A 71,100-nucleotide genomic window follows, 5' to 3' on the forward strand; every position below is an offset into this window, starting at 1 on the left:
AACAATCTTTGGAAGTCATTAAGAGTCTTTAACCGGTCTCTCCTAATTTGTGCCTTTTGCGTTTTAATTTTCTCTAACCCTATTCTGTAACCTAGGTAATTAATAGAATTTCCTCTTTGAATCTTTTCAGGGGCAATTTGTAATCCCCACCTAGGCAAGACTTTCTTTACTTCTTCAAACATCCTTTCTAAAGTATCTTTATTTGAATCAGATAACAAGATGTCATCCATGTAATGATAAATAATGGACTTGGGGAATTGTTTACGAATTATTTCCAATGGCTTACTTACAAAATATTGGCACAGTGTAGGACTATTGAGCATACCCTGTGGGAGGACAGTCCATTGATATCTCCTATTGGGCTGAGAATTATTATAAGTAGGCACTGTGAAGGCAAATTTTTCTCTATCCTTTTCTTGTAACGGTATAGTGAAAAAACAATCTTTCAAATCAATAACTATAAGAGGCCATCCTTTTGGTAACAGAGAAGGCAAAGGAATTCCAGATTGTAGTGAGCCCATAGGTTGAATTACTTTGTTGACAGCTCTTAGATCTGTCACCATTCTCCATTTACCAGATTTCTTTTTTACAACAAACACAGGAGAATTCCAAGGGCTGGTTGATTCTTCAATGTGGTGAGCATCTAGTTGCTCCTGCACCAGCTGTTCCAATGCCTGTAGTTTATCTTCAGCTAGAGGCCACTGTTTGATCCATATTGGCTTCTCAGTTAGCCATTTTAAAGGTAGGGCTGTTGGTACCTCTAAAGGTTTGGTATTTGCTGTATGTTATTGTACAGCCTGAATGGCTAGTGACCTTTTTCCATAATACCTCATCATATCCTTCCCAGAATTATGAGTTCCTGGAACTACAGGAATGTTAATCTGGGTATTCCATTGCTGTAGCAGGTCACGGCCCCATAAATTTATGGCAATATTGGCTATATATGGCCTTAGTCTTCCTATTTGCCCTTCGGGCCCTATGCATTCAACCCATCTTGTGCTTTGTTTTACACGAGATAGGGTTCCAATTCCCAGGAACTGAACATCAACCTCTTGAAGAGGCCAATTCGGATGCCAAGATTCTGGGGTAATGATTAAGGTATTGTGATTGTGTAGTTCATTTAAATATGTACTGCATAATTAAGAAATATAGGTTGTTAATGGATAATCATCGATAATAGTAAAGCTTGCAGTCATGTTAGTTAGATTTTCTAGATATATAGAGAGAGATATTTTAGATAGATATTCCTCATGTCTTTCAAAGATTACAGAATAGGACATTTAATGTTTTAATAACTGAGGACTTTTCATGACAATGAGACACTCTGCTCCTGGCAGCACCAATCTACTTCAAGAGGAAGATGGGCATCGAAGAGGATCCTTATGGAGTTTGATAGCCATTTGGGCAAGAAACTGTTCTTGCCTGGACTGTTGCATAAACTGGACACAGAGAACCCACAGAGAGAGGACTACTGAACTTGCCTAAGGTGAGATGATCTTTCGGGGTTCCTGATTCATGAAAGAGTCTGCGAGACATTCTGCAGGACACAACAGATAGTGACTGAACTGACTTTTAATTTCCCTGCTTTATGGAAATGTCTGCTGGATACCATGGGCCTGAAGGCTGAAGATGGATGCCCCAACGGTACAGAGGAATTTTGGGTGACTGTCCAGGCAGCGAGATGTCTCTGTCATCTCTAGAGTTTTAAAAGTTGCTTTTTTCTTGTTTGCTTATGCAGTATTGTATCTTTCTGGAGTCTTTTATTGTAACTTTTACTTGATAACTGTTTTGTTATATGTAATTTTGCTATGTTAAAGTTAAAGCCTTCCTTTTTTGTTTAAACAGAAAAAGGGGAAGTGATGTGGGAGTGTCATATCAATCTGTTGATTTCTTTGGCTAAGCAATAAAGAAACTGCTAGGCCCATTTGATAGGCCCACCCTTAGGTGGGTGGAGTAAACAGAACAGAACGCTGGGAGGAAGAGGAAGTGAGGTCAGACTCCACAGCTCCGCTTTCCGGAGCAGACGCAGGAGAGACGCCATGCTACCTGCTCCAGGGAAGACGCACACCATGCCCCAGCTCCGACCCAGGATGGACTTAGGCTAGAATCTTCCCGGTAAGCGCACCTAGGGGCGCTACACAGATGATTAGAAATGGGCCAGAGCAGTGTTTAAAAGAATACAGTGTCCGTGTAATTATTTCAGGGCATAAGCTAGCCGGGCAGGGCAGGCGGCTGGGGTGTTTGGGGACATAGCCCCGCCGCCGCTCCCCCTATTACTACACTTACACACACGCACACAGAGGGAGAAATGGCTTTTATAGACACACAAGATTACAGCTTTGATCTTCACTGCCTGCAAAGGTCCCCGTGTTAAAGAAGTGCTCCCACCTTGGCTGTGCACAAGTGGTGGAAACTTTGAGCGGTGGGACCTCATGGCAGTTTTATGTTATTGAGCCCTCTGTGCTTTCACCAGGATAGGCTGACTCACCACCGGCCCAAAGAATGGGGCCAAGTGAGCACAGACAGACTCTGAAACCAGTTGCCTTCTTACCTTCTAGAAGTTGACTGTCTCAGACATCGCTACAGTGATAGCTAAGACACACAGGCAACTTGACTCAGGTTTTAATCTTTGCGAAAAAATGTTCACTGCTAAGTGAAAACTACTATGAATTTTTTAATAATGAGGGACACTTTATCAGGGCAGTGCACTGTACAATTCAGCGTTATTAACTATGTTAGGAGTTTAAGGGATTTTGCAATATCTACTTTAAATATTTTCATAACATTTTTAAAGATTATACATTTTGTAATGAAGAAATCTTAGATGTTTATGTATTTACTTAGAAAACAGAAAATATATTGCAAAAATATTAACACTGGATTTTTTTGTTTTGAAAAACTCATCTTAGATGTGAGAAATAGGAAATACCAAAAAGCAAAGAAGCGGGCCAGGTAATGGTGGTGCATACCTTTAATCCCAGCACTCGGGAGGCAGAGAGGCAGGCGGATCTCTGTGAGTTCGAGACCAGCCTGGTCTAAAGAGCTAGTTCCAGGACAGGCTCCAAGCCACAGAGAAACCCTGTCTCAAAAACACCAAAAAAAAAAAAAAAAACAAAAAAACGAAGAAGCAGAAATAGACACTGGACGAGTATCTCTAAATGCTGTGTGACCTCCTTCAGGATGTCTGTGTCCTCTCTAGGCTTCTGCACAAGCTGTACCCCACCCCCAAAAGACCAAACAAGTAAGTACATGTAAATGCCTGGGTACACAGGTGAATCCAAAGCTTCAAATTAAATAGAAAAGAGCTTGGCAAGGAGACTAGAAGAAGGCAGGCTCCATAAGACAGAGCACAGAAAGCAGAGGGAGCCCTGGTATTTACCACAGGGACTCTGAAACCTGGCAGCTCCCACCAAGAGGAAAACTGTTTTCTTCATCTTTGGCAGGTGCTCTACCACAGGGCTGTTTACAAATGTTTAAAAATACTGTGTCCAGCAGTTCCTGCTATTGCAGGTTCCTAACACTCTGTTATTTTCAGATCCCATGACCCCCCTCTTCCAAGGCCCAGTCTTCTGAGGCCAAGCTTAAGTTGTGAGTCAGACTGCCTTAGAAACTTAATGGCTTTTCGTAAACACCTGAACATAGTTAAGATTGAGTTCTGTGCCCAAGGTACAGGAACTCTAGTTATAACCCTGAAACAAAACCACATCTCTGAGGCTAAGGGTAGCGATAGAGAGACCACCAGGCAAAGGGCTCCATCCCCAGTGCTGCGCTGTCCCCCACCCTAAACCAAATCTCTGGCATTTAGCAGAGTTCTGTCACAACCAATTTCAGAGCCATAGGTTGAGAATCTCTCAGGTTGAGGATCCATGAGATTTGACTGAACTTTTCTTAGCTTATAAATTATCACTGAAATAAAACACTCAACATCAAGTCATAAGCAGGAGAATAAGGAACTAAAATATTCTGGGTGAGTAGAGTAACCAACCTAATGAGAAAGGCTCCTGGTTCGAGGAAATAGAGGGGCTTCAAGTGAATTTGAAGACGGGTACACTTCACAGCTTTTATTTGTTAAAGTTCTGAATAACGGGGCGTAGACATTTGCTTAAGTTTCCTGGCTGATGCCCGGGCGGTGGTGGCGCACGCCTTTAATTCCAGCACTCAGGAGGCAGGTGGATTTCTGTGAGTTCGAGGCCAGCCTGGTCTACAAGAGCTAGTTCCAGGACAGGAACCAAACCTACGGAGAAATCAAAAAAAAAAAACAAAAGTTTCCTGGCTGACACTGGCCTACCAGCTGAACTCCAGATGGCAGCAAGACTTAACCTGCTTCCAGGGGTCAACTGCATAAGTTAGACACCCAATTCTGGTTAATGGAACTGTGGAACTGTACAGACTGGGAAAAGGCGGCAACCTGAAGGTCAAGGACCAGGAATGTCAGATCTTTGGGTGGTGACTTCACTTCCCTGTGCTTCAGGCTACATCTGTAGAACAGGGATTTTAGTTGTGTGAGGTGAGCCAGTGAATATGCAGGCAAGGCATTCAGAGTGCTGCCTGCTATGTGGTCCACGTGTCATTTTAAAATACTAAGGGGGTGGGGCTGACGAATAAAGAGAAAATTGAAAAGCAGCCCTCCACAGAAATAACAAGTGAAGGGCTGCGTACTACGGAGACACGGCTAGTGTGGTTCCAGTTTTTCCCTTAAGACCGTTGTGTGCAATTCCTGGAGAATGGTGAAATACTTAACTTCCCCCCTTCCTAACAGGAAATGGGTTTGAGGACTTTTTACAGTTGGGCCTACGTTTCTTCTAGTAGCCATAGCTGAGAGTCAGACTGAGCAAGAAACGCCCCAAAAGTACTTATGCATCAAGAAAAATTAATAGGCAAGTCCAGCTCTTTTTACCCTTTAAACTTATGAGCGATGCAAATCTAACATCATTGCCTGTACAGAAATAGAGAACGATTTTAAAGTCCCCTGCTCCTCCATCCACCATATCTAACAGTAATGTCGCCCCAGGCTTCCAATTCTGCTGCGCAGCCTTCAAAAGAGGAGAAAAAGCAGGCAAGTGGGCGGGGGAGGGAGTAAAGGGAAAAACACCCGGATGCTGAGGGCTCCCTTAATATTTTTCTCCTTAGTGCGTGAACTAGGTTTTGGCTGTTTAAATCGAGGTATAATTTGTGGTGGAAATGCTTCTCAGTCCTTGCTCTTGGGGCCCAAGAACCCAATCCGTCAGCAGTCCAAGGCAAGACCTTCTTTAGCATCGCGTGGCCAGGGAGACAGCAATGATGAGGCAAGCTGACTGTGGCGCAGAGAGCGTGACCTTGTTTGCAGGGCCCGCCTGGTCGAGCTCCCCGCCTCCTAATTCTAGGAAAAGGCAGGGCAGAATCTACTGATTTCTCAAGTTTTACCTCCTACGCTCAAGGAAATGAGGACGAAACTCGGATTCATGGAGAACCACGAAAGGCAGACATGGGCGGGCACAAGGTTCACCGCACCTGACACTCCAGGGTTGCGCACATTCTCTCCAAACCGATCCGATCTGGGGCCCCCAAGCAGTGACTCCCTCACACTGAGGCCGCGCCACCCGCACATTCCCCACCTCCAAGAGAGCTGAATTCTGCTGAGTCACCCACCTCGCAGGTTGCGCTTTTGAGATGCCAAAGGTGTGCACAGGCCGCTTAGGATTGATTATGTAATTCCGGGGACCCTCCTGTGCCAGGGCCACTCGCTAGTACCAGGCTACCCTCCTGCCACTGGCCAGCGCCCGGCTAACCTCCAGCTTCCGGGCAACCAGCTCCCCAATTCCCCAGCTCGCCCGCCCCTACCCGCCCCCACTCACCGGCACCCGATCCGGGTATTTCTTCCTAATCTTTTCACCTTCCTTTTTCCGATACTCGAAGGGATGGTCTTCCTTATACTGGAACTTCATGATGGACCGCAGGTTTGGGGGCTCCCCGGACGGGGCCTGCTCCGCGCGCTGGTGACTGTGTCTCGCGTCTGGCCACCCCTGGTCAATGTCAACCTTATCACAATCGCTCCACACGCGTCAGCTACCACGCGCCCTTCGCCGCACTACGTGACTAAACGTCTGGATATCTCCAGGGAGGAAGGTAAAGGACCACCAGGTAAAGAAATCGAGAGGCTTTTCCAAGAGCTGGGAACACAAAAACACCAGGGCGGTGTTGTGACATCACGGAGCCCCGCCTCTATCCCGCCCCCGGCGCAAAGGATTTGCTCGATAGGGGTGGACAGAAACCTTGATCATTTGTGTGTGTGTCCTTCACGCCTAAGTTTTTCTAAATCACTCTAAAAAAAGTCAAATATAAGTTTTCTGTTTTTATTGTTCTTATTTTATATAGAAAATATTTTTTTAACCCAAAGAATTCTTTAACAAATGTCTTCATCCCTCCCCTTCATGTTTCTTGCTTGGTGCCCAAAACAAACACACAGGAAGAAAATCCAGCTGTTTCCAGAGCAATGAGGTATCAGTAGTCTGGTAGAGGAAAAGCGCCAGGCGTCACGAGATCTGTAGCCCAGAAAGAAACGTCCTGTGCTTGCGTTTTGACCTTTGCCTGGCACCCGTGGCTGGCCTGGGTTCTCCACCCCAGCTCCTCCTCTTCACTCTGGCGTCCTTTCGTTTGGATCTGTGCTGGAACTGGTACCGAGACAACATAAACAGAGCGTGACTCAGGGATTTGAAGAACCCGTCAGGGTGAAGAGCATGATGTCATCAAGGTTACAAGCTACGCCGCGACGAACACCGGGCTTCCTGCCTGTTCAAAGGAGAGTTGAATCCATTCACTTTATCCTGTTCACCCTTAAGTCTGGTCCTGGGTTCTTGAAAATACAGAGGTCAAGCAGTTTAGGTGACTGTGGTCTCCCCAACAGTAGTTTCCTGGAGGGAAGGGAGTATAAACTGCAGGACAGTCGTCATAATGGAAAGAGCTCATGGGAACCAAAATCTCTAGTGGAAGACCCTAAGGCGTGCAGAGAGGATCAGACTGCCCAGGCCCCTCTGGCACACAAGGAATCTTTGGATGCTGGGTCAGCCTTCTGATCCTACTGGTAGTGACTCTCCAAACCTATATTTGGGAAGCATTAGAAATGGTAAAGAAAGAGGTCAGGGATGCTTTGTGTTGTTCAAATAAAATGACTTCTAAATGGCAAGGAACACTTGTGGCCCGACTTTTTTCCCCCTTTCAAATTACTCGCAGTGACTTGGCCTTCAAAAGCCGACAAAATAAAATGAGCTAAATTTAACTACCCAAACAAGAAAATGAAATGCATAGCCCCCTTCTGGTTTTTCTCCCAGAAATCTTTAAATTGTCCCTACATATAAAGACCGATGAGTTAATGCACCACATTGATATGTTTATATTAATAATTTTCAGGTGTTTTTCCAATTGAAAATAGTTTAATACCCAGTTAATCATTTTACGTTTGACTCAAATACAATTAAGTTTTTCAGAAGAAAACTTTCCAACCAGTTGAGATGAACCTGGGGATTAAAATAGTAATACTGTCGTTTTCTGAGTGACCTTCAGTGTTTTTTAATAGATGTACAATCTCAATTAATTGAAGGGCAGTTTCTTCAGTCTAGTGACAATGTCTGCAGTGTATGAAAAATAAAGGCTAAATATTGGCTAATCATCTAAGGGTTTTCTGAATGTTAGTAGTTTACATTAGAATGCAAAATGTAGAGCCGGGCGGTGGTGGTGCACGCCTTTAATCCCAGCACTCGGGAGGCAGAGGCAGGCGGATCTCTGTGAGTTCGAGACCAGCCTGGTCTACAAGAGCTAGTTCCAGGACAGGCTCCAAAACCACAGAGAAACCCTGTTTCAAAAAAAAAAGAATACAAAATGTATTGGGAGCAGGAGAGATGGTTCAGTGGTTAAGATCACTGGCTGCTCTTCTATAGGACCAGGGTTTGATTTCCAGCAGCCCCAAGACAGCTCAAGACTATAACTCCAAGCCTAGGCAGTTTGGATGCTCACCTTACTAGGCCTGGATGGAGGTGGGTGGTCCTTGGACTTCCCACACATCAGGGAACCCTGATTGCTCTTCGAGCTGATGAGGGAGGGGGACTTGATGGGGGAGGGGAAGGGAAATGGGAGGCGGTGGCAGGGAGGAGGCAGAGATCTTTAATAAATAAATAAATAAATAAAAATTAAAAAAAAAACTATAACTTCAGTTCCAGGGATCTGATGCCCTTTTCTGGCATCTGCTGTGCACTGCATGCTCATGGTGCATATACCTACAAGTAGGCAGAGCACCCACACAAATAAAACAAAAATCACTTGAGAAAGACAAAACGTATCCATTTCTACAATTTTACTATTTTTTCTCAGAAGACTCTTTAAAATGTTTTATAGACATACATTAAGAAATTAACAATCAAACAGATAAAAATTATTTAAAATTCCTTTCTTCAGCCAGACAAAACATGAGGTTAAAAAGATCACATTTTTCTCAGGTAGCCACTCCAAAGGCTTCTTGTACGGTTCTGGCTTTTATATTTATGAGATTGAAACTTTTTTAACTTTTTTATGCATATTCAGTCATGTAGAGGATTTCAGACAAGCAATACCATCGTGCCCACTGCTTCAACTGTTTTCTTTCTATTTGAAAGTAAATTGGATTTCACCTCTGAATGTGAAGATGTGGTTCATCATACTACATCTTAAGCATTGCTGGTACCTCCACAATTAGGTGGCACTGCACAGAGTTCACACCCAGAGTTATATGCCTCTCATCGAATGCATTTCATAATCCTCAGTCACACATCGCAACTTGAAACTGAATATAAAGTTAAGCTCTATTTCTTCATTTATGATCATTTCTATTATCATATATGTCTACGAATGAAAAACAAAAATAGGGCGCTGACCTAGATGTAACTAGATGTAACATAAGTTAATGCCAATCATCAGAAAATGTTCTTGTTAAAGACTTTTAAAACGAAGCTTTGTTTTTGTTTTAAGTTTTAAGTAAATGGTTACCTACAAATTAAATTCTGAAGATCATGTGGATGATGTTGTTCTTTTGCCGAACTACAGTTCCCAGCGTTCTCCTGGATACGGACATTTCCCAGAAGCCTTTGCATTCCCCGTTAAAAGCGAAGGTCTTCACGAGTTCGCTCTCTTTTCCTTTTCCCCAGTCTTTCCTATTGTATCAGCACACCCTCACCTGCCTGTTGCCCCTCCCCCATTAAAGTGCACCCACGTGGGACCGCCGCGTGTCTGTGTCTTTTCCTCGCGTAATCGTCTTTGTCCTCTGCCCTGCAGCCAGAAATTAATTAAGAACAGATGAGACTTGTTCATTCCCATGCCAGGAACCTTTCTTGCCCCTAATGTCTCCTTCCTAGACACAGTGAGCGCTCTTCTATCTTCCTGATGTGTTTATCACTATGAGGTAGAATGGCTTCCTCATTTTACAGAGTGTTCTGCTTAGATTCAGGAAAGTATCTCAGTACAGGGGAGATGTTTAAGTCACGGACCTGCTTTAAAGTCACGATTGTCACCCACACTGACTCCTAATGGCTTTCAATCTTGTTTTCATCACTTGTGGGTGGTGCAAAGACAGACTCACATGCCAAAATACATGTGTTAAAGATGAGTTTTCCCTGTGTCACACGTTTCCCCTTACCCAGCTATCAGCCTGCAGTCTTATGAAGAAAGTCTAAGTCCTTAGAAGTTCAATTATCTGCTCTTCCACAGACAAACTTCAGAATTTTCTCCAAGACTGCCTATCCTCACAGGTCCCTGTGTACTTAGTTCACACTGGTAATGCTGTTTTCAGAAGCTGAAGCACATCCTGAAATTTAGGAGATGGGGGCCCAAAGAAAGGCTGAGGTCTCTGTGAGGCCTCTTTCATAAGGGCACCAATCCCTATTATAAGGTCTTTGCCCTCATGATTCGATCATCTCCCGAAGGCCTCACCTCTCAGTACCATTATTTTGGTGAATGGCAGAAATGGGGTCGGGTGGGGGAATTAATCAGTAAATGGATTTGGAGGGACGATACCAAATGGCCAATGTTCAGGTAGTCTCAGGTAGACACTAGATAAGAAAGACAAACTTGACACTCAGATAAGGTAGACAGATAGTTTGAGAGAGTCTTAACAGCATTCAGGGTCCTGGTTTCAGGTAGCACCCCTTTTGGAAAAGCTGTCCCTCACAGGTTTAGACAATCTCCAGTCATAGTAAAAGTCTCAGTCAGACCAGACTGGTACCCTGACTAACCAAACCAGCATTCTCTTCCTTTAATGGTTTGAATACCCCAGGAGGCAACACCCCTCTGCCTTCATCTCCTCAGAGCAACCAGAGATCACCTGAGAACACACTGGAAAGCTCATGGCAGAAATGAAGAGAGACATGCTTCTCAATCTATGAGACTATTGAAATAATGAATACCCAAAATGGAGGTTTCCCCAGGAAACGCATGCTGAGAGCAAGAAAAGCCACCAACTAGAAGAGGAATCTGTAAGGCAGAGAGATTTCAAACAGTTCTAGCAACTTGTCGCGTGACCTTCCAGGATGAGACTGAAACCAGATAATGATGGTGGTGTGAGGGACCACACTTCAACTGGGATTCATTAGATATACATATCTTGGCCCTCTATTTATACTGTGATCCTGAATACGAACTTGAGGGATTCGTTGGAGCTCTTTGTCCCTCTTCCCAATGTCTCCTTTCTCTGATTTCCAGTACTGATTAGACTCTCTTTATTGGCTTTTGAGGATGGGTGGCCAGACCAAAATTGGGACAGAGGCTATGACTCCAAGTTTGAAGGAACAAGACACAATTTTGGGTTACCTGTCACTCAAAATGAGCTGACCCCAGGTAGAGAGGAAAGATGGACGTTCCCAGCAGTTGTTGGAGTAATTTCCTCCAGAACCGTTTTCGCTTCCAAGTCATCCTCCACTACTTTTTATCTCCACTTGGTGAAACTAAAAAGCAACTTGGACTGTGTTTAGGATTTTCAGCCAAGTCTGACCCTTGGTAGTCCCGTCTTGATCACTTCAGGCACTTCAAGGAGCACTCCAGGCTTTGCTTCCCTTTCGATCCTTTTGAGTATTTTGGGGTTCTTTTTTTTGTTGTTCTGTTTTGTTGGGGGTTCTTTTTAAACTATTTGGGGAGTTGCCATTTGGTGCTCTTCTGTTGAAAAGTGCTGGGGTACAAGAAAACAAACACAGTTGTAGCTGAGGCAGCAGCCTTCCCCCATCCATGGAAAAAGACAGGTATTCTACTGAGACAGTGTCTGTGAGTCCCTCTCCACCATCAAGATGACAGGATCTCACTTCCTGCTCCACTACCCTTTCCTTGCCTCATGTCTGTAGGGCCCGGGTCTACCCCTGCCCCTGGGGTTCATCTTGAGGACAATTTCTGGTCAGCCAGCTAAAACATCCTGTTTGTTCCTGTGCTCCCTCTGCCCCGCCTGGTGATTAGCTGTAGGGCGTTGTTTACTCCATCTTGGGTGTGGCAATTTCCCACCTGCAGGGGGTGGGGGGAATTCCTTGTGCAGCTATGTATTTAAGGATTTCTCCAAGGTTGAATAAACTGTTCAGCTGATCTCCTTTTGAATGACCCAGGTCTCTTGTGTGTTCTTTCAGTCTCCAGGCCCTTGCCCAGCTTGCTTACGGTACAGTGGCACGTGAACTGTACCGAGAGGGTAACACAGAATGGGTGTTACACATGTCTGGGAATCAGAGAATTTGGTCAAGGGTTTATGCTGTGAAACTTCCAAGATCCACTGAAAGCTATAAGCACCAACTCTCATATCACATAGGAAGTGTCTCAGAGAGAGCAAAGCAAATGGTAGAGTCCATAATTCATCTAAATCTTACTGTGCCTTTAAAATCTAAAGGAAATCATTTTATTCCTAGAATTTCACATCAAGCCAAACTAGTCTTTAAGTGTAGATGTAGGTCAGGACACTGGTGATGTGGGGGGTAATCCAAGCATTTATTTCTCATGTACACATTTTCAGGAAATAGTGCCAGTAGTGTACAGAAACCAATCAAAAAAGGAAAAGTCATCAGATAAAGGAAATAAAATGTAAGCCAATGGAGGAGGTGTCTATAAGATAACACAGTGACTAATTATGGATATGTTAATACTCATGCACTACTGTAGGTTTGATTTGATTTATGTTCCTGTGGTAACGAGATGCAGGCATACGCCTTGTGTCACTATTTAATCATCAATGAAGTAATGAGAGCCCCGAATCATCAAGTGTCTATCCGAACTCTGGGACTGAGATTAAAGGATAGAGTCTGAATTTTAACACTCAGAGCCTGGTTTCAGAATTTTAACTACTGAAGATCTTTCTCTGCTCTCCACTAAACTGTTCTGATAGAAATTATTTGTCTCGATATAAAATTTGTCTCCTTCAAATTGGACCTGTATTATTTATTGCTGTCTGGAGGGAAGGATAATTCAGCTTTACTACTTACACAGTCATTATGGAGAAAGGACCAGTAGTCAAGTGTAAAGAAGACTCTGGTTGAGATACTTTGTGTGCAAAGTGAAAATCCTGAGAAGTTTAGATTCCTGGAATGCCAGAACTGTTAAGCAGGATGGAATAGGGACAGCATTCTCATTCAAAGGTTAACACCCAGAAACTAAAATGTAGAGAAAGACCATTAATTTGTGGCTACATTTAATATCTTAAAACAATTCCACACAGAGAAACCCTGTCTCGAAAAAACAAAACAAAACAAAAAACCAATTCCAGCTTCTCTTCCAGGGTTCATTCTACTTACATAATTCTCAGAATCTTTATTATTTTCTGTAATTCAAATTTTCTTTCTGTTATCTATTTATTATTGTTATTAATTTTCTTTTAGCCTTTACTTGTCACAGAAACTGTCCTTCTATTGCCCATTCGGTATTTAAATTTTTATTACTTCTCATTTTGAAATTCAGATACTCATTTCCTGGTACTCTTTCCAAACATTAAAATTGTGAGGAATTCTGGGGTAGGAAGTGGTGCAATTCTGGGTTGTCTAAGGTGTGTATGCCAATGGAAGGATGGTGGCCAACATTACTCAGAGCAAGTCAAATATTTTCCAGAGTTAACACTTGATACTTCTGGAACGACCCATAAATCAATGAAGTTATTTTCTCATTCTGCTTGCTCAAAAACAGATTCTCCATTCTGGTTGCTTTATTACCTTTTAGCTGAATGTATTTTAACCAAAGAATGGTAAAACAAAACTGATGATCTCCAGACTTTGCTAAACAATGTATTGTTTGCTCTCTTTTCAAAGTCTGATCTACAACTGTTGTATCAATGAAGCTGATCCTCTAATTAGGACCATAGAGCCGGCCACATACATATGATAAACTAAGTAAAAATCTACAGTACAGTTCCTAGCCTAGACCTGGGCCAGCAGAAGGCCACAGCAGAGTAACTTGTGGTTCTGTTTGTTCCCCCTCCATAGAGAGCTACTCCCTACAGCCCAATTCACCTCTCACACTCTCACTCTTCACAAACCACAGTCGGTTGTCCTCATGGGAAAGATTATATATCTGTTTTAGGAATCCCCACACCATAAATGCAAGCCTCCTTGGTGGAATTAAGCTATTCTAAGCAAGCACTGTGTGCCCCTCTTTGATAGCCAAACTATTGACCATGTACCCCAAGAAATTGGACAGTTCCCTCATTATGGGAGAGGAAAAGGTTAAAGAAGCCTAGCTCCAGCCAGAAGGGGAACTGGTCTTCAGTTCTGAAAACATACCAGACCACCACATAGGAAAGACAGGAATCTGGTGATTAAAGGTAGGCCCTGATTACTTAGGTACCAAATTGACTACTTCTGGCCCTTTATTTAAACCTAAACCGCGTGTTAGGACTTGGAAGGTGGACTTGGGGTGGGAATTGGCTTATGAATGTCAAATGTCATAGCCTTCAGAGCCTGCGTTCTCACCTTCTGATGACTCCAGTCACAAGAGGAGCCTTGCACTGTCAGGTCTCTTTGTCCGACTGTGTAGATAGGGACCCTCTTTCACAATCAAGGATCACACTAGATTCAGTTCGGACCGTTTGGAGGAGCTGTATTTTGGATCAATGTGAAAGGAAGAAAGGTCACTGTGGTCACCTCAAGAAACTCCAGAGTAAGCAGTAGAGGATGTGGAGTAAATCTGTGATGAGTTTGTGTGGGTTGGGAAAGCAAAGCCAGTGAATCTTCACTGATTCAAATTAGAGGGCAGAGTCTGAGAACAATCAGCCAACGTCTTTGTTTCCTGACTGATTACAACTTGAGCATAGCTAAGAATGTAGTTTAAAAAGAGAGATAATTACCATCATTTTACACACACCCCATATTCTTTTTCACTCTCTCATCATTTTTATCTTGGATTTTATGCTGCCTGATAGAATGAAAATCCTCTTTCCTTAAACTTCACGCAAGGATTCAAAGGTGCATTACAGTTTCTTTGTAAAACAGTGATCATGTCATGGAGCTCCTCTGCCAAAAAGATATTAACTAGTTCCTCATTGACATCAAGTTCTAGTTCAGCAGGTCAATAGTGGCACACACCTTTAATCCCAGCACTCGTGAGGCAGAGGCAGGTAGATCTCTGTGAGTTCAAGGCTACAATAGCTAGTTCCAGGGTAGGCTCCAAAGCAACAGACAAACCCTGTCTCGAAAAACAAACAAAAAGCAAACAACAACAAAAAAGCAAGCAAGCGTGATCAGGGTGTTTTATGGTAAATCCCCAAATAATCAATAAAGTACTATGTTAAAAAAAAAAAAGAAAGCAAGAACAAAACGAAGGAAAACACCGAGGCTGGGGAATGGTCACCTTGCACACGGTTCCAACTAATCGACTTGCTGTGATGTGATGATCTTGTTCCCAGCACAACTCAAATCCCTGCATTTCTCTACATTCCCATCTTTGTCACAACGGATAGCAGTTTTAATTCACTCTATTCCTCTCGAAGACTTGGTGATTTTAGTCTCTAAAAAAACAAACAGAACGAACTATTTTTATAGACTATTATGGTTGGTCTTAGTTGCCAGTTTGTCTGGATTGAGACATGTTTAGAGCTGTGTCTGTGGGGGGTGATTCAGGACAGGCCTGATGAGTGGGACAGTGACTGTTTGGCTGAGGAAGGCCCACTCTGAATGTGGGCAGCACCTTCCAGGGTGGGCTGGTGGCCTGGGTGAAAGCAAATCAAGAAGGGCAGCAGAGTGAACAAGCCTCTTCCTTTTCTGATGTCTTCATGAGGCTGCCATCACCTGCTGACATTAACTCCAGCTTCAGCCTTTAAACTCAGGTTCTTGTGTTCAGGCCTTCAAGAAAGTCTCATCACAGTCACCAAAGACCTGCAGGAAACTAAGAAACATCAATTTATTTAAGGATATAAAATAATATAGTGTAAGCTGGGTGTGGTAGCTCAGATCGGTAAGCCCAGATGTTTGAGAGATTGAAGCCAAGAGGATCTTATGTATAAAGCCTGCCTGACCTACAGAATAAATTCAAGGTTATTCTGATCAACTTTATGAGACCATTTCTCAAAATAAAATTTAAAAAAAAATTGAGAGATGAGAATCAAAGTTTTTGTCGTACACATTCTTCTTCCCTGGCAGGCTCTTTGCTATTCTTGGCATGGTATTCCTTAAATAACACTTCTTGTTTTGAAAGATCCTGCTGTATTTTGCTTGTTTTGCAATGCAAAACACCATAGTAATAGTCTTTCTAGGGAGGAGAAAGCACAACATTATCAATGGGAATGAAAAAAAAAACTACACAGGAACAGGATGTATAGTTGCTTGGGGCTGCAGGATAGAAAGTTACCCAAAGTTTGGATGCTCAACTTACTAGACCTGGATGGAGGTGGGGGTTCCTTGGACTTCCCACAGGACAGGGAACCCTGATTGGTTTTCGGGCTGAGGGGGGGGGGGACTTAATTGGGGGAGGGGGAGGGAAATGGGAGGCGGTGGCGGGGAAGAGACAGAAATCTTTAATAAATAAATAAATTAAAAAAATAATAAAATAAATAAAAATAAAATAAATTATTTTTTCCATTTATAACCAAAAAAAAAAAGAAAGTTACCCAAAGGTTTTCATTTCCTTCTGAACCAAGCCAAGAGCCTACATAGAATTAGTAGATTGATTGTGGGGCATGGGAAATGTGAGAGACATGACATTTGAATCTGTATCAAAAGGAATACAGAAGTTACTATAAAAAATGGCATTAATGCTAGATGGCCCAGGAGGTATTTAAGACTGTGAACTTCGATTTGATGAGTGGGGCTGTAAGATCTTTTTCCAGCATTGTTCAGCAATGTAGGCATTGGGAAGAAATCATGTAATTTCATTGAACCAAGACTTAAATTTTTAAAATTGGTATGAAACCAGTTAAAAGAAATTAAGAACTTGAAACACTGATGAAAATGACTGAGGTGATTGGCATATGCCTTACGTTGAACAGAAAAATGAATTGCAGAAATTTTAATGTCAGTCAACCTCTTAATGTGTTTAAATCTGTATCATATTGAACAATGAAAAACCAAGGATATTGAGTGGAGCATAGTGGTATACTTCTGCAATCCCAGCACTTAATCCTGGCTCTTAAGAGGCAGAGTTCAGCAGGAAATTGGCCTGCATAGGAACTTTGAGACTACCCTAGATTACACAACAAAGTACCATCTCAAAAGAAAAGATGGAAAAAAAAGGAAAGAAAGTGACTATTTTGTGAAATGCATGATGACTGGGTAGCTTGCCTGATGGTTTTGGTAAAAGAAGGTCCCCTTTGGTGCTACTAACAAGTTACACATGTCAACAGCTTCCCCAGGCACTCTGATTAGTGATTGAGAAGTTCCGATCACTAGTAGGTTACACTCATATACGATGCTTTTCCCTCCAGGCTTCAGTGAACATTGCAAGAATGTATTTAATGAGATGCAGCACTAATCAATGCTTCCCTGGGTCTGATCCCCGCCCCCCCCCCCCCCCCCCCCCCGCCAGAGAACCCCAGCTCATCACTACAAAACAGGCAGGTTTTTCAAATACCCCTCTGCGGAGCATGTTACAAAGAATAACTTAGATTTTTGGCTGTTTATCTCAATCAAGTCATGTTTATTGATAAAATAGAATCACTTTAGGTATGACTTTACAATAACATAATAGACAAGCAAAAAGACAAACCAGAATGTAAAACTCAATGGAGTCACCACAGGCTGCTGAAGAGCAAATGACAACAGAAAGAATAGTAAGAAGTAACTAACGCACACATACTTTACAAATCATGCCTTGGGTATTTGTGTTCTTGGTTGTGCACAATATTGTCTAATTTATAGATGAGAAAAATCCATCTTCCAAGATTTCAGTAACTTTCCTAGGTAGTTTTTTCCAGGGTACATCTCACTTTTTTGATTGTGATGACAGTATTTTAGAAGGTAGTATGTGGCCAACATTGCTTGGCACTACTCACTCATCAGGGTGGTACTGTGAAAGGTTCTAGGCTTAGGGTAGCATTTAAGTACTTTGAGCACTGGAGAGGTGCAGAGGAACTCAATGGAGGAAATGCATTCTCCGCTATAGCTCCACTAGATGGCAGTAAGGCCCAGTAGGAGTCGCTCTAGACTTAAATCTTTTTTTTAAATTTATTTATTTATTAAAGATTTCTGTCTCTTCTCCGCCACCGCCTCCCATTTCCCTCCCCCTCCCCCAATCAAGCCCCCCTCCCTAGTCAGCCCAAAGAGCAATCAGGATTCCCTGCCCTGTGGGAAGTCCAAGGACCACCCACCTCCATTCAGGTCTAGTAAGGTGAGCATCCAAACTGCCTAGGCTCCCACAAAGCCAGTATGTGCAGTAGGATCAAAAACCCATTGTCATTGATCTTGAGTTCTCAGTAGTCCTCATTGTCCTCTATGTTCAGCGAGTCCAGTTTTATTCCAGGCTTTTTCAGACACAGGCCAGCTGGCCTTGGTGAGTTCCCGATAGAACATCCCTATTCTTTCAGTGTGTGGGTGCACTCCTCGCGGTCCTGAGTTCCTTGCTCGTGCTCTCTCTCCTTCTGCTCCTGATTTGGACCTTGAGATTTCTGTCCGGTGCTCCAATGTGGGTCTCTGTCTCAGTCTCCTTTCATTGCCTGATGAAGGTTAATATTCAGGAGGATGCCTATATGTTTTTCTTTGGGTTCTCCTTATTTAGCTTCTCTAGGATCACTAATTATAGGCTCAATGTCCTTTATTTATGGCTAGAAACCAAATATGAGTGAGTACATAGACTTAAATCTTAAAACAGGAAGTAAAGAAGCAAACCAATGCTTTTTTCTTAGTCTAAAAGGAAGTGCAAGCCTCTCTCTCTCTCTCTCTCTCTCTCTCTCTCTCTCTCTCTCTCTCTCTCTCTCTGTGTGTGTGTGTGTGTGTGTGTGTGTGCACGTGTGCATGCATATGTTTGCAGGACAAGGCTCTAAAGAGTTTCTAGGACCATTTCTTTTCTCTATACCATATGTCACACTTGTGTATAGGACCAAAGTGATAGAAAGGTTTTGACATGTGGCACAGGCTATTCTATAGTCTCTCCTCTTATTAGCACCCCCAGCCCTGCAATCTACAAAGTCCAGGTGACCATTGTTGTTCAGTATAATGGTGGTCATTCCCTAGAAGGAAAGATGCATGTGTTTGGTGCACTGATATCAATGACTGTACCTGCATTGTCTTTCCCTTCAATGTTACTGCAGTCAAGCAGAGAGAAGAGCAATTTGCAGTATCATTTGGTTAAAGGAACTGTACATGAATGCCATAGTTGAAGGATTTCAAGATACCTTGATATTCCCCTGCTTTGGTAGTAATCTACATAGCTAGAGGTGAGATGCAAACTTTGACCATTGGATAAGGAGTTAGAATTCCAATTAGAAAATTGTGTCTCAAAAAAGCATATTTTTGTAAATAAAGAGTGGGAACCTATCTTGTGGACAGAACAATATCTAGATGGCATCCTGAACCTTTCTGGGTGGTACAAAAGAAGGCATTCTATATATCTGGGGATCTTTCTCAACTCCAGGATGTCTTAGATATTAGGAATACCATCAACGTGTCCATCAGTGTCATGGGAGTTCCAGCTGAGGAGAGTCCTTTCCTGGGGGAGGCAGCTGCTTTTCCTCTGGCACTGAGGGTAAGTCAGGAGCTTTCGGCCCGCACCTTGCCACTGTGAAGCGGCTCATGCCAAGAGCTTCCTCGTAGCCTGGGAGGGTGTCAAGGGAGGGGGGCAGCTGGCCCAGGGAGCTGTGTGCATGAGTCACCGCCAGTATTCTCCGAGCTGCAGGGCCAAACACAGACTGAAGTGCTGTGAGGGAAGAAGACAATCTATATAGAGATGATGTCATACAAAGGTAATGTCCTTAGACAAGGGGGATTTACATCAGACCTAACTTTTCTTTGGCTTTAACCTATTTCCAAACTCATTGTCACAACGTTGGACAAAGATTACAAAAATCCTTCAAAGATTCTTTATGACTAACTTTATACCCTGCAGGAGAGCCTGCTTTCCCATTATCTGAATAATCTGGGTTGCATTTTTATCATTCATCCCTTTTTTCAGGTTTTGGCTGTTTTGCTATGCTAGGAAACAAGGCCACATCCTCACACAAGCTAGGCAGCACTATTCTCTTGAGTTCCACCCAGCTCCACCTGGATTTAGATCCATTTGTACTAGCCTCCCAATACTACAATCTCAATTTTTTCTTTTTCCTTTTCTTTTCTTCTTTCTTTCTTTCTTCTTCTTTTTTCTTTTTTTTCTTTTGACACAGGGCTTCTTCGTGAAATTCTGGCTATTCTGGAACTAGTTCTGTAGACCAGGTTGGTCTAGAACTCAGAGATCTCCCAAGTGCTGTAATTAAAGGTGTGAACCACCACCACAGGGCACAAAAACCTCTTTCAAATACTTATTCCTGCTATATTTGTCAATTTTTAGTTACAGGTTATGTTGCTCTTATGATAAGTGCCACAGTGTCTTATCCTCTGTCGTTCAATTTTGACTTTGCTCTTCACTTTTAGGGAAGAATAATTTCATAAAGAACAGACCAAGTAATGCAGGTCTGTAATCACAACTGTTTGAGAGGCTGAGTCAGGAGGATTATATCTTAAGACCTGCCTGACCTACAGTTGAATTCAAGGATAACCTGGTCAATTTACCAGTACTATTTCTTGAAATAAAAACAATCTAAGAGTCTGGGAGCTCACATAAGTGACATACTTTTCCAGTCTGTGTGCAATCCTGGCTTCTACTCCCAGCCTCACAAAAAATATAAGAAAAGCAAAGAAAGAGAATGCAGCCAGGTGATGGTACACACTTGAATGTCAACATTCCTGAGGAGAAGGGGGAAAAGTAGGAGAATCAGAAGTCAGTCTTGGTTATATGAGACTCTATTGGGAAAGAAAGAGAGGAAGGAGAGAGAGAGTGAGACAGAGACAGAGAGAGAGGGAGGGAGTGAAGGGAAGGATGGAGGGATGGAGGAGAGGAGAAGAGAAGAGAGAGAGAGAGAGGGAGGGAGGGAGGGAGGGAGGGAGGGAGGGAGGGAGGGAGGGAGGGAGGGAGGAAAGGAGGGAGGAAGGCAAGCAGAAGACAAGAGAGGGAGGAAGGGAGGGAACAATAAATGAAGGAAGGTGAACCTTGGCTCTAACATTTTACTTTGTTCATCAATTTATTAGCAGACAAAAAACTTGATAATACAGGCATCAGTGATAGCCCAGGTCACACAATGTGTTTCTGGCAATTAAAATTACTCTGAATTCCCAAACACACAAAGCTAGCTGGCAGTTCTCCCTACACCTCCATACCTTTAGTACTTCTTTGAACCTGAGCCCCTTTTCTTGGTTATCTAAGTTGAGTGCACTCACATGTGATGGTACTCTGGAGAGTGCTGTCATGGTCAAAAGCAATGACGGTCACTTCATAGGGTGGTGGGGCCCCATCTTCCCCATTTTCCGGACGGCTTAGACAGCAGCGGAAGCATACTGAAGTCAGGCCGCACAGGAGAAGCAACGCACCAACTATTACCAGCAACCTGCAAGAGTCCACCTGTTAAGTCCAAGCTGTGATGGGCTTCTTTCCTGGCTCTGACATAACTACCCCTTAATGTATGATCTTGATCACTATTCATCTTTTATATGGCTTTAATCTTCTGATTTCATTTTGCATATATCAGTCATTAATTTTCAGCAAGACTGTCAGTCATGAGGGCAAACAGTACTGAAAATAGTTTGAAGTAGCTGCTTCTCACTCCACTGTGCAAAAGTATTTCTTAAGCACATGCTGGTGGAAAGACATTATAACCCCTCAATGTTGATGAAGAGAGTATATTGAAATAGGAAATCATGGTGTATTCTCACATAGGTTAGAGATGAACCAAGAAAACTATACTGTGAAATAGAGCTACACTTTTATTTGTACTAATAGTTAGCATATAAAAAACTGAAAAAAATAATGCACCTGAAAAAGGAAGTCTCTTTGTGGGTATTATATAGCTCAAACTTACCATATATACCAGAGATGCACCCAGTCAGTGGACAAACAACTGTGGAGAAAGAATGAAGTTTATTATATTAAAAATCAATAGTGTGAGCTGAAATAATCATGTTGTTACATTTAATACTATGTTATAATAAAAAACATCAAGACAAGTTTCTTCTTCTTCTTCTTCTTCTTCTTCTTCTTCTTCTTCTTCTTCTTCTTCTTCTCCTTCTTCTTCTTCTTCTCTCCTTCTCCTTCTTCTCCTTCTTTTTTGCAATGATTCACTTTGTAGCTTTGGGTGATCTGAAACTCAATTTGTAGATCAGACTGACCTGGAATTCACAGAGATCCTCCTGCCTTTCCCTCCCTATTGCTGGGATTAAAAGTATGTGCCACCATGCTCAACTAAAACAAACATTTTTAAAAGTCCAATGTAACTAGTTGAATAGAGTGTTGTATAAAAAAGTGGCATTGCTGTGCAAATCATTTTCTGGTCCCTAAATACTGCGTTAAAAAGAGTGGCTATGAAAAGAATTAAGGAGCCTGAAAAAGGAAAAGAAGAGAAGAGAAAAAATTATAACAAATTTTGTTTGAAAAATGACATGATGAAACCTAATTCTTTCTAAACTTACATAAAGGAAAGGGAATAGAAAATTTCCACATGGCTACTGTGAGCAGCTCTGTTGGAAATTGTCAAGAAAGAATTTGGCATACACATTTTTAAGAAGTGACTTGGAAAACAGACAGGAACATTAAATTCATATGAACGTGCGGCCAATGAAATGTACACACCAGGAAAATGTCAGTTGAAGGCATGAAAGAAGTCACATTTGTAATTTATATTTCACAAGTGCTTGCAACATCCTACCCCTATGAAGGGCCTACCCTTTCACATCTAAGGTCAAATGGGCACATGCACTGAGATGAAACAGGAAGGGAGACAAGGCACAGGCCGGATTCACACAAGGAGAGCTAAGTAGCTTGGGCAGTTGTAAACTTTCTCTGCAGGGACGACAAGGAGGACAGTGTGGGAGAGACTAAAATCAAGAGTCAGAGGAACATATGTATCTTTAAAGATGTAGCAGTTTTGTCATTAAAATAATAATTTAAAGAAACACTGTCTAGCCGGGCGATGGTGGCGCACACCTTTAATCCCAGCACTCAGGAGGCAGAGGCAGGCATATCTCTGTGAGTTCGAGACCAGCCTGGTCTACAGAGCTAGTTCCAGAACAGGCTCCAAAGCCACAGAGAAACCCTGTCTCGAAAAACCAAAAAAAAAAAAAAAAAAAACTGTCTACTAAATGTGTATTGAGATCTATTCTTGCATTCCATTTTTGGCCACAGTTCCATAGAAAATGCAGCTTGTGTTTCCCCTGGAATAGTGTATCATCTTGCTCCTCACACTCATTATTTGTTCAAACCTTTCACTTCTATGTTAGACTCCACATAGTGGCAGACGTCCAAATCCTCAAATGTCTCATAGCCAATAACAAATATACACATGTCAAGTCATCATGGTGATCCTTATGCTTCACATCTGAGAGAGTTGGCTTCAGGGAAATGGTTCTACAGCGAATGTGTGTTTTTCCTTAGATGAAAAGGATTGTTACGTCTGGCCTCATTTGAAGCTAAGGATTTGAAGTGGATCTGCTACTATGGGAATCACCCTGAGATAAGGCAGTGACTGGCTGTTGAACCCAGTCTGCACTGATGAATCACTGGAAAGCACAGCTAAGGAAGCCATTTGCAGGTCTCCTTGACTACGTGTATCTAAACTACTTGTGCTATGCTGATGGGAAGAAGACAGTCTCACAAAAAAGTGCTATTGGCCGGGTTATTCTGAGCACTTCGGATGACATACATGTCTGTGCGGGTGGGTGGTGCCCACTTAAGTAGAAGGGGAAGTCGGAGCTACGTACTGACGTTTTAGCCTATGTTTGGGTGTTGGTGCTTTGTCTGTCTTTCCTTGCTCTCAGCTTGAACTCTCAGACACTTACTGTTCAGCGTTGACACAATTCTCCTCACATCTGGCTCCAGAAAGCTGTGGGAAAGAAATAATCAGACAGGAAAATGGTCACATCTGCAGCCTTCAGCAGCCTGACAATCATCCCTTAGGCCTGTGCTGTCTCAGACCTAGTTGTAAAGACAAGGACATTGCCATAGGGTTGGTCTGCAATAGCTTGTGACATTGTTCATTCATTTGCCTATGGCTACTTCTCACAAGTCACAAGCTCCTTGCGACGGCAGGGATCTTATATGTGGTTTGGATAGTGGCTGAGCATCCCTACCTTTGGGAATGATGGACAGCCCCTCTTTCAGTTTGTCACCCTAGAAATCTCCTGACCCATCCCCTAGGTCATTGTGATTGTCTTTCTTGTCCTTTGCCCAGTTGGAACTTAGGAACAGTCTTTAATAGATCAGTAACTCATCACACAAGAAGAGCAATAGAGGGACAAGATGTTACAAAGAAAGAAGGGGAACGATGAGAAGAAAAAGAGGAAGCCAAGAGAACATACAAGAAAAAAACTGTACTTTGATGTATCAGTTAAGTTGTGTGGGAAGTCAAGCAGACAGGCTGCTTCCTGCGTAGGAATGTGACCCAGCTTAGTTTCTGCTCTGTTTCTGTCCCTGCTAGACTTCCTACTGTGTGAACTTGGCCCTGGTGTTTGTCCAGAAACTCCATCTATCTAGCCTTTTCTCAGCAAATGGATGACTCACGGGCTTCTCTTTCACCATGGGGGTAAAATAAAATGTTTAAAATATTAAAATAGTATTAAAGAGTCTGGGGCTAATGAGATGGTTCAATGGATAAGCAAGAGGACCTCAGTTTGAATCTTACCAGCCTTGTTAAAGCAGGATGTAGCAGCATGTACCATCTCTAACTGCCCTAACTTCTGTCGCTCTTTCCATGGACATTGTTCATTCTCTCTCTCTCTCTCCCTCCTCTCTCTCTCTCTCTCTCTCTCTCTCTCTCTCTCTCTCTCTCTCTCAGACACACACACACACACACACACACACACACACACACAAACAAGACTCCTCAGTACTTAGGGACCAATGTGTGATACTCTTTCCTCACTACATCTGTTTATTATCCCATCCATCTCCTCTCAGAGTCAGTATATCTAATAATAATAATAATAAATAAACAAAAGAAAGGTTCTTCTCACCTTTTCACAGCTGAACTCACCTGGATGAAGTAAACCAGGACAGAGGTCATCACCACTCGGGTGCGGACTGCCATTAGACTGAACACCTGGTCCAGAAGCGTCATGCTGGGTGCATCTGCTGTATCCTATCCATGCTCAGTGCCATGTGGATCTTCGTGGTCCAGAATTCCTAAAGAGAGAACTTTTCTCAGCAATAAATCAATATCCCTCTCCCTCTATTCCTCTTGCCTTCAAATTCCAGGATTTCGCCCTCCTTTCCCCTTTTAGTTTCCTCCGTTTTCTCTATTTTTCTTCACATGGTCTCCCCATTTGTTTCTTCTTCCTTTCCTTTTGGTTATCAAGCCTTTCTATGTATTTAATCTTTCCCCCTCTGCCCCTAATGGAAAGGCATTGAAGGATACATTTGTCCTCTGAATTAGACTTTTTTCCAGTCCATAATGAGAAACTTAGGTTTGAAATAGGTCAAAGGCAGATTGCGAGTGACCAGATGCGTTCTTGTGTTCATCAGGAAACTGGTTACAATCTTAGCTCCTGGATGACCGCTAAAGTCTGAAAGTCAGGCTGCCAATCTCCCTCCGCCCCCTCTCCGTGTGATTGGCATTCCCCTCCTTGATCCTTGAAAACTCCCTCACTATGTTGATCATCAACCCTACTAGTTCTGGGTCATTTATTGCAACCACTCAGCAGGACTGAGGGATTCCAAATGAGCCAGAAAGCCGTCCCATCATTAGAGTAAGAAATGGGTTTTAAAACTAGACTCTCCGGTGCTATCAATCTTCCCAGTCCCCACTCTACATCAGTTTCAATCCCATCTAAACAAACTGGACACACAGGCATCGTATATAAAACTGATTTCCAAGAAAACCCCCTCTTTTTCTGTTTTTCGTGATACCCACCCCTCTCAAAGCAGTACTGTGATGTTGTCACTTGAGAACCAGGCACAGTATGTACAGCTGCGGTTTCATCTACTCAGGAGGCTGAGGCAAGGGGATCATTTGAGTCTAGTTCAGTAACATGAGGCTTTCCTAGGAAACAGTAAGACTTCTATCTCAAAAAACATATTATCCACAATAAAATAACACTTAAAGTCATGTTTAAAAATAAGTGCACCACAATGGAAAAGATGGAAAATGGTTATAAAGAACATTCTTGTATGGAAACAGTGAATATCACGTGAATGCCTGACATTTCAGCAGGAATTCTTAAGCAGTGCAAAGTGCTAAGTAAGAACATTCAGGGTTAATTTACAGTGATATGTCCATTTCAAAAGACTGAACAAAACCACATCTCAACTGTTTTCTAATTCATGAGGGGAGGCTGCACGGTGGCTTCCTGTTGAGGGGAAGCTGCTGGGGTGGACTCCTTCACACTCAGAGCCTCACAAACCCTATGATCACACTGTGACTATGTGATGCAGGAATGTAGAATTTAAACAGTTTCCTTTTCACAGCTAAGGAAAGCAAACAGCGAGGGAACTCCCTGGTACAATGTTGGTCTTCCCAAGTCTATTTGTCTATTTTAAAACATAGGCTATTGAGTGAAAAGTGTGTTCCAGATTTCCACGGAAGTGAGATGGAAAGACTTTTGTAGTGACCAGAGAGTGAGGCATTAGTTACAACCTTTTACTAGGCCTGGCCCTACTGCTCCTAGTCATACAGTAGGGAGCACAATGGATGTTCATTAGACTTGCATTTGCTTTTGTTTAATAGAGAAAGGACAATCCGGGACAAGGAAGCCTCTTGCGTAGAATATTTCTGTTCAGACACCATGTAGTGGAAAAACCCCACGGATCCCTCCCTTTTCCTCTTCTTCTGGGAAAAAGCATAAACAACCATGGCTAAAAGCATAGCTCAGGGGGTTGAGGCAGCTGCTTGTTTAACCTCTTGTTAGCTGTTGCATTATGGACAAGGCCTTCCATTCTCTGTCAACTCAGTTTGATTTGATACAAAAAGTAATTTAGTTCTCAGCACCCACCTAGTAGCTCATGAACTGGAGTGGCTCCAGTTCCAGAAGGCTCTGACACTTTCTTCTTGGGGACCAGGCAGGTATGCAGTAAGTATATATACATAAAGGCAAAATACTCATAAAGATAAACTAAAAAGAAAATGAATGTTTATGATGCATACCGCAGCTCTGGTAGCAAGCATTTGATATTAGTTAAGTTGTTTTTAATTTAGCTCTATTTTATATGCGATGGTTCTTTCCAGTATGCTGGGTCATTAATGTCCACCATGCCTATCCCACTTTTCTACCAGCCCTCTCTAGATTGCGCTATTCCTTTCCTTGAACAGTTCCCATGGTTAACCCTACCATTATGTCTACCCATACCAGCCTTCACCTGAATAAACAGGTTTCCCAATTACTTTGACTTTCTCCCAGTGGCAATTTCTGACCTCATGATTGTAATCATCTTTCTTGCCCCCAAGCTTCTTAACAGGCCTGAACAAAACAGGCTTCTGTTAATGACTGCCTTGTTTTTCCTTTTTAGAATTACGGGTACCATTTTTTTCCTATCCCCCAAGGAGATAAAACTTAATTCATTTATTTTAATGTGTCATGCCCTGTGACACATTAGAATCACATCCTTTAAGTGGGAAACAATGGTAAAGGAAAGACCAGTCAGAAAAGAAAACTGAAGGTCTCCATGGCTTAAGGATGGGGGTGGGCATGGAGCTAGGGAAGATGGAAATATTCTTATTACCAACCTACATTTCCCGATCCCATTAAGCTTGTGAATCATTACCTTATACTCATGTTATAAAGAGCTGGGACCAGGGCCAGTGGGAGGTACCCATACACAGACCTCTTCACCTATGCTTCAGGGAATTGTTATACAACCACTCTAACAAGTATAGCCAAATAATTACTAACCTGAGGTTCCTTTGATTATTCTTTTTTGACCTTGGCTGTCAGGGGCACCCTCCATGCTCTTCTTTCTTTCCATGCCTCAATTAAACAGAGGCCAAGACTATGGGTACTTAGAGACACTAACATCAAGATGCATACGGCTGAGCAGTGGTTTGGCCCACAAACATGATTTCAAGAATAGAGAAGGAGGCAGAAGTCAGTTTCATTCTAAAACTCCTGGGTGTTTCACTAGGAAGTGTCTCTGCTTTAGGAGCCAAGATCACAGCATAGATACTGAATTCCAACCTCAGAGGCACTGAAAATTAGTGACAGGATTAAACTGAAAGTGTTTCCACCTTTGAGACAGAGATTCATGTCTGACCTCAAACTTTTTATGTAGCTAAGAGTGACCTTGGCTTCTGATCTTGTCTTTACCTTCCCAGTGCTGGGATTACAAGCATGTGCCATCACTCCCCCTTAGCGCAGTGTTGGTGATCCAACTCAGAGATTTGTGCTAAACTTAGAGTACCAGACAGAAAAATTAGGATGTCTGGTTAAGATGTCATTAAGCTCATTACCACAAATCGTGTGAGCAACAGTATAAAAGAACACACACACACACACACACACACACACACACACACACACACACACTATGAGTAGCATTCCCAGCAGGGCAAGAAGTCTGTATACAGTTTAGCTGAGTCTATTGCTTGGAATTCTATAAGGCTGACATCAAGGTGTCTGGTTAACAGCATTCTTGTCAGAAGGCTGTCATGGTAGAGGGCCCACTTGCAAGCTCTCTTAGGTAGAATGTATTTCTTAGTGGCTATGGGATTAATGTAATCATACTTTTAAAAGATCTAGTTGAAATATAATTACATAATTTCCTGCTCATTCCATTTAGTATTACTTGTATGAACATGGTTGACTGATTTCAGGACTGACCACTTGGTGTTGGATGATCAGTGAGGGAGCTCATCCATGGAGAAGTTTATTTCTCCCTCTCTCAACATTAGTATCACTCATGGAACCTTGAAAACACAGTGCCTAAACTGGACCTCAACAAGGACAAAGTGAAAGTGGGAAGTCTCACAGGACCCCACTTATGGACAAAGAACTTTAGGCAACTAATAAACATTTCTTTACATTCTAATGATGAGTGTGGAGACAGACACAGGAAAAGAGAGGTTTCAGCACACTCATCACGTGCCTGAAGTAATTCCTTCTGCATGACCACCTGCATTCTTTGACCTTTGCTACATTTTAAGTTATAGCACTGAGAATACATCCTCAAAGAGAAGCTGTGACACCAGGAGGTGGGGGTCATGGAGCATCCTGTATTCGTTTAAGTCTTTACAGTTTCTTGGAAACTTATCTCTGAAGATGTTTGGGAGCAAGAGAAAAGGCCGAGTGTGGTGGTGTGACATCACCTTAATTCTAGCACTTGGGAGGCAGAGACAAGAGGGTCTCTGTGAGTTTGAACCAGGACTACATAGTGAGACCCTGTCTCAAGAGCAACACACACACACACAGAGAGAGAGAGAGAGAGGGAGAGAGAAAGAGAGAAAGAGAGAGAGAGAGAGAGAGAGAGAGAGAGAGAGAGAGAGAGAGAGAACAAGATAAACACATCAACAAGTGAAAAGATAAAATACAGTAGTCTACATAAAGAAAGGGGATTCTAAGCTGTGCTGTAATATAGATGAAACTTGAAGACACAATTTTCAGCAAACTAACTCAAACATGAAAAGAAAACTGGCAGATTCTTTTACTAACATGAGGTAATAGAGATTGAATGTCCTCCAAAGGCTCAAGTGTTGAAGGACTGGTTTCCAGTCTGTGCCCACTGTTAGGAGATTGTAGGACCAAAGAGAGGTTCTAGAACAGGTCCTTGAATGAGACTGCCTACTTTCCTAGCTCCACTACCTGAGCATCTTTTCAAGCTGATTTTCTGTCTCACCACAGGTTCAAAACCATTGGAGATAATTGACTATTGATTGATGATGTTTCTGAAACCAAAAGCCTTCCTCCTTGTGTATTCATTACCTCAGATAGTTTGTTCAGGAATTAGAAATCTGGCACCAAGTACAGTATCAAAATTCAAGGGACAGAAAATAAAGGGTTGATTTCAAGGAGGAGGGGGGAGTGGTCAATAGAATGTTTCAGAGAAGAAGAATTGATGGAATGTGCGGATATGAAGACAGAAGTTTCTAAGATGAGATTGTTTCATGTGACGATAGGGGTTGTCTAGTCGGAACCTGCAGAGCTACCTAAAAAAATGAGGATGCAGAAGAATCAAGGGAGGGTCTAATTCCAGTGCAAAGACCAGTATAAAGACCAGAAAGAGCAGGTGCTGAAACCGAAGCCCAAAGGTCATACGTTAGAAAATGTTTCATTACACAGTGGAGGATAGATGCTTCGGTTCTTTTGGCCTTCATATTTTGAATGAATCTCTTTCAAAATATAAATAGGCCATCTATCTCTACTGATTGATTGATGTGTGATTTTTCATGGCAAGATGTGAACAAAATCTGTTCAACACAGATATGGATACAAGGACGGACCAAAGAATCCATCCCACCCTTCCCTCATCCACAAAGAAATGTTTCAATTTAGAGAAAATAGGTATACAGTATTAACCTCTATTCCCAAACATTTTGTCTAGGTATCAAGTGATCCAGACAAGGCAGGAAGTAGAATGAACCATCACAGGAACAGTGAGAACATTTTCAGCGAGAAAAGATGGGAACATTGTGCAGGTGGGGGGTGGTGACAGCTGTATGACAATGTGAATGAACTTAGCGCGACCTTAAGCAGTACATCTACAGTAGCTAAAATATCAGTTATTGCGTAGTTTATATTCTTCGGTATTGATAGTGTCTGAGATAAATGAGTCACTGTGGGAATAATAAAGCGTCCTTCTCATCGTACTGCCATTTCAGGGATTGTTAATTCATCACTATAAGAAATTTCCTGGGATTCTACTGAATCTTAGTGAAAGTGAAACTGAAAAGGCCACTTTGGAAATTGAGGAATACAGTCAATTCCTGGCATTCACTCCTCAGCTAGGAAACAGGGGTAGGGAGTAGGTAAGAGAGGCATTGCTTTTTGTTTTTATCTTGGATAAGGTTGTGTTGGCTCTGTCGGCTGTTTTGTGAACTGTGTGACAGAAGCAAATTTTAAACGGCAGAAAAGTTGTTCTCAGCTTGTGCTGGATATCCTACACAGAAAGAGGGAAAACAAAACGCTCAGCATGGGGGAAGGACAAAGAATCATATACACTGTCAGGATTGGTGGTTTTTCCTATGTGATTTCCTAGACGCCTTACCCATTCTTCGTTTATCTCTCCCTTTCCCCACTCCACTTTTTCTCTAAGTGGTTTAAAACAAAATTTAGCTACTGTAGAATTGTATACACACAAACTCCAGAAAACGTGTTTAGCAGGTAAGGGATTCCTTTTTACAAAGGCTCACACAAGGACTGGACTTAAGATAGGATCTCCAGAACTCAGTTAATGCCCATTACGGACTCCCCTGTCTGTAATCTCAATACTCCTACTGTGAGATCGAGGGCAGAGATAGGAGAGGATCATGGAATCTTTCAGATCAGCTAGCCTGGAGCATGCATCAGCAAATAACAGACCTTTGCTTAATCAGTGGGCTATCAGGGCCTATCAATACCTGTGTTGTCCTCTGACCTCCATATGTACCTGTGTTGTGTGTGCATACAAGCAAACGTGCACACACACACACACGTTAAAAATATAAATTATTTCAAAAAGATATATATCATTTAATGATGAGAAAACAAGTGAAGATTCCCTCTATGGACAGGTATAGGGGTTAAAATCCCAGGAAGTATTGGTCAGACTAAAACATACTTTATTATGGTCAATGTAACTATGCTGGATATAAGAATTAATAGTAGTTTTACTTATTATTTCTGAGTTTTATGTCCCACCTACATTTCTCACAGTATCTTTTAAGTTCCTATTGAAATATTATAATTCCTTTTTTTTTGAGACAAGACTCACTATAATGACTTTGCTATCCTGGAACTCAGTATTTTAAACCAGGTTGGCTTTGGACTCGTGTAAATCCACTTGGTTCTGTACCTCCCACACTAAGTGCTGGAATTAAAGGCTTATGCCACTATAGCTGGCTATTGAAACACTATCAAAATATACATTATCCTCAAATCACAGACAAATATTGAAATTCAATATAAGCATTTTTCCAAGATGACAGATTCAGGAGAAGATATAAAACCTTACTCTATTTAGTACCAAAGGTCTCATACTGTTGTTGAGAGTCACCATGGTCAAGACTGCCCCAACTGAGCATTATACCCATGGTACTATGGCTAGACATGGGAATCTTCCATGATTTATATTACATTTCTAATTGCCAATCAAAGCAACGAAAAGTAAAATGTACTACTTATAAAAAGGTAGCATACAGCGACAATCTGCTTGAGTGAATCAGCAAACGGAAAAATGTGGAAAATTAAGTCACATTCCTTTCTACAGACCTGGCTTGAAGCATGTGCTTCTTTCAGCTTCAAAGAAGCTTATCTGATAAGTCTACAGTGTCTTTCCTATAATTGTCGTGGACACTGCCTTTTGGCCTGCTGTCTGTTTCTTAGGGAAAGGTCACGAAACAGGACTGGAATTACCATTCTCCCCACCCACAACAGACACAACCTAAGAATTCGTGTTAGCCAACTTTCCAATATGAAGCAAAGTCTCCCCTTCCTCCTGCGACGGTTGAGTCATCCCCTGCTAGATAAGAACAGCTACTTAAACTGCACCAGAAGCTCACTCACTGGCAGTTGGTTGAGGTCCTTGACTGCTTCAGCTTCTCATTTTTGGCATGAATTTGGAAATGACTTTTGATGGCAAGATGAAGTCTGTGAACGAGCAGCCTGACCAGAAGTCATGTCATAAGAAGGCTAAAGGTACCAGGGATGGGTGGGTGCTTACAGAGACAGAATGCCAGCTCAGCTTAGAAATTCAAATTAAATGTTCAGGAGAATGACTAAAAAGCAAAAACATTAGAATATCAGGAAATACAAGAGGCTAATACCACTTACTTAGAAGAACAACAAGTAGAACTCAAGCTAATAACTTGCCTTCACTACATCTTCACTGTAAGCTGTTATCTTTTTACATCAGTGACTTCTCATTATCCTGAAGGCTTCAAGAGTGCTGTCAATATTATCTCCCTCTACAGAGAGCGAACCCAGAATCAGGATTAATGAAGTCACTTATTTTTTTGCGGAACCATATAAAGAAAAACTATAGGGAATGCTTTCATTCAGAACACACAGTATTTTTATGTGTGTTGTTAAAGTACTGTAAAAATCTTATGAATTATCTAAAGCGATTCAGTATATTCAGTATGGCTGAGCACACATTAGACTTGGCTGTCTATCATTGCTTAGAAAACTTAAAAACTTATAGTTTATGTTTGGCCAATACAGTAAATTGAACCACTTAGGTTTAATTGATAAGCTCAATTATGTAGACAACTACAGAAAAATGCCTATTATTTTATAAAATTAAGAGAACATAGGCTGGGAAGTGGTGGTGCACACCTTTAATCCCAGGAGTCTGGAGGCTGGAGGCAGGAGCAGGCCAGCCTGATCTACATACAGAGTGAGTTCCAGGACAGCCAGGACTACACAGAGAAAGTGTGTGTGTGTGTGTGTGTGTGTGTGTGTGTGTGTGTAAGCGGGGGTTGGTGTGAGTACAAAGCATAAAAAGTGGAAGAAAGATAGACTGTGTCTGTAAACAAGACTGGAATCTTTCTGTGGGTAAAATAAGGGTGAGTATGGTGTGGTTTAATATATGAGTGGCTGAACTAGCTCAGAGTGAAGACAGTACTGGGGTTTAGTTTAAGTTGAACTAGCTTGTTGTGAAGAATTGCAAGTGTTTAATAGTAGATTCAGGAGATAATGTCAGTAAGTGATTTGTTCAACCATTCATTCATTATTTGTGCAATAACTATTGCTTGCCTGACTTTTGCGATAAATATGACTAATTCTTTAAGGTCTCTGGTTAGATTAGTGACCTATGTGAACTGTATGTACTAGGCACTGAATTCAGTGAGGAAGTATTTGTTTGTTTCTTTATTGATTGACTAAGGGTTGTTTTCTGACTAAAATCCGTAAGTCAGGTGAATTAGACCACAAAAATTTCTGCCGCTGAGAAGGGGGGAAGGTATCCTGTAGATAAAAGGAATATGTGTCTTCGTTTCACATGGGTGGCTCATGGGATTGGTGTTTTCATTTGAGCCATGGGCATTACAGTGTTGAATGAGTACTGGAGTGTGTGAAAGATAAAGGTCTTCTTACACACAGCTACATGGTGCCAGGTGCCAGGATTAGGTAACCATTTGTAAAAGTTATTACTCTCCAAAAGTCACCAAAAGTACAGAGACAGAAATAATTGAGGCAGAGAATAAGCTGTGTTTCCTCCAGTCACAATTCCTATCTTTTAAAAAAAAGTATCTATAGAGTCTAACAGAGATTATTAAAACATGAGAACTCTGTGAATATATTTGACCCTTGATTGACTTGAACATTTACCACATTTATATTGAAACCTTGGTAATGCAACACACCAAGCCTGTGGCTTACTAGTATTAGATTAAAGGCCTGTGTTTGGAGTCAGATCTGGTACTGCACTAGGGAGGCTGAGGCAAGAAAATTCACCAGCCTGAGGCCATCCTGGTCTACTTAGTGAGTTCCAAGACAATGTGGACTAAAAAGTAAACATTGTCTCAAGCAAGAACAACATAAAACCCAAAAATCTACCTCCTAAGTTTTATTGCATGTGTGCTCTCAAGCTAGTGACTGAAGCTTCTGGTATCTTCTTTACATAGAAAGGAGAACATTATCAGTGTTCCGTTTGTCTTACAGGGGAGGAAGCCTAATACATTGTGTGTGATGTTTTTCTCTTGCGTCTGTAATTCCTTTGGCTATTCAATACTGGGATACATAACAGTACATTCTCATGTCAGAGTTATGTCTTACGTCAGAGCTGCATGGTTCGTTTTCATAAATAAGGCGACTTTTTTTCTGGAGATAATAGGCCTAGATACCTGAGCTTACTTCATGTCAGCCACCATCATTATCAGAATCCTAGCTGGAATAACGATTTTAGCTGACTTGCTACACTTCAGGGAGGAAATATCTAATGATCTCCTGCCGTACTGAGCACTCAGTTTTATTTTTCTACTTAATGTAGGGGGTTTGCCACACTTAACCTAAGCACAAGGCAAGCTATTGCTATCAGTCAAGTGCATACCAAGGCTTTGTCCCTAGTTTCCTTTGGTAAATAACTCTAGTTTCAAGAGGCAGTTTTGTTAGAATGAAAATTGAATGGTATGATATCAGGCATAAAATTTCTTGAGGAAATCTCAGGTGACTGATTAAAATATTTTGCTTGACGTCTGACAGCAGTTTGCACTATATTACTTAAGAGTACCTGTACACATGTGTATGTAAATGTCAGATGTTACGTAGGAATACCTGTGTCCATGGGTATGCAAAAGTCAGGCTTTCTGCACCGTAGATGCAGTTAGGCTGCACTGAGAGTTCTTCCAAGGGCACTGTGCATAGAACAGATGAAGTAAAAGCTTTAGAATCAAGTATTTGGTGTGGGATGCCCCACTGAACCCCAGCTGTTATTTTATCCCATGTCAGTCCATGAGTAATTTGCTTCAGTTCCATAACCATCCATTGTTCCACCTGCACATATGCAGGTCCTGTGAGGTTGGGGAGGGGGCTAAGACGTGCAGAGCACAGAGCGAGACAAGATCCAGAGCCCAGCTTGATGATCTATCTGCCTTTGCTGTTTTCAATTTTCTGGTTCTCCTTCCCTGCAGGTTTGCTTTTTCTTTTGTCCCCATGGTGGTGCCCTGCCGCTATGGTTCTCATCATCGTTTGCCTGGGGTTATCAGTGACCCTTATTTTACAGTGGATGCAATGTAAGTGTTAAAATAAGGAACTGGAGGTGGGGGATGGGGTTGATGAACACATCTGGTAATAACTATAAAATAACTATAAGTGTGTCTAGATTTAGACTTATTTTGGGCAAAATGCTTTGAGAAGAAGCCAAGAGTTTAATGCATATATTGTGTTCTTACCTCCACCAGAGAGGAGCATGGAATGGAGATTATTCACAGGAGAGTGTTTTTGTTTTGTTTCATAATTTCTTGGATGAGCCTATTTGCTTTCTAGAATAATTTGATAATAACTTGAAGGTTATAATACATAGGGTTATCCGAGCAACTAAAGAGGAAAAGAAAACCCATTTAGCTTCATTTGGATGGATCTTATAAACTGTTAAAAATCTTAATTGCCTCCTTAAAGTAAGTAAAACATTAGCAGCAAAAAGTACTTTGAATTTATAACATGTAGGAAATTGGAGATACTAAGAAGGAAAAAGAAGGCACGAGAAAAAAGACCAGAGTGGCCAAGAAGGAAAGATAAGGTTGTCTCTGCATTAGCCTGCAGGTTTCAGGACTGAATTATTCTGCCAGCCAGATTCAAAATACAAGGTCCCAGAAGCACCACTTGTTTCCTACGTGTCTAAGTCTGGGCAATTTTTTGTTTTGTTTTTGTTTGCTTGTTTGTTTTAAATTGTCTGTGGGTGCCTGAGGCCTTTCCTAATGAGGTGCATGGGATCCCACTCGATGGCGGCAGTCTGAAGTGGGGTGTCCATCATTATCCAGCAGACTCAGATCAGGCCTTGAAGCAGAGGGTCAGCAGCAAGTTGCACTAGAACTGAGCTGAGTTCCCAAAACAGAGTTCATTTCTGCCTGGTTATACAACATTCGTTCTGTCTCCACCACCCCAAACTTTTCTATGGCTCAAATAAAATTTACTGTCAATGATACCGTACAGAAATTAACAAATATTTCATGGGTGGTTGCCTTAAAAATGAAAGCAAATGTCAGAGTTCCTAAATAAAATTAGGAAGTATGTGGTATAGACAGAGTGGGAGGAGCTAAAGAGGAAATAAGAGAATAAATTGCTAATGGCATTTCCTCCTGTGCATTAGGGTCTAGGGGGAAGGTGACTACTATAGATTGCCAATATTATATCTTTTCCATTATACTATTTCTTCTTTTAACTTACTTTTTTTTAAAATATTTTTTTTTCATTTTACACACCATTTCCCCCTTCCTCCCCTTCTATGACTTTCCACATCCCCCATCCCACACGGCACCCCACTCCTCAGAGGGGGTAAGGCCTCCCTTGGAGAGTCAATGAAGTTTGGCATACCAAATTGAGGCAGGACCAAGCTCCTTCCTCCTGCATCAAAGCTGAGCAAGGTATCCCACCATAGGAAATGGGATTCAGAAATCCAGTCTAGGCATCCAGGATAAGTCCTGGTCCTATTGCCAGCACAAACCCCACCCCCAAACAGATCAAACAACATAACTGCCATCCACATTCAGAAGGCCTACTTCAGTCCCATGCAATTTCCCAGATGTCAGACCAGCGTCTGTGAGCTCCCAGCAGCTCAGATAGGCAGCTGTCTCTGTGTTTCTCCATCAAGATCTTGACTCCCATTGCTCATGTGATCCCTCCTCCCTCTCTTCAGCTGAACTCCAGAAGCTCAGTCCAGTGCTTGGGTGTGGATCACTGCATCTGCTTCTATAAGTTACTGGATGTAGGTTCTATAATAACACTTAGGGTAGTCAGCAATCTAAGTATAGGGGAAGGCCAGTTCAGGCACCTTCTTCACTGTTGCTAGGAGTCTTAGCTGGGGTCACCCTTGTGTATTCTTGAGATTTCCCTAGCACCAGGTTTCTCCCTAGCCCCATAATGCCTCCGTCTATCAAGTTATCTCTTTCGTTGTTCTCCATCTCCATCTCTCCCCCAACTCAGCCATCTCGATCCCTCATGTTTCTATCCCCCATCCCCCTCCCAGTTTACCCAGGAGATTTTAACTATTTCCCGTTTCTGGGGCCCTCCATGAGCATACATTTTAGGGTCTTCCTTTTTAATTCTCTCCTTGTCATTTCTTAAAAATTTTTATTTTACTTCCTTATTGTTTGAGAATTTTGCAATCATATATATAATCCATTTTGATCAAACACACCCCCATTCTTCTCCCACAACCCTCTTTTTCCTCTGAATTTCATGTGTTCTGCTTTTAATTTTAAACCACTTACTGCTGCCTATCTGAGCATGGGTATAGGGCCATCTGCTGGAGCATAGGGAGTCTCACAGGAACAACATTCATGAAGAAAACTGACTCTTCCTTTCTAGCAGCAACCAATTGCCAATAGCTCCTCAAGTAGGGGTGGGATCTGCAGAGCACATCCTCATTCTTTGCCTTTATTTTTTTCTCTCCAAACTAAACATAGAACCCAGGGGCTTTAGCATGCTGACTAAGCCCTCCCCCATTGAGTTATAACCCTACCTGTCACCCCTTTGCCACCACCTGCACCTTATTACAACTCCCACCATTACGTTTATTTTGTATATAAATCTCAACAAAAATAAAGCTGTTGAATTTTTTATTAAGAAATATCTGCATGGTTATAATAAAAATTGCAATAGATATGCAATTACAAAAACACAATTGAATAACTTCTAGGTCCAAAAATCCTGAATAAATTTCGGTAATTGCCCCACAGCCTTTCAAGTACATTTGTTCTTCCATTGCTGTTCAGATTTATAAAGCATTTCTGTCAACACTCACATGTTGAGAAGAGAGATTATTTGAGTCTGTGTTGACAGCATTTGTACTAAAGAGGAGAGGCTGAGTTTTAATTCTCTGTGGTTTAGTAATCCAGGTATCTGACCTCCTAAAGCAATACCAAGCAAACCTTACTCACCAAGAACATATCCTGGAGGGACAGATCTTAGCCCAGCAGCAAGCAGCAAATGCTTCAGAGAAGAAACTCAAGGAAACTATAGACACCCTTACCTGGGAGCTGAAGAAGAAATCCAAAGAGCAGGAAGAACTTCTGCAACAGAATGTGAACCTCCAAGAAGCCCTGCAGAGAGCTGAAAACTTTTCAGGTACAGGAAAGAGGCAGTGAGGAAGGGTGGTGGTGGATGTTCTGCTCAGTCTTAAATAGGTTTCACACAGCTAGCGGCCCACGTATAGGCCATGGCTTCAGAATGATCTACACAAGCTCTCCACTGCCATTTCTACTCTAGTCTGTGCTGAGTCTTGTAAACATCTAATTTGACGGAGCCCTCCTTTTCTTCCTTTTTTCTTTTCAATTTTAGCTTTGAGATTTGTGTGCCATCCTGTCCCGTCATTGCCTTTGCCACAGATATGTTATTATTTCCATCCAAATGCATCTTAATCGCTGGCTTCCCTGTCCTTGAGAGTCTTCCTGTTATTGTAATTCCTTATCACAGCTCCTGTGTTTGCTCCATTCTGAGACACTGTTTCCCAAAAGGGCACTACATCTGTTTAAGTACAACCCGTGGAGGTCAGTTGACTTGGAAGGTTTAGGTAGGTACTTCAGGTTGAGCAAAAATAAAAGGTCTAGAAAGTGAGTTTGTATAGGAATTGAGATGACTCCATCTGTCTAAAGGGATTTGTAATCTAGGGAACAGACCATGTAGGCAGACAATGAACAGATTATACTGTCAAGTTTTGTGCTAGTACAGGAACTTTCTACATTATCGAGTTTTTTGCACTCTGTAATCAAGTGAGGTATGTGCTTCTAACTACGGAGTTAGGTGTGCAGAGTCAGACAACCCTTTCTTGGGGAGTGCACAAATGAGGATGCTCTTTTCAGGATTAGAATTTAAGCACCTTTCAAAAGCACACTTCCCCACCTTGTTGCTTGTCTGCCTAAAAGTTCAGTTGTGCAGTTTTGTTAAGTAAATATTATATAGTAATGTATGGATAGCCACTTTATTTTGTATAGACAAAAATGTTGAGAGGAGGATAGATTTTACAATAATGATAATGTGTGGTTTGATGTAAAGTTACTCAGTTTGTAAATCTTTTCAGGCCCAGCATGGTGGAACATACCTTTAATCCTAACATTGGGGAGACAGAGTTAGGTAGATCCCTGAGTTCAAGACTGGCATTGTCTACATAGTGAGTTCCAGCCAGGGCTACATAGACAAATAAATAGACAAATAAACCCTTTCAGTATTAAAGGGGCAATTTAACTTTGCAAAAATAATCAGAAAGTTTTAGAAAAACTGACTTTTGACTAGTGTCATGCTGGTGACCATGTCAGAGAAGCATAGGTGGCAAATGACTTCAGGATGTTAACATACCAGGAGGAGCATCCTTGATGGTGAATCTTGGACAGGCAAGATCCTGAGATCATAGACCACAGAGTGTCTTTAATTTTGCTGTTACTTTACATATTTGCCGCTGCCATCTTCCTCTGTTATCTGGTATGTGTCAATGGGTGGGGTGAGATATCCACTGCCTGTAATGTAGTATGTTTATCTCATGGAAACACCCTACTCTATTGCTGTTTTTTTTAAAAAGATTTATTTATTAATTATGTAACAACATTCTGCCTCCATGTATGCCCACATGCCAGAGAAGGGCGCCAGATCTCATTACAGATGGTTGTGAGCCACCATGTGGTTGCTGGGAATTGAACTCAGGACTTCTGGAAGGGCAGTCAGTGCTCTTAACCTCTGAGCCATCTCTCCAGCCCCTCTATTGCTGTTTTGTAACCTGTGGATCATTATGGAGATAGTTCCTTCCTAAATTATACTGTCTAATTGATAATAGTAGTATTAGTTTATACAGAGTTCTGGTGATTAAAAATAGATACAAGGAATTGTCACACAGCTAGAGACTATGAAATTCACCTATGGAGCCGAACAAGATTGCAGTTCAGGTTAATGATTAAGGAAAATAATTGAGTCCTAAGGAGCCAGACTGTCTCTAATTCTCTTAGGACTGAATGATGTATTTACAGGTTTTGGTGTGTATCATGAGTTGAAACAAAACCTTAAAATAACTTCAGAATAGATCAAAGGTTTTGGTAATAGCTTTGAGATGAAAAACAAAAAACAAGACAATCTGAAGTTCACAAGGACACATAGCTGAATTATAGGTTCAACAACACAAAGCGACTTTCAATTGTTGCTAGTTGTTACATTTTCTTTGCTGGGTTTGCTTGGTAACCAAAGGATATGATTACTTCTTTGTGCCTGTTTTTGCCCTCAATCTCCCGATACAAGAAACTAAAGATGAGTGGGTGTATACCCCTTAAAGACTTAAGGTAGAACTGCCTGATTCTTTTTCATATATAAAAGTTTAGGTTTGTGATTCCTTTTAGTTTCCTTATATGATTACCTTTCAAGATAAGTAATAAAGTAACTGGTCCTTTTTTTTTTAAACTGCAAAACTGCAGACTGCCAGTAAGGACCTGACTGAGAATATCTTGCTTGCCTAAATGGTAATCTATAGGAAGTTGACTGGATATGAGTGTAAGTGGATTCTTGGGTAATTTGCTTTCCACCTGTTATATATAAAATGTTTACTCTTGTAAGGGATGTTGAAAACATGCTATTTTTACTTGTATTCATTCACTTGAAAAAATAATGCAAGCACATGGTAATTTTTATATATAATATAAAATTTATATTTATATTACAGTTTGTAAGATTTTGTTGCGATATTTAAGTTATGAGAAAAAGAACAAAGATAGAGTTAAAATGGGCTAAAAGGAAGACATCAAGATTGAGAGTTAGAAGTGCAACATCAAGAATGGTAGAGTTAAAAGGAACTAGAAAGGGAACATCAAGAAAAAAGAGTTAGAAAGTTTCAAGAAGGAGAGAAGGAAATCACCAAGAAAGAGATGCAAAAAAAGAATAAAGGAAGGTCTGAAAGCAACCATCAAGAGACTTGTGAATGTCTTTTTCTCTAAACCCTCAGATAAAAATGTCTAGTATGTGCTAACACTGTGTGATTTTCTTTTGAGCCCTATGCTGCAGCAGCCTTTCAAGTACATTTATTTCTCCATTGCTGTTCAAATTCATAAAGCATTTTTTGTCAACACATGCTGTCAAGATAGGTTATTTAAGTCTGTGTTTTAATGTTCTGGGCTTTCAGTAACAGCGTTTGTACTAAAGAGGAGAGGCTGAGTTTTAATTCTCTGTGGTTTAGTACTCCAGGTATCTGACCTCCTAAAGCAATACCAAGCAAACCTTACTCACCAAGAACATATCCTGAAGGGACAGATCTTAGCCCAGCAGCAAGCAGCAAATGCTTCAGAGAAGAAACTCAAGGAAACTATAGACACCCTTACCTGGGAGCTGCAGGAGAAATCCAAAGAGCAGGAAAAACTTCTGCAACAGAATGTGAACCTCCAGGAAGCCCTGCAGAGAGCTGAAAACTTTTCAGGTACATGAAAGAGGCAGTGAGGAGGGGTGGTGGTGGATGTTCTGCTCAGTCTTAAATAGGTTTCACACAGCTAGCACCCCACGTATAGGCCATGGCTTCAGAATGATCTACACAAGCTCAGCCACTGCCATTTCCACTCTAGTCTGTGCTGAGTCTTGTAAACATCTAATTTGATGGAGCCCTCCTTTTCTTCCTTTTTTCTTTCCAATTTTAGCTTTGAGATTTGTGTGCCATCCTGTCCCGTCATTGCCTTTGCCACAGATATGTTATTATTTTCATCCAAATGCATCTTAATCGCTGGCTTCCCTGTCCTTGAGAGTCTTCCTGTCATTGCAATTCTTTATACCAGCTCTCATGTTGTCTTCATTCTGGTACACCATTTCTTAAATGGGCACTACATCTGTTTAAGTACAACCCATGGAGGTCAGTTGACTTGGAAGGTTTAGGTAGGTACTTCAGGTTGAGCAAAAATAAAAGGTCTAGAAAGTGAGTTTGTATAGGAATTGAGATGACTCCATCTGTCGAAAGGGATTTGTAATCTAGGGAACAGACCATGTAGGCAGACAATGAACAGATTATGCTGTCGAGTTTTGTGCTAGTACAGGAACTTTCTACATTATTGAGTTTTTTGCACTTTGTAATCAAGCAAGGTATGTGCTTCTAACTACGGAGTTAGGTGTGCAGAGTTAGACACCCTTTCTTGGGAAGTGCATGAATGAGGATGCCCTTTTCAGGATTAGAACTTAAGTGCCATTCAAAAGCAATTTCCCCACCTTTTTGCTTGTGTGTCTAAAAGCTCAATTGTGCAGTTTTGCTAAGTAAAGATTATATAATATAATAGATAGCCACCTCTTCATTTTCAGGTTCAGCATGGTGGAACATGCCTTTAATCCTAACATTGGGGAGAGAGAGGCAGGCAGATCTCTGAGTTCAAGACCAGCACTGTGTACATCATGAGTTCCCAACAGGGCTATGTGAAGATATCAAACAAACAAATGAATTCTTTCTGTCCTTTTAGTATGAAAGGAGTTATTTAACTTGGCAAAAATAAGCAGAAAGTTTTATACAAGCTGGCCATTGACAAGTGTCAAATATATATTTTAACTTTCTAGGGAAGGACCTTTCAATAAAATAAGAGATGCAACTCTTCAAACCAGATTTAAGGGAAGGAGGCTTAAATATCAAAGAAGGGAGTGTATACATATTCAGATAGTCAAAACCCCAAACAATAGACTTAACCATGAAACAGTTTTGCATTTATCAACTTTAAACTGTATGGAATTCAGTCTGTATATGGACAACGAAGAATCTTTTCCTAGAGATGCCAGTCATGAACAATAAATCAGACACAGAACTCACATGCCTTTTTCTGGCATTTATGTTAGGCCTTTTGTTCCATTTTTTTGAATGTTAGATATGACCAATTAGTAAAGATTCCAGATGAATGTCTAATTAATCATGTTGCTTTAAGGAGAGTCTTTTGAAAGTGTCTAATTCCTTGCAATAAACTTTCTCAGTCTCAGAAAAAATAAAGAAAGAAAATACTGTAGTGCTGAAATCCCAAGTGAAAAAAGCGATGTTACTTTTCTCAAATTTGAGGCAGCTTCTTTCTGTCTTACAAACAGATCAATAGAATGATTTGCTTAGAAGATAAGGAGAAGCAGAGTCTTCAAAAAGATAAATCTCTGCATTTAGCATCAGAATTGGTGCTTTTTTTTTTTTAGCAACTATGCAAATGCAAATAGATTGATAAAATGGCAGGTTCCACTTAGGTCCCCAAACCCTGGGCTCACAGCAGACTATTTCCTCAATTAGTTCATCCTCAGAGAAGTTTGAAAGGGTGTGGGCTACTGCTGCTGTAATAACAGGACCATCAGGATGAGTATTTACTAAGAACAGATTTTTTAGAATGGTTTGCATAATATGTCTGGGGAACGAATAATGGTTATCTCTCACTGGGTGGGTGGAGAATGCGACAGCTGTTTGGTCTGTGAGGCTGATGTCTTAACTGTCAAGGTCTGGCAGTGAAGGCCTGGAGTATTCATGGTGGTGATATTTTGTTCGTGCTATAACAAATAAAGCTTGCCTGAAGACAACAGTGCAGGGTGAGCCACTAGTTACCCACAGAGAACAGGCAGATGGATCTCTGTGACTTCAAGGCCACCCTGGGCTGCATTAAATTGTTTGAGTGCCAAAGAGAAACAGAGCCAGACAGTGGTGGTTTATACCTTTAATAGCAGTATTTGGGGGCCACACACCTTTAATCCCAACACCACAAGGGAGGTAGTGTAAATGGAGACCTTGCTTATGTTTCCTAGCTGTACAGATACAAATAATCACACAGAAACTATATTAATTACACTGTTTGACCAACAGTAATATTCCTAGCTAGCTCTTATATCTTAAATTAACTAATTTCTGTTAATCTGTGTATTGCCACAAGACTTTGGCTTACGAGTAAGGTTCTGGCATTTTTCTTCTTCAGCATCTGCCTGACTCTGCCTTCTTTCTCCTTGCATTCAGTTTAGGTTTCCCACCTACCTATATTCTGCCCTGCTATTGTTCAAAGCAACTTGTTTATTAACCAATGCTAATAAAATATATTCAAAGCATACAAAGAGGACTCCCACACAAACTCCCCTTTACTGTCTAAATACAGAGGAAGGTTTTAATTTTTTTTTTTTTTGATTTTTCGAGACAGGGTTTCTCCGTAGTTTTTGGTTCCTGTCCTGGAACTAGCTCTTGTAGACCAGGCTGGCCTCGAATTCGCAGAGATCCTCCTGCCTCTGCTTCCTGAGTGCTGGGATTAAAGGCGTGCGCCACCACCGCCCAGCGGAAGGTTTTAATTTTAACATAATAAAATTATATATAACAAATCAGGTAGAAGCAAGAATTACAGATACAGTATTTTTTGTGAGTCTAATGTTTTATATCTAATTTATCTTTTATCATAACTAAAAAAAAAACTATACAAACCACATTAGCCTGGAAAGATTCCATAGGTTCTCATCTTCTGTGGAAACAAAAGTAGAACCTCTTTTCCAAAGTAACATATCCTTAGACTCAATTTTTGAAGTCAAGATACCTTTGTGTTGGTTTAGATTTACAGCCACCATAACCAAATATCTCTCAGCAGTTAGCTAACTAACAGTCAAAAAATTCAAAGAAGGCATAATAATATATATAATCAAGACTTTCTGTGTGATTCCATCTTTGTGTGGCTTAATTGTTTTATATTATTTTTACTGTCTCTTTAAAAGCTTTGTTTCATTATTTAAAACTGTTTCTTTCTATAGGTGCCTATACCCATTTCCTTTTTATTTTTCTTAGGCCTATGTACATTTTCTGAGGATGCTATGACCCTTCCAGAGCTTTATTTCTGTCTGAATCTATCTTCACTGTATATCTGTAACCCTTTTTTGATTGTTGTTGTAAACTGTAAAGAAAGCATGTCTAGGTCAAGAGCAGCTGCTTTGGCTGTTGGCTCTACTCTGCTCAGCTTTCCATCATGGCAGAGATCCATTTGCCACCAACCCTGGGAGCCATGTTTACCACCCCAACTCTGGGAAGTAGTTGGCTCATGCTTCCACCAAATAACTTGCAGCATGCTTCCCACAAACCCCATTCAAGTGCTCCTTAACAAAACCTCCGGAAAGATACAGAGCCATTTGTGTCACAAACAAGATCCAGGAAGCTTTTTCTTAAAGGAGCCACACAGTTTTTGCTGCTAAAGCTGTCAGGAAGTCTTCTCTGCTCCCCAACAACAAACTGAGTCTGTTTAAAACCTTCAGCTACCATGAAGCTCCAATTGACTCCAATTTTTGTGGATCTAGAAGCCCCCCCCCTTTTTTTTAATTTTTTTTTAGCCTTTATGTGGATATTCTAGCCATATGTTGGAGTGTGATTATGTGAATGGAAACTGCACTTATGTTTCCTGGCTGCCCAGACCTGAATAATCATATAGAAATGATATTAATTACAAAACTGTTTGGTCAACAGCTCAGGCATATTCCTAAATAGCTTTTGTATCTTAAATTAACCCATTTCTATTCATCTGTGTATTGTCACAATGTTGTGGCTTACTGGTAAGGTTCTGGTGTCTTTCTCCTTCAATAGGTACAAGGCATCTTTCTGACTTTGCCTTCTTTCTCCCTACATTAAGTTGAGATTTCTCACCTACATATATTCTGCCCTACCACAGGCCAAAACAGCTTCTTTATTAACCATTGGCATTAAAATATATTCATAGCATACAGAGGGGAATCCCACTTCAAGTTGGAGACAGGAGTCATATGGCTGGGCAGAAAGAGAAATATAAGGCAGAGGAGACAGGAGCTCAAGGCATTCAGTTTGAGGACTTGTAGAGACAGGAGGTATCCATTTAGTCTAAGGATTTCATAGAGGTAAGAACTAGTGTCTGGCTGCTCTGCTTCTCTGATTTTTCAATTATCACCCCCTAATATCTGACTCTGAGTTTTTATTACTAAGATTGATTAGAATTCTTTCTACAAGCTACTGAGCTTCACTCTATTTTTGAAGCTAGAAACAGCTTGTTATAATACCAGGGAATGAATGCCACCATGTAATCAATGAACTTGCCTGCAGAATAAATGCACATGGGCACAAAGGACAATGTTCTTCTTTCTCTGTCTCTGTGCTGACACAGGAAAGGGTCACCCATATTTAGGGGAGGTCCCACTTCAGGTAATCTGATCAAGAAAATCCCTCACAGGAAGGTTGGCTTTTAGTTCATTTCAGATCCAAACAATTTGACAACCAAGGGTAACGAAGAGCTCTATCACAGATACTAAATACACAGTCAACATCAGTTTCAAATCCCTGATTTCTTCATCTTCAAATGAAGACATTAGTGGAGTCAATCTCTGAGTTTCTCAAAGCTTAAATGAGTTTACATATTTGAAGGACTTCCAGCCGTTTGTGCACTTGATAAATAATATCTGTGTTTATTAAACTTTATATGTAATGGTAGATGCAATATGATGTCACACACACACACACACACACACACACACACACACACACACACACAAAGAAATATAGTTGATTTTAATACCACATAGATAGGCATGCCTTTCTCATTTTGTTATAATACAGGCAAGTTGTCTAGACCTTTTCTTTAGTCCACAAAAACCTGATTTCTTTACATGTACATACTGTAATGGGGTTAGACAAACTATGAAGGAAGTTTCACACTCTGCTTTACACTCAAACATGCCTTTTCTATTTTACTTTCTGCTTTCATTTTTCCAGAAACTTTCTATTTTATCCTTTATGTACATATTTTTTGTTGTGCTATATAGATTCTCACTCTGTAGCCCAGATTGGCCCGAGACTTATTATTTAGACCAGATTGGCCTTGAACTCTAGGAATTCCTCCTGCCTTAGTCTCCTGTATGCTTGCAGGCAAGAATTACTATATTAGGTCTACATTTGCCTTTCTGGTAAAGCTTTCTTGTATAAATTTATCAGGTGTATTTGTATTCCAATGAAAATTGCAATTATAATTTAACTTTTGTAAGGACTTGTTGTGTGGAGCGGCGGGCCGCTTCTTACAGCCCGGCTCCTGGATGGCTAGCTTTACCCAAAATAATTACATGGAAACTGTATTCTTTTAAACACTGCTTGGCCCATTAGCTCTAGCCTCTTACTGCCTAACTCTCACATCTTGATTAAACCATTTCTATTAATGAGTATAGCACCACGAGGTGGTGGCTTACTGGGAAGGATCTTAACCTGCGTCAATCTTGGAGAGGAGGGCTATAGCATCTGCCTCACTTTCCTTCTTCCCAGCATTCTGTTCTGTCTACTCCCGCCTATCTAAGCTGCTGTCCTATCAAAGGTCAAGCAGTTTCTTTATTAATTAACCAATGAAAGCAACAGATAGACAGATGACCTACCTACCTCAAGGACTTTTCCCCATTTTGGTCACACTATAGAGCAAAAGGCAGTTTCTTATGTGTTACCACCACAGTAGGCTGGTGGTGACCATGCTGATGATCCGAAAGCTGTCAACACACAGATGTTGATAACATCTTTGCCTACTGCCTTTTCCCAGAGGTGGGTTTGCTGGACTCCCCATCAGATTTGCTGCTGAGAACATCTTATTTACTGACATTGAGAATGCTCATTTTATATCAATACAACATTCTACCTGAATCAAACTTGTCCAAAAGAATGTGAGTTTCTATGCGACAGTAAATTTTCTAGCATGAACATGTTTAAAGAAAGAAAAAGAAATAGAATTAACTGTAGTGAAATATTTTACTTAGCCCAAGCATGTGAAATATATTAATTTAACATGATGCTATAAGGTTCTCAACAGGCTAGTCTGTTCTGATCCATGGATCTGATGAAGCTCTCAAAATCACATGTGTCCTTTAAATGCAAAAACAGGTGACTGCAAACTTACCTCATCTCAGAAACCACATTGGTGACTGTATTAGACAACACACGGATAAAAGAAGAAGACAAAGTAACCAAAACTAATTCTGTTATTCAGAGAAATACAGTTTTTTAAAATGCATGTCTAGTTTTGTAATAACAGAGTGGCTGAAGAAACATCCAGTTCTTTAACTCTTATTTTCATAATTTCAAACAAAATTTTAAAAAGTATCAAATTCCAAACTTGCATACCAATTTATTCCTTAAGAAGGGAAATAAAGCTGGGTGATGGTGGTGCATGCCTTAGGAGGCAGAGGCAGGTGGATTTCTGTGAGTTCAAGGACAACCTGCTCTACGAGAGCTAGTTTACAAGACATGCTCCAAAGCTACAGAAAAATCCTGCCTCGAAAAAAAAAAAACAGAATAAAGCAAAACAACAACAACAACAACAAAATGAAATGAAATGCTAAATGGGAAGTCAACCCAGTTTGCTAAAATCAGCATGTTTTAACACTTCTTCTTCTGAAGCACCCTCTTCTTCTTTTATAAACATAAAAGAAAGAGGAAGTGGGAGAAGTATGAGGAGGGGAAATCATAATCAAAATACCTTGTATGAAAAAATATATTCAATAAAAGAAAAATGTATAAAGGGAAATAAGGATTGCAAAGTTGGCTCAATTTTTAAGAGCACTGACTGGTCTTCCAGAGGACTTAGGTTGGTTTTTCTGCATCCAAATAGCATCTCATGACCGTTTGCTACTTCAGTTCTAGTGGATTTGATGCCCTTTTCTGGCCTCTGAGAGTATTACATGCATGTGTTGTACGTACATGTATGCAGGCAGAATACCCATACACATAAAAGAAAAATAAAATGTAAAAAATGGCTTAACAAATGGAAACAATGATTCTGACCATTCTGGTATTTGTAGAATGTGGGTATCATTCTATGGAAGAACTTAAGAAATCTTTTTACTCAGAAATCATCTGTTCTATTAATACTTCCTAGGTCCTTGCCCAGAAGACTGGTTATGGCATAAAGAAAACTGTTACCTGTTCTCTTCAGAGTCATCTTACTGGACAAAGAGCCAAGAAACTTGCCTGTCTTTGGATGCTCAGATGCTACAAATTAATAGCGTAGATGATCTGGTGAGTCATTTGCGGCAATGATAATCAGGCTTAGGTTCCTGAGAGAGTGTCTTAGAGTTTTATTGCCCTTAATGGATGCCATGATCATGACTGTAGCACTGGACCCCGACAAATGGCAACTTTTAGAAGGACAAATATTTAATAGGAGCTGGCTCACATTTCAGAGGTTTAGTTCATTATCTGCATGCAGGAAGCATGGTAACACACAGGCAGATATGGTGCTGGAGAGGAGCTAAGAGTTCTACATCTGGATCCGCAGACAGCAAGTAGAGAGTAACACTGGGCCTGACTTGGACTTTTGAAACCTCAAAGTCCACCCCTTGTGACATACTTCTTCCAACAGAGCCACACCTACTCCAACAAAACACCACTACCACTCTCTATGAGTCTCTGGGGACGTTTTCATTCTAACCACCACAGGGAGGAACACTTGTTTGAGAGGGAAAAGAGCTGTTTTTTCTGTCTGATTGCATACTTGGTCTTGGGCATATAGGATGTGTGATCTCAGTAGGCTTCTGTAAACATTGTCGTTAAACCGCCAAGGGATGCAGAAGATCTTTTTGATAATTAGTTTGATGAATCTAAGGTCAGAGTTGTATCTTTCCACAGAACTTCATCTCGCAAGCAACTTCCCATTCCACCTCGCCATTTTGGATGGGATTGCACCGGAAGAAACAAAACGAACCCTGGTTGTGGGAGAATGGCTCTTCTTTGCGTCCTCACCTGTAAGTCCATTTCTCCTCTTGGTGCACATTGTGAGTGTTCTATTCCTGACTGGACCTGTTTTGAAGCCACTGTCACATGCCACATGTATCCTCTTCCGGTCAGAATGAAGAGTAGGGAATCAATCAAAGTCCCAAGAGGAATTACTGTTTTCCTCTTCAGAACTTTGCTGGCATTTCCTCTCACATTATTGCTGATTTCAAACTCTGAGACAGGATTCGTTTCTAACACAATGATGCTATATGTCATTTTTCCCTCTTTTCTCTCCACCTGCAGATTTAAGATCAGGGGGATTCCTTCCCAGACGCATCCATCAGGCACCTGTGTGTACATTCAAGAGGGAGCTGTTTTTGCTGACAACTGCATTTTAACTGCATTCAGTATTTGCCAGAAGCAGGCAAAGCCATTGCCAATGCATTGAATTTAAAGATCCTGGAAGAACAGGAGAAGACTTTGGACTGTTGTTATGAAATTTAAGCTATTCTTGCTTACTTGAATGTAAAACATGATTTCCCTGACAGCTGTCAGCAAACTACTACCTTCAGTTCACCTCAGCAGAGGCAAGGACCAGAAGCAGAGACTGGGGATCCAGTTGGTTGACATCTTTGTTTCCAGTGTTTTGAGTTCAATTGTTTAGCCACAGCTTTGCTCTTTCCAAGCCTCCCAGTCAATCTACAATCCTTCATCCCTTTACTGTTTTAAATGATGACTCCTGCTTGACCTGAAAAATCAGTCTCCTATACCTCAGAGTGACTTTTGGAGCTACATGGAAGGCAGAATATAGAGACCCTGCTAAAGTGCAGGCAGAAGGCTCAGGAGGAAAGTGTGTCTGAGAAGCAGCATGCAAAGAGACAGCACAGAGGAAAAGCAAACCTGCAAGCAGGGACTTGATCTTTGTAACTGTGCTCCATCTCCAGACTACACCATTTATACGTTTGCATTTTTAAATTTTATTTTATGTTTGTACAGGGTTGCCTACATGTATTTCTGTGTGCCACATGAATGCCTGATACCATTGGAGATCAGAAGTGAGCATACTGTCCCCTTGGAACTGGAATTTACAGATGGTTGTGAGACATTATGTAGGTCCTAGGAATTGAACTCATGTCCTCTGAAAAAACAGCCAGTGATCATAAGCCTGAACTACCTCTCCAGTCACTGTGATTAGTTCTTGCATAAGTTATTTCTTCGTCTTTTCTCTATCAAACAACAGTATTGTGAATTTAACCCTTTAAAATAATATTGTTTAGAATGATATAATATGTGGCCCCAAAGCCAAACCAGACTTTTTTCCTCTTAAATTACATATCCTTTGTAGACAACCTCTCCTTGATCTCTATGCTATGATTCAGAAACGTACATAACCAAATGGAAGAACTAAGTTTTGGGCCAAGTTCTTAGAGCAATATGAGTTGGATACAAAAATAGTGTTCTTTTGGAACAGATGGACTTAGAAGCTTCTATTTTCAAAGCTTCCATTCTCCACATACTTCAGAGACCTTTCCACTTCAAAGGAAGCGTTCCATTGTTTTAGGCCAGCAATTGTGTGTGTGTGTGTGTGTGTGTGTGAGAGAGAGAGAGAGAGAGAGAGAGAGAGAGAGAGAGAGAGAGAGAGAGAGAGAGAGAGAGAGAGATGCATCCTTGGGAAGATGAGAACAGGGATAATTTTTCACTGGCAGCTTTGCTGGGTAATAAACTTACACTAAACTGAATTTGTAAATAATGTAAACTGTGGTGATCATATCACCATAGCCAAGGTGATGAACATATCTGTCACTTTTGTCCCTTCCCAATGCCTCCTCCCTAAAGCAAACACGGATCTGTTTTCAGCTTGCATTTCATAGAGTTTATATATTTTTTTATGGCAGGGTCTCACTATGTAGCTCTGACTGGCCTGGATCTCACTATGTAGACCAGGCTGATCTCTGACTCGGAGTTTCTCCTGCCTCTGACTCCCAAGTGCTAAGAGTAAAGGAGCGCACTGACATAGATAACTCATACAGTTTATGTGAATGGAATTACCTGTTATGTGTTTTTGGTCCAGCTTTTTTTTCCCACTTGATGCTATTATTTTGGTAGGCATGCATTTCCATCTCAGTGTTTTTATCAGTTTCTCATTCATTTTCAATGTTGAGCATTCCACTATGGGTACATACTGTTCATTGTTTATCTTTGTACTTGTTCATATCATTTGGGTTGTTTAAGGTTGGGTTCACTTACTAATAAAGCTGCTATGAATGTCTATGAGCAAGTCTTTGTCTAAACCCAGGATCTGATTTCTCACATAAGCACCCACAAGTGTGATGTTCAGTTCCTGCAGTGCATAGATGTATGGTTAGTGATTTGAGAAACTGCTGGATGTTTTTCCAAAGTTAATGCACTTTGCGTTCCCATCAGGAGTGTAGAAATGAACCAGTTCCTTTTCATCCACACCATAATTCATTTTGGACAATATCATCACTTTAACCAATTCTTGAAAATTTTAATTCTCAGATTTTATTTTATCTGTAATAGTTCTTTCCTTGCATGTATGTATGTGTTCAGTTCCAGGTTTTACCTTGAGGTCTATGACTGTTTTGGATTCTTTGCAGGCCGTGCAGTACATTCCTAGTTTGGCATGTGGACATCCAATTGTTTCAACAGCCTAGTAGGGTTGCTGTTGCCCCTTAACCATACTTTACTGTTTTACATGCTCTGTCCCACTGGTTTCTCTCTGTGTTTTCCTACCACGACCTCTGCACTGTTTTGAATACTATATTTTTATAATAAACTTTGAAATCATGCAGTGATGATACTTGAACCATATTCTTATCCAAAGCAGCTTCAGCTGATTTGTGCTACTGTGTTTCCATACTCAGTTTTGAACTGGCTCATCAACTCCACAAAACCTTTTTTGGTTTTTTTGAATCTATAGATAAATTTTAAAAGAGCTAAAACCTTAAAATAGCTAATTCATAGCCAGACATGGTGGTGTACATCTTTTAATGCAGTACTTGTAGGCAGAAGCAAGTAACTCAATCACTATGAATCTAAGGCCAGCCAGGACTGCAAAGTGAGATCCTATCTCAAAATAAAATAAAATAAACAAAATAAAAACAACGCTGATTTCCAAACAAAGCATGTTTATCCACACATGCTACATATTCTTTGAGATCTCTGGACAATGTTTTGTATTTTCTGTACAGGTTTCTTGCAAACTATAGACTGCCATTATGTATTTCATATTTCTCAAATTCCTATAGGTAGAATTATCACCTACAATTTTGATTTATAAGTATTTGTTGTTAGTGTTCAAAAGCAATGGATTTTATATTAGTGTATTCTGAGGCCTTGGTAAATTCATTCCATTGTTCTCAAAACTTTCTTCCATATTCTACTGTATTTTTCAGCACAAGTAATCTAAACATACTCCATACTTCATGCTTTCATGAACATCTACATTTTTGACTTTGACCTTAGGTCGCTAAACCTTAAGCACGGTGTCAACTATATGTTTTTCCTAAATGGTCTTTGTCAATTTAAGAAGTAAGTTACTTCTTAAACAGTTTTATTTTATAATAATATATTATTTTTCCATGTGTACAAGTGAGTACATGTATACTTGTGTGTGTTGTATGTCTGTCTGTCTGTGTGAGCGTGCATTAAACATTTGTTTGTGTGAGTAGATGCCTGTTGTGTGGGTATGCTGGTACATTCAGATGCCCACAGAGACACTCTCTAGTTCATGAGACGGAGTGTCTAACTGAACATAGAGTTCACAGATTAAGCTGGCAGGCCATCGGATCCTGAATATACTCTTATCTCTGATCCCTATCCTGCCATAGCCAGTTACAGGCAGATGCTAGCACACAAGTGCTGGGGATCTCAACTCTGGCAGTCGTTTCTTGTGCTTTGCATTTTTATCTCTAGATAAAGTTTTTCATCATGTGGTATATTTTCTAAACATTTTTTTCTATTATTCATTATAAGCATGCTGTGTGTGTATGTGTGTGTATAAATGTGTGTGTGTGTGTGTGTGTATAAATGTGTGTGTGTTTGTGTCTGTGTGTGTGTGTGTGTGTGTGTGTCTATGTGTCTGTGTCTGTGTATGTTGGGGGCAGAAGGTACTTACCTGTGCAGATGCACAAGGATGAAGACCTGATGTTGATGGTGAGTATCTTCAGTCACTTCCCTTTCTTACTTTTGGAAAGGTTCTCCCATTGGACATGGACCTTTGGTTTTATCTAGACTGCCTGCCCAGGATGCTCCAGGGATCCTCCTGTTTCTGCCCTTCTTTACTGGAGTTACAGGCCAGTGACATGTGCTAGGGATCCAAACTCAATTCCATAGGCTTTCATAGAAACACTTTACCCCCATAGTCACCACCTAGCCTTCACTGATACAGTTTTTGTGACAAATAATTTACCATTGCCACCCCTCCTAAGATTACTTCTTTACTGGGGGATGACAAGCCAAAACCAAAAGATCAAGCATGTAAAAACCTAAACAGAACAAGACAGCAGTAACAGGGTGCTAGAACTATACAACTCAGTTTGGATTCAAGCTCATCCAGACCATGGTCGCAATCCCTAGTGAGGTGCCTGAGAGCACCAAGTCTAGGAAGAGGATAGAAGTAAGTCCAAGCCAAGAAGAAGGATGGGAAGGGATTCCCCTAGGTTTCTAGATGATGGCACTTCCATTTCTACAGTGACTGTAAAGACTGACAGACTATTCGCTCCCTCTGTGGTATGGGAGAATTGTCTGTATTCTGTCAATCATATTTTAAGCAAATGCTGATTGACCAGGTAGGAAATATAGGTGGGAAAACCAGACAGGAAATAGAAATGATGTAATGAGAACAGAAGAATTCTGGGAAAAAGGAAGTTGACTCCTCCCACTCCTGCCCAGACCACCGAAGCAGCAGGATGTGATCTGCTCCACTGAAAAAAGGTACTGAGCCACATGGCTAACATAGATCAGAAAAACGGGTTAATCAAGATGTGAGAATTAGCCAGCGAGAAGCTAGAGCTAATGGGCCAATCAGCTTATAATTTATGGAGGACCTATGTGTGTTTTTCTTTGGTGCCAACAGCTGGGGGGTACCAGGCAGGACAGAAAACCCCAACAACAGCAAGCAGGCCCTTCTATGTTACACCTCTGTTTTCCCCCTCTTTTCCTCACTCCTCTCCTCCTTCCCTTTATCTTCCTTTTTCCCTTCCCGTCTTTCCCCTTCCTTGACCTTGTTCTGTATTACTAATGAACTATGGTGGTCCTGCACAGATCTCTTAGTCTTTGTGTTCTTTCTTTTTTTGTACTAGCCTGGGAATTTTTGGTGTCTTTGTGTCTCCAAAGCTCTCAGCTCAGGGAGTTTCCCAGAATCCTCTTACTGTCCTGCCCTCTTAGTGTCCTGGCCACATGCTAAGCCTGCTAAGTTGTATAATCACAGAGCCTACTTTGTTTCTTTTCCATTTTCTTACTCTCTGTCCTAGCTTGCTATTCACTGTTTTGAAAATGCCTACTCCATATACTGTGTCTGTTTTAGTTTTGAATGCATACACAATACTCACCGTGCCATCCTGACTTTTGGCAAAAGTACAAGGTAAATATATATTTAGGTTGGGGAGTAAGCACTGAACAAATGTATCCAGTTGAAAACATAAATGAGCTGAAAAAATAAACTAGAGTATAAGGCTGAAGGATGAATTTCTTAGCTGCCTGGTGCAGTTGTTATTCCAAAGCTAATGATGGAACTATCTTCTGCAGCCCCGCTGCTGCCATATAAATCTTCACTGCTGTTCCCACAATCTTCATAGACCCTTTCCCATCATTGCTTGAACCTCCTTTGTTAAGTGGCTTCTCTGATCTAGGAAATCCTGGCTTTCTCTGTCAGTTCATACACTGAATACTGATCCCAGTTCTTGGCTTTGCTCCTGTTCTTGATATTATTTAAATCAGGTTTCAGCTACAATTCTTTCCCTGTGACTTGTTTATGCCCTAGGGTTGAGACTCTTCTTTTACATTTTTAAAGTGGAACTAAAAATACATTCTCGGTGGACTGTAAGCGGCTTGCAAGTTTTTAAACATTTATCCCTTTTCAGAGAAAGTTTGCTGACTGCTGGTACAAATTTGTTGTTGTTTCCTCATTTATTTCTTTAATGAAAAAGTAAAATGAACATGCTGGCTTAGCAATGACTCTGATGTCAGACTGAGTTCAGATTCAGCTGCTGACTTCCTCATTTATAAAGGGAACTTACTGACCATCGTGATGCTTTCACTTCTTCAGGCGAAAAACAAGACTAACATCCCTATTATTCTTAGGTTTGGCCTTTTCATGGTGTCCCAGATTTCCTGGATGTTTTGTGTTAAGAATTTGTTGGATTTGTTTTACTCTTTAATCAGTGAGTTTATTTCCTCTATAGTATCTTCAGTGTCTGAGATTCTTTCTTCTATCTCTTGTATTCTGTTGGTAATACTTGTCTCTGTAGTTCCTGTTCATTTGCCCAGATTTTCCATATCCAACCTTCCCTTGGTTTGTGTTTTCTTCATTACCTCCATTTCATTTTTCAAGTCTTGAACCGTTTCCCTTACCTGTTTGATTGCTTTTTCTTGTTTTTCTTGGGTATCTTTGAGAGATTTATTTATTTTTTTCTACCTTTTTGTTTGTCATCACTATTTCTTTATGGCAGGTTTCTCCTCCCGTTTAAGGTCCTCTGTGATCAAACCAGACTTCCTGGATGTGGCTGACAAGGAGGGCTGACTGAGAAGCCAAGGACAATGGCACTGGGTTTTGATCCTACTGCATGTACTGACTTTGCGGGAGCCTAGTCTGTTTGGATGCTCACCTTCCTAGTACTGGATGGAGGAGGCAGGATCTTGGACTTCCCACAGGGCAGGGAACCCTGACTGCTCTTTGGACTGGAGAGGGAGGGGAAAGGGGATGGGGGGAGCAGGAAGGAAATGGGAGGATGTGGAAATTTTTATTAAATAATATAAAAATAACAAAAAAGACTAACATCCCTTGCTACCTCATAGCTATCTAAGAATCTCTAAGGTTTATGGAGTGCTTTTAGTGCCTAGATTTGATGAGTTCAAGAGATTTCAGCTCTCTCTACTATTTCTTTGTTGGTTTTGTCTTTATGGCATCCTACAGATGTCCTTTCTTCCTAGCAGATTCTGAAACTTTTATGCACGGTGAGCAAATAACCTAAAGATATTTACTTGGGCTTAGCACTATGTATAAATGTTATTTGGGAGTTTTGTATTGCAGCATTGTATCCTGGAAGACACTGTCTTACACAGTGCACACACACAGAAACAAAGAGAAGCATCTCTTTTATTTTTTATTATAGCTTATGCTGGGATTTCTTAGACTTTACAGGACATTTGGCTCAATAGAGGAACAGATGGTAATATGAGTGTGCACATCTTCAAAGATTGAATTGCCTCAGAGGATTTCACCCAGCAAAGCTGAATTGCTCTGGCTAGTAACATGAGCAGAACAGATGCACTTTCCTGGATCTACCACTAGTTTATTTTCATAACTTATCAAGTAAGTTGAATACATTGAACATCTTAATCTTGAAGCTATTCTTGGGAGGCTGAGGGAGAATGATTGCTGTGTTTACAAACAGCTTGGGCTACCTAATGAATTCTAGGCCAGCCTGGGCTACAGAGTCAGACTCTGTGTCAACAAACCATAATAAATAAAAGTAAAGTATTTAATGTCTATATTTTAATATAAGGCTACTTATTTAAAAAAATTTACATTTATTTATTTTCTCTGCCTTTTTGGTTGTGTGTAGGCACGTGCTGTTGCACACATGGAGGCTTGAAGACAACCTGTGGGAATCCATCCTCTTCTTCCTCTCTAGAATCAAATTCAGGTCATCAGACTTGGCAGTTGAGTCATCTCACCACTTCTCAAAGGCACTATCTTTGTATCTGAACCTACTTTGTAAATCCTCTCAAACTCTCCCCTCCATGTCAATGTCACCCCATGAGGGGCAAAGCTTTAAGCAGTGGATGGCGTCGTCAACCACAAAACTGACAGCGTTCCTGTTTTCTTGGAGCAAGCCGGGGGAAAAAAAATGAGAGTAGGTGCGGGTTTGGCTTGTAAGGAATGATGCAGTTTTGTTATCCATTGACTTGTGTGTGGGCTTAGAGTAATCTGGGCTTCTACAGTTATTAAGCTGCCTTTGGTTATAACATATTGAAACTTAATGGTTCGTGTTAAGGTTCAGCCAACAGCCGCATGCCTCAGCACTGCCTAAGTTGTCTAACCTCATTATGAGCATTCCCTGCAGTTCATTTATAATTTAACATTTACAGAATAAGCAAACCAATAGCACTATGAATAATTTAAGCCCAATAAAACATCCCGTAACACTGGCAACAGGAATCTATCTCAATATAGTCATATGTGTCAAATCACCTGAGTTTGCTAAGCTGTTTGTTAAGATTGCGCATAAAGTACTACCTCGCTTGGCTTCAATTTCAAAGTTAAGTGGTTTTATTTTTAAAAAATACCAATCATTATAATGTTTTAGAAATTATACAGAATGCTTAATATGTGATTTTTAAAACCTGTCTGGAGCAAGATATGGGAACACATACCTCCAATGTTTATATTCAGAAGGAAGAAGCAGCATGAGAGCTCTGAGTTCAAGGCTAACCTGGGCTATGTGTCTGTGTGTCCTGGATAGTTTGAACTGTCAATTTGACAGATCCAAAAGCTATTTGGGAAGAAAAATTTTGCTGAGAAATTGCTAGATCAGATTGGCCTCGCAAGGCAGCTTGTAGGAGGGCTCAGCCCACAGTGGGCATCATCTTCGCTAGGCATGGGCCCCTGAACTGCATAAAAAAGCTAGTAAGCAAACAGACAGCAAGATGCATTTCTTTCTCTCTGCCCATCTATAGCTGTGATATGACTAGCTGCCTAATTTTCTGCCTTAACTCCAAATCAGTGATGGACCTGAAACTCTAAATCAAATAAACCCTTTCCTCCCCTAAGTCACCCTAACAGCAACAGAAAGAAAACTTGAATGTTGGGCTACAGTGTAAGACCCTGTCTCAACAACAACAGAAATAGCATTTGGGAAGGAGAGGCTGGAAAACTGTGAGCTTGAATCTCTCATGGTCTATATAGTGAGTTCTAGGACAGCCAAGGCTGTATAGTAAGACCCTGCCTAAAAAGCAAAATGAACTAAATCTGACTATATATTTCAGTAACTTAGATAACAAAGTAATTGTATTATATATATTGCTTTTCTTTTATTCAAATCAGCCTTGAGAAAAAAATATGAAGATTCTTTCATTCGTAGTTAATTTATTCATTCACTCACTCACTCACCAAATGATTTCTCAGTGAGAATTAATTCTAAAGAGAACCTTTCTATAACATGAACAGTGTAGACAGCAGTAAAGATACACAGAGACTGTCCCCATGTTTCTCAGAGATAGTGCTGAGGAAGAGAAATAATTTGAAATAACTACATTTATATAATTGTATTCAATTAACACAGGGAAACAATTACTTTAGATCTTTGGAACTGATAATAAATAAGACAAGTATAGACAAATATTTTTCAGCATCAAAACTTGTAAATTTATAGCAGAGATTAAAAATTAGAAATAAAACAGACATACACAGCTATGGCAAAAAATCCACATACGTCTAAAACAAACAAAAACTTCTAAAACCCATGACTGTGAAGAGGAAACAGCAGCGTTTCACCCCAATTCCGGTTCTACAGGCTTAAATTCTGCAATTTTACTCTCCCTGCCCACTTCCACCACCACCACCACTACCACCCCCACAGCGGATGAGGTTTAGTTTCTATTTTGGCTTGAAATTCCTAGAACAAGGCTGTAGATGGCGCCATCACTTTAACTGTTTTAACTGTTGCTGTGAGATTTTGCTAATCATTTTGGTTTATTCCTTCCAGCCTGGTTTAGACCACACTTCATAGGCAATCTACTTTCGTTCATCAGTTTTTTATCTTTTTTTCAGCATACAAGGATCTTGATAGACATTTTCGCAGGAGGAATCCAGCACAGAAACTGAAACACTTGAAAGTCACTCAGTCGCTCCACAGCAGGTGCAGGAGAAAGGACACCACCACCCGCTGTGTCTCTGGATCCTGAATTTAGAAGCTGCGCCAGGGATTTATTTACACTGTGATTCGATGCCCGCTCCTGTCTCTAAGAACACCAAGTGAATCTCTGCCAATATTTTAAGCTCAGTTACTTTCTTTTAAATAAAACTGTATTTGAAATCCCCACATAAAGGGCAAACGGCGCCCGGAGTGCTGCTGTTGGCTCAAGCAGGACAGTCTAGAGACTTTCCTGAGGGCTATCTGGCATTACATCCTGCTTAACTATGAAATTAAGAGCACAGGAAGTGAAAACCAAGCATCTGCCTGATCAATGGACAGCCAATGATATATTAAAAGTGATTGCAGTGGGTTGGAGGGGTGCACCGTGAGCAGACAGATGAAGGACACAGTACAGGTCAGCCAAATCACAAAAATAAATATGTGGGAAAAACCCTCTCCACATTGTCCATGGATACCCAAACATCACGCCATGTTCAAAAACCGTGACGCAGCTATGACTTTCATTAAATGTAAGACAAAAGTAAAATTAAATGAATTTCATACATACTACCACTAAGAAGACAAAATTAAAACAAAAATTATATAAATAAAATGCTTTCTAGCATTTGCTATTCTTTCTGCAATCTCACCTACCTTCGCCAGGCAGTTTAGACACACCCAGCTGTAAAATGGGACAGAAGATGCTGGAATTGTTGAGAGTTCAGCCTAATGACTTCTCCGAGCAGGATGATTGTTTTCCTGTCTGGCTCCAGACACTGCGCTGGACATTGAACTATGGAAAGACAGAATGCTCTTCCATTTCAGGGTTATAGACTGAACCATACAATGCCATCAACTGGACCAGACTATGGAGTTTAAGTGACAACAGAGGAGATTATATGTTATTGCTTTTGAAGCATTATCATTTATTTTTATATCTGGTATTGATAGATGATTTTTTTTTAGAAGTGACTCTCAATGTGTAGCCCAGGCTGGCCTTGAAATTACAATCCTCTCACCTCAGTCTCTCAGGTGCTTAGGTTACAAGCATGTGACACCAAGCTCAAGTTAGTGGCAGATTCTACAGAGTGAAGTAGGAAAAGTAATAAGGGAGACTAAAGTACAATGGCACCTGGTGTAAGACCATGGTCTGCCTTCTATCAATTATATTTTAAATAAACGCTGATTCGCCAGGAGCCAGGCAAGAAGTATAGGTGGGACAACCAGACAGAAAGTAGAGGTGTGTCAGTGAGAACAGGAGAATTCTGGGAAGAAGGAAGCCCCCATTGCTATAGAGTCCGGAGCCAACCACAGAAGCAAGATGTGACTGCCCCGCTGAATAAGGTACTGAGCCACATAGCTAACATAGATAAGAATAATGGGCTAATATAAGTTGTTAGAGTTAATAAGAGCCTGAGATAATGGGCCAATCAGTTTATAGTTAATGTAGACCTCTGTGTGATTTCTTTGGGACTTAATGATTGCAGGAACTGGGCGGGACAGAAACCCCAACAACAGACACCTATGTATGGAGACTTCATAAAGTCCACTGTTTTGTATGCCAACCTAAAAATTAGGAAAAAAAGAATTATCAACTGAAGAATAGTAACTGTTACTAGTATTTAAAGTATCTTTTCTTTGATATTTATAGACATATAAATGTATAAATATGTTTATACATTTAATCAACATGTATTCATTGAAAACCTATGATGAATAAAAAATCCTTAATTTCTTAGGAAATTTTACTGTGACTAACACTAGTAAGATTCTTAATTCTTAGAGGCAGTTTTTAATTTTTTTCTTTGACACTTTCATGTATTTGTATGATAAAATGCAGTTATTTTCATGCCTCATAAGCTTATCTTACCCCACTATCCCCCACAGGAGCCCAGTTTCTCAACAACCCTCTCCTATTTTCATGCCTTTTTTCTCATGTACTACCCACCTGATGCGGGATGTCTGTCTTATAGCATATGTGTTGCTTTTATTGATTGATGAATAAAGCTGTTTAAGACAATGACTTAGCAGATTAAAGCCAGGTGGGAAATCAGAACAGAGATAGAGACCGAGAGAGAGACAGTAGACAGAGTCAAGGAGATGCTATGTAGCTGCCAAATGAGAGAGATTCTGGAACCTGCTTGGTAGGCCTTAGCCTCGGGGTAATACATAGATTAATAGAAATGGGTTAATTTAAGATGTAAGAGCTAGTTAAGAACATGCCTAAGCTATTGGCAAACAGTATTGTAATTAATATCCTTTCTGTGTGATTATTCAGGTTTAGGCAATCGGGAAACAAATGAGCAGTCTCCATTTACATCAATTTACAGGCTTTTTTTTTTCTCTTTGGAGGTCTGCCACTCAGCTCAAAAATAAATACATGAAGACTTATTCTTACTTCTGAATATCTGGCCTTAGCTTGGCTTTTTTCTGGCCAGACTTTCTAACTTAAATTATTCCATTTTCCTTTAACCATGTTTTGCCTCTGGACTTCTTAACTTTTTTTTTTTCAAAAAAAAAATTCTGTTTATCTTTTTTCCTTAATACGTGTTTGATTGTGTGACTGGCCTCTGGCATCCTCCTCTTCTCCTTTTCCCACTCCTAATTACTCTCCTTCTTCTTCTCTCAAGCCTGGATTTTTCCCCCTGTTTATTCTCTTTGCCTGGAAGCCCTGCCTATCCTTTTTTCTGCCTATCTATTGACCATTCAGCTCTTTATTAGACCAATTAGGTGTTTTAAGCAGGGAAAAAAACACAGCTTTACAGAGTTAAACAAATGCAACATGAAAGAATGCAGCACACCTTTGCCTTTTCAAAGAAAAAATCCACAGCATAAACAAATGTAATACCGTTGTGGTCTTGTTTGTACTCTAACAAATAAAGCTTGCCTGAAGATTAGAGGGCAGAGCTATCCAGTAGTTAACCATGGAGGTTTGGAGGTCTGTACAGACAGACAGGAAGTGATATGGATGGGCAGAGAGATGAATATAAGGAGATAGGAGACAGGATGTCTGTCTCTTTTCAGCTGAGGAGTTAGCAAAGTTAAGAGTTGACTGTGATTTGTCTATCTGTCTCTGGATTTTTACTATTAAGATCAATTAGAACTTGTGCAGCAATAATACATATTAAATTAATGCTCCACAGCACTCTCTGAGTTTAATTAATTAAACTGAAGGGAACTTGGCAGGGGCTAGTGGCTTACATTCTCTTTTCTGTGTTTTCTTGGAAAATGAGGATGTTCCTTCCATCTAGACACTGAAAGAGGATCCTCCTCCCTCTCTCTCACATGAATATCTTATGGCCTGTGATCAGGGGTGATCTTCCTCTTTGCATTGTTTCTCAGATGTCAACAGGCCTTATCTTGGGGTACAATGTTCTACATCTCCTCACATTGCTTCACAAAGAATGCAGTATGAATAGAATGAATTGCTCTCCCACCTAGTCTCTGGGAGTTGGAGGTGCATGCATTGTTTCAAGGTGTGCCACGGCCTCATGTCATAAAGATGAGAAGTTCCCGAGTTTAATAAGTGCCATGGACAAGCCCTCGGTGAAGACTCACTTTGGCCTTCACCCCACAACTTCTCATTAGCAGCCTGCAGCCTTGAAATGACTTCAGATTTTGTTTTGTGAACTCTGACTTCAATTCATATTAGACCTTCTTCTCCATAGCAAATAGTAATTCTTCAATTAATCTATTCTCATTACTTTGATGTTCTCCTTGTTTACCTATGGCATTAATCAAACGATGGAGATCAAACTATTTCCAAATTGAACCAATTTGCTCACTTTGCATTTACCTGTGAATTGAAAGAGAGAAAGAGCAAAAATTCCAGACATGTAGTCTTAGGTTTCAGACTTAGATTGTCTGAAACTATCATAAACTATGTCTATAAGAATCCAGAAGAGCAAGGGCAGTGCCACAGAAAGCAGTGGCAAACCTTAAAGACAGAGGAGACTTTGTATCCTATTCCTTGTTCTGGTTTTAAAATTCCCATTGTCTGAGTATCCATGTCATTTTCTTCTCATTTGAGAATAGTAGAACTAACACACATGCTTACATAGAATTCTGAGAGGTCTGAGATGAAATGAGGAAGCACATGTGCTGAATAGTAAAAAGACAGAGTAATTATGAATAAATATTTTCTCCTATATATTTTTAATCCATGACAAGCCTCAGAGAGAATCATTTGTTGTCTGTTGCTGGAATAATATCCTTTTGATACTTGCCTATGGTTTCCTCCATTAGGCAATGAGTTTTTGTGGATAACCCTTCTGCAAGCATTGCTGGTTCCTCCGGTTATTAAGTATTTTATATATATATATATATATATATATATATATACATATACATACATATATATATATATGTGGAATGCACACATCCAAAGGTGTGTGCACACATCCATAGATGTGTGCATGTAGACAGAATTCTAACAAATCAGTGATGAACTCAAGGAACCAAATTTCTTAACAGTTTACATAGGCCAATTAATCATGTCAACTCGATGGGGAGTGTAGTTAAACACTTTAAGATACCAATCTATGTATCAGTCATAGTATGTATCAGCTTTCTTTAGAATTTACAGCCTCAAAAACAGGATCTAGAGGCGAAAAATGGGAAATTACTCCAACGTGGTTTTCATTTCCTGCTTTGGTCACTGGCTAGACTACTTATGCTGAACTCTATAAACCTCAGCAAAGAGCTGTTTCAGGGTTTGGTTAAGAGATCCTCATCCTGGAAGTTATTAAATTGGAAAGAACATTCAAGTGCTCTGCCTACTGAAGCCCTAAGAAGCAATGAAATATCACTCTCATCCAGAGAATCTAGATGAAGATGGATATACTCAATTAGACTTCAGGACTCGAGGCATCCACAAAAAACCCGAGGGATCAGAGAAAGGTATTTATTTTTTTTCTGCCCATAGAACTTTCATTCTTATCAGCAGAAGTGGAGATGTGGAGAGACTCTGGATTTGAAGGTCTTCCTACTGATACACACACAGACACAGATACACACACGCACATGCACACGCATGCGCGCACACATACACACCCTGATATATAGTTTTTAAGACTGATGAAAGTCATCAGAAGATCCTTTGCATGATCATCAAACTGCTTTTTCTAGAAACTACTCAACAATGCCCACAGATTGCTTTTGATTTGTGACAGGTAAAAGGACTATTCTATTTTTTAGTCACAGAGGCTCCATCAAGGGGAAGTGGGGCTGGTAACATGAGTGATAAAGACAAAGGAATTTTAGTGAGCTGCTTGCTGCCTGTCTCATAGTAAATAGTAAGGGGACCAAGAAACTCAAAATATTGTAGATGAACCTGTACAGTTTTACAATATATAGTGCCAAAGGGGTGGGGGATGAAATCATAGGGGATTGCATGACAAATAAAAAAATGAATACATCTTTGGTTAAATCCAAAGAGTAGCCAGGAGTCACAGAGTTTTAAATCACAAATCTGATATACTTTTATGGGAAGAAACTAATTTGAATTTTTAAAAACAAGTTGTTGGTATATCAGTGATGAAAATCTTATGCTAGACGAAAATGTTTCATTAGCAGGAGGACAGATCTTAAAATGGCAATAGTACAAGATATAAGGATGCTAAAGGATCTATCTCCTTACAGGGTGGGTGCTTTGCTCTCTTTCTGGGTCTCCTATTGGGCATCTCTGTGACTTTAGCTACTGCTGTTGGTGTGGTAAGAGTAATACAAAATCAGTTCACTGTTGTCATTAAGGAAGAAATGACTCACAGATTCTGACATCACAATTTGCTTTCTTCTGCTTTTGGGTGCTCACATTATGCAATTATTTTCCTCTTATAACCACTTACACAATTCCTTTCTTGTGCAATTTGCTTAGAAGATGGTAGAAAAAAAATGGGTAACGAAAGAGGCAAGGCTTATGTGCTTGTGCTGTGCAAACTATGAAGTGCTCGCTGAAAAGGCTGTTTCTGTGCATGCTGAAAAGGGTATTTCTGTACATTTTTACATAACTTATTCCCAACAGTAGTATTTTAAGTTGTTATTGATCCAATTTCACAAATGGAAATAAAAAGAAGGGGATGGAGAAAATAATTTGTCCAAATAGTGCACCAAATAAATGAAAAAGGAAAGCTACCCTTAATAATTGGTTCTGTTTCTTCTATAGAAAGCTGTTCACTCAATGAACAAGTAGGATTTCAGGGAATGAATAATGTCCAGATCTACAGAGCAGCATGTGAACCTGCGATTGAGGACTATACAAACGGCAAGGCATAGTCACGGAGTTTTAAATCCCACAACTGATACACTTTTATGGGAAGAGATTAATTTGAATTTTTAAATACTAGCTGCTGGTATATCAGTGAAGGAAAACATATGCTAGATAAAAATGTTCCATTAGCAGGAGATAGATCTTTTTTTTTGGGGGGGGGGGTTGGTTTTTCGAGACAGGGTTTCTCTGTGGCTTTGGAGCCTGTCCTGGAACTATCTCTGTAGACCAGGCTGGTCTCGAACTCAGAGATCCGCCTGCCTCTGCTTCCCGAGTGCTGGGATTAAAGGCGTGCGCCACCACTGCCCGGCAATAGGAGATAGATCTTAAAATGAAAACAGTATAAAGTATACAGGATGCTAAAGGAAGATAACACAGCTGAAGCAATTGAAGAAAGAGATATCCTGAAGCTAGGGGACAATGGAGACTGGACTCTCAAAAGACTAGACTATACTGGCTGATGATTCCTTTAGAACTGTCCCAATTTCAGTATGCTGAGCAATTAAAGGGCTCCACAAACGTTCTTTATTTTCTTTCTCATCTCTCTGCCTTTTAGGAAGCCAGGCTTCATCTCCTCCTTGGCGGCCTATTGTGGTGGCTTTGGGAATCCTGTGCTTGGTTGCACTAGTGGTTGCTTCAGTCCTGGGTGTCCTAGGTGAGTATGGATGAGGGAGATTACTGACAGTCACAGACAATTAATCTATATATTATTCCCATTGAGCTCCTGCTATTAATTTCTATTTCACATATGGAGGACTAGAGAGACCGGAAGACTGACTATTCCATTGTTATCAATTAGTGGTGGTATCATGAGCAGAAATGTAGACAATCTGCTTAATAAAACACAGCTCTCGGCTATATTGCTCTACTATTCAACATGAATAGCTTAATTTTTTTAAAAGAGGAATTTAAAGAATAAGTTAATGGAGGGGAGCTTGCAGAGCTGGAGAAAGAAACACAATATGCTCTTATCTTCCCTAGGACATAGTTACATTAAAAGGGTTGTGTGTAATGTTGCGAGCCTTGTGATATATAGAAATTATCTTACAAATGATCTTTACTAAAAAATTCTTGACTCTACCAAGTATTTCCTGAGACACTTAAAAAAGAACTAAGCAGTTATTTTGTGAGGGATGAATACATCTCTTTAGTTTTCTATATCTCATGAATCCTGTGTCAATACAGTTGTACGATACCTTATAAGAGTTTTCATTACTCATAATTAGTCAAATGCTTATTAAGTACAAAAAAATCTATGTATTACATGCTGGGTAATTATCAAAGAGTTTCCCTTTTAAAATAATAGTAGAGAGAAAAAGGAGTATTATTGCCATTGAAGTATTATTATTATTTCAAATCTTTTATAATTCCAGTTAGATCTATGTCATTTCCTTCTTGCTACCTTCTGCATAGAAGTTACTAATTGCTTTCTATATATTTGATCAATCATCCATGAATCAACCATCAGACTCATTTTTATCAGCAACATATCAGTAACATTGATTTATCCTTAATCATAGATATCCCCTATGAACTTTCAGAAAATTTTACTGCTGGAATTTCAGTTTTGAAACACAGCAGAGTGACTTTCTTTTTTCTGTTACTATTATTGTTCATGAAATACGAAGCATTTTGGAGATTCAATTCAGGGAGAAATCCAGAGGAGAAAGAAAACTTCCCGTCAAGAAATAAGGAGAACCACAAGCCCACAAAATCATCTTTAGATGAGAAGGTGGCTCCCTCCAAGGCATCCCAGACTACAGGCAAGGCCTGAACTAATGGAGCAATGGAATCCTGGATTCCAGAGGTTCATTTCTTGGTGCTGAGGCATGGGGGTGGGGAAGATGTTTACACTCAATAACAGTTTATTCAAAGCAAACATGCTGAACAAATACTGTTCCTTAGCTTAACACATATCCTGTCAGATGCCTGATATCACAAGTCCACAGCTCTTGCCAAAAGGATTAGTAACTGTTTTTGTCTCTGGTTGTGTGTTGAAACCTACTGGATATAATATAATTTTATGCAAAGGAAGAGGCAGTATTCAGTGCCTGTAGGGAACTGATATTTTTACAGTGATATTGTTATAATAAGATAGACATAAGGGAAAAAGAACATCGGGGGGAAAGTGAGGAAGGGACACTGAAGACAAGAGTGTGAACACTAATAAGAATATGCAGAAGAAATGGACCTGATGCATACATCACTGAAAACTCTGGTTAAATGCATTCAATCATATCTTTGAATTGATTTTTCTAGCAATTTTTCTATACTCTGCCTGTGTTTCTGATTGGATCATAATTGATTGACAATATTTTCCCCTGAGTATTCCATCTCTGGACTTACCTACCCACCATTTTTAGCTAATGAAACATAAAAGAGTCTTTGAAATATAAATAATTACATTTATGCCTCTCCATAACATGAATTGGATAAACTGGATCTGCTGTGTACAGCAATTGATTTTGAATATATTTGCTTTAGGGAGGAGCAGTAGAGAAAAGGAGTCTAGGACGAGATTTGAAGTAATGGAAGAGATAAGTTTAGTTGTCAACTTAAGCACAGTAATTACCCAATTGATTTTAGATGAAAATTTTGTTATGTGTATGAGTGTTTTGCTTGCATGTATGTCTGTGTACTTCTTGAATGTCTGGTACCCTCAGAGGCCAGAAGACTGTGTCAGATCTCCTGGAATTGGAATTGTAAATGGTTGTGAACTGTCATGTGAGTGCTAGGAATCAAACTCAGGTTGTCTGGAAGAGCAGTTAGTACTGCTAACCACTGAACCAACTCTTCAGTCCTTTGTTGATTTTTAATCAACAAAGGGATTTTCATAAATTTTGTAAAACCACTGTCTAGTTTGAGTCAAAAAATTAGATATGTGTTAATTATGTGTATGTTGATGAAAGCTCATCATTAGGTATTGGTGAAAATGCACTAAAAGAATTAGTTGTACATAGTGGACTTCACGATATAATCTTTTCTTTCCAGGTCATTTTTCTGGGCCTTGCCCCCCTAACTGGGTCATACACGAGAAGAGCTGTTATCTATTTAAGATGTCACAAAATTCCTGGGCTGGAAGTAAGAGACATTGCTCCCAGTTAGGTGCTCATCTACTGAAGATAGACAACTCAAAAGAATTTGTAAGCACAAACTTCTACGATAACTACCTGTGGTCTATGTTCAGCAGAGCAAGAAAGATTCTTGGATGATCAGTGTTAATATCATTATTCTATGTAATCACACAATTATGCAGTAGGCATGGAAAGTACATAATACATTATTTTAATTTTAATTAATTAATTTGAAAAAGAATCAAATTTTACTTTAAAATAAATAATTTCAGGTCTTGCAAGGTAGCAGTTGCCACCAAACTGGACTTGATTTTGATCCCCCGCATGCATATAATGGAAGGGAAGAAATGACTTCTACAGATTGCCCTCTGGCCTCCGCATGAGTATTGTGGCATGCCACACAACACAATGCACTAAACAAGTAAATGTGAAAAATATTAAAACAAATAATTTATAATAAATTTTACGATTGCTTGAATATAGTAGTATGAGTTCTTAACTTTTGTATAATTACACTTCAATTTTCAAAGTTGAAGTACAGGTAAAAAATTGTCCACTTGTCATTTTAATTATCAAGAAAGAAATCAACAATGATAATATACATTTATATACATTTATGAATTGTTTGTTCTTTGCAAAATACTAAGAAAGGCAAAGAGGTGGTTTTCTTCTTCTTCTTCTTCTTTTTTTCCCTGAGACATGTTTCCATCTTAGCCCAGACAGACTTGGAACTCACTGTGTAGCCAATATTGATTTCAGATTCCTTCTAAGTGATATAGAGGTTTAAAAACTAACACTCCTATACGTAGTTGAAAAGAGAAACAAGAGTTGTTAATAGTCAAACATCATGTAGTAATAACAAATAACCTGAGAGCTGAGAGGTTGTCCTGTTAACAAGAAATTGTGTAGAATCAGAAGGACTTATCATGCATGTTGTAGAAACAGGAAGACTTCCCATGCATGTTGTAGAAACAGGAAGACTTACCATGCATGTTGTAGAAATAGGAGGACTTATCATGCATGTTGTAGAAACAGGAAGACTTCCCATGCATGTTGTAGAAACAGGAAGACTTACCATGCATGTTGTAGAAATAGGAGGACTTATCATGCATGTTGTAGAAACAGGAAGACTTACCATGCATGTTGTAGAAATAGGAGGACTTATCATGCATGTTGTAGAAACAGGAGACAAACCACACATGTTGTAGAAACAGGAAAACATACCATACATGTTGTAAAATCAGGAGGATGTACAATGCATGTTGTAGATAGAAATGGGATGATTTACATGTGTGTTGTAGAAACAGGAGGATGTACCATGCATGTTGCAGAAGCATATTTACAATCCAGAAGACTTTGATTCAGAATATCTGTGAGAAGGGAACAAGGGAAAGCATCCCACAACATAGTCCCTCTGTACACTCTATCTTCACCACTCCATTTTTATCAGTCTATAATGCTATACCCAATAGCTGCAGTTCTTGCTAAAGTTAACAAAAGCAGGAATATAGCCAAGGAAGAGAATCATAGTAGAAATCCATGTGGCCTCTAATACAAATCTGTAATTGGCAAAGAA

The 71,100-nt window shown here is 40.4% G+C and overlaps 4 protein-coding genes across 15 annotated transcripts in view; 2 read left to right on the forward strand and 2 right to left on the reverse strand.

Annotated features, from left to right (window-relative positions):
* Gabarapl1 (GABA type A receptor associated protein like 1) overlaps positions 1 to 6,179 on the reverse strand; it is a 15,438-nt gene extending 9,259 nt beyond the window's left edge. The window contains exon 1 of the mRNA XM_075982589.1: positions 5,835 to 6,179. Coding sequence (XP_075838704.1) covers positions 5,835 to 5,924 — 90 coding nt within the window. The 5' untranslated portion in view covers positions 5,925 to 6,179. The remainder of the gene's footprint in view (positions 1 to 5,834) is intronic.
* An 11,525-nt stretch (positions 6,180 to 17,704) lies between these two features.
* On the reverse strand, positions 17,705 to 41,929 carry Tmem52b (transmembrane protein 52B). 9 transcript variants are annotated; one of them, XM_075982593.1, is made up of 9 exons: positions 41,747 to 41,929; positions 38,428 to 38,514; positions 35,013 to 35,092; positions 25,529 to 25,657; positions 24,653 to 24,801; positions 23,460 to 23,503; positions 21,488 to 21,526; positions 20,850 to 21,016; positions 17,705 to 19,296 (listed from the first exon to the last, which is right to left on the reverse strand). In XM_075982593.1, the coding sequence occupies exons 5-9, from the start codon at positions 24,734 to 24,736 to the stop codon at positions 19,058 to 19,060; spliced, it is 573 nt and encodes a 190-aa protein (XP_075838708.1). In that variant the 5' UTR covers positions 24,737 to 24,801; positions 25,529 to 25,657; positions 35,013 to 35,092; positions 38,428 to 38,514; positions 41,747 to 41,929; the 3' UTR covers positions 17,705 to 19,057. The 9 variants fall into 9 exon arrangements, with proteins under 9 accessions (XP_075838708.1, XP_075838716.1, XP_075838712.1 ...); XM_075982601.1 differs by lacking the exon at positions 41,747 to 41,929 and having other exon boundaries at positions 17,705 to 18,097; positions 19,152 to 19,296; positions 38,428 to 38,921; XM_075982597.1 differs by lacking the exon at positions 38,428 to 38,514.
* Olr1 (oxidized low density lipoprotein receptor 1) lies at positions 32,238 to 52,354 on the forward strand. 3 transcript variants are annotated; one of them, XR_012911566.1, is made up of 8 exons: positions 32,305 to 32,435; positions 35,369 to 35,470; positions 38,286 to 38,522; positions 41,605 to 41,841; positions 49,250 to 49,389; positions 49,999 to 50,114; positions 50,389 to 51,678; positions 51,744 to 52,354. XR_012911566.1 is itself a non-coding variant. In XM_075982590.1 (7 exons), exons 1-7 carry the CDS (start codon positions 32,351 to 32,353, stop codon positions 50,531 to 50,533), a joined length of 1,062 nt encoding a protein of 353 aa, XP_075838705.1. In that variant the 5' UTR covers positions 32,238 to 32,350; the 3' UTR covers positions 50,534 to 52,354. The 3 variants fall into 3 exon arrangements, 2 of the variants coding, with proteins under 2 accessions (XP_075838705.1, XP_075838706.1); XM_075982590.1 differs by having other exon boundaries at positions 32,238 to 32,435; positions 50,389 to 52,354; XM_075982591.1 differs by lacking the exon at positions 38,286 to 38,522 and having other exon boundaries at positions 32,319 to 32,435; positions 50,389 to 52,354.
* Positions 52,355 to 64,945: 12,591 nt separating this feature from the next.
* Positions 64,946 to 71,100, forward strand: part of Clec7a (C-type lectin domain containing 7A) — a 10,608-nt gene continuing 4,453 nt past the window's right edge. The window contains exons 1-4 of one of the 2 annotated variants that reach the window (XM_075981944.1): positions 64,950 to 65,084; positions 67,007 to 67,105; positions 68,079 to 68,213; positions 69,442 to 69,593. In XM_075981944.1, the coding sequence (XP_075838059.1) occupies positions 64,982 to 65,084; positions 67,007 to 67,105; positions 68,079 to 68,213; positions 69,442 to 69,593 (489 nt within the window). In that variant the 5' untranslated portion in view covers positions 64,950 to 64,981. Of the gene's footprint in view, positions 65,085 to 67,006; positions 67,106 to 68,078; positions 68,214 to 69,441; positions 69,594 to 71,100 lie in introns of both variants that reach the window. The other variant, XM_075981943.1, reaches the window with a different exon arrangement.

This window comes from Microtus pennsylvanicus, chromosome 8, assembly GCF_037038515.1.
Source record: "Microtus pennsylvanicus isolate mMicPen1 chromosome 8, mMicPen1.hap1, whole genome shotgun sequence".
In the NCBI taxonomy this organism is placed as follows: domain Eukaryota; kingdom Metazoa; phylum Chordata; class Mammalia; order Rodentia; family Cricetidae; genus Microtus; species Microtus pennsylvanicus.

Bases quoted from the DNA above. Each gene is read 5' to 3' on its own strand.
- Olr1 (XM_075982590.1), top strand. From the start codon at position 32,351: ATGAATTTGGAAATGACTTTTGATGGCAAGATGAAGTCTGTGAACGAG. The intron at 32,436-35,368 runs GTACCAGGGATG...CCTTCCCTGCAG, and splicing joins ATGTCATAAGAAGGCTAAAG to GTTTGCTTTTTCTTTTGTCC. The intron at 49,390-49,998 runs GTGAGTCATTTG...ATCTTTCCACAG, and splicing joins TTAATAGCGTAGATGATCTG to AACTTCATCTCGCAAGCAAC.
- Tmem52b (XM_075982599.1), bottom strand. From the start codon at position 24,736: ATGACGCTTCTGGACCAGGTGTTCAGTCTAATGGCAGTCCGCACCCGA. The intron at 23,504-24,652 runs GTGAGTTCAGCT...TCTTTCCCACAG, and splicing joins TCCTGGTTTACTTCATCCAG to CTTTCTGGAGCCAGATGTGA. The intron at 19,297-20,849 runs GTGAGTGCACTC...CTTCCCTCACAG, and splicing joins TCTCCAGAGTACCATCACAT to CACTTCAGTCTGTGTTTGGC.